Raw genomic sequence first — 72,089 nt, 5'->3', positions numbered from 1 at the left:
AGTCTTCTGGGACACTGACAGTGCTGGCCTTTGGTGGTTGTAATCGTGGGTATGATACGCAATCATCGATTGATGTTTTCTCGCCATTGTCATGAGGATGTTTCTAAAACACCCAGTCTGCCTCACAATCCTTTTAAAGAATCGATGTTTGGCTTCAAATCGCATAGTCCAGAAATGTACAAGTGGCCCGTAAACAGTTGTAAGCAAAGGATAGTGCTCGAGAAAGTGATGTTTTGGTCTCAGTTTCTCCTCTGGGAACACTTCTAAATATCTGTAACGGTGTTCTGAGATCTTACTTTGCATGTATCCTATTGTGTGATCTGTGTGGAGAGGAGCCATGACAAGCTCAGCAACATCTTTCAGGGTCATCAAAACCTCCCAAGCAGGCTCATCTTCTGGTACTTTGTCACCAATCATGAGTGGTATCATTCTCAACAAACACCAGTTTACGTGTGCATTACCTCCTACACTTTTTGTGTAGGGGTATGGAGTGGACTCGACCAAAATGCCCATGTATTTGTCATGATCCTGGGCCATGTTGGCCCAGCAGTCTTAGTATTCATGTCTTTTTGTGTATTGTTCCTTATTTGATTTCCCCTTGTGACTTTTACCCCCTGTGTGCCCCTCCATGTATCTGTGAGCCCTCGTCTCCCCTCCTTGTGTTTCATTCCATGTTTCCCCAGCCCACTATGCCCGTGCTCTCTCTCTCCTCCTGTTTGCACCTCTGTGTACTTCCTGTTTTACTTTGACAGTCTCCCGTCAGTGTTGTTTACTCCTGCCATGTCTTGTTATGTTTATCTTTGTCAGCTGTGCTCCCATGTGTGGCCACTTCCCCTGATCATCCCTCGTGTATTTAGTCTCTGTGTTTCATGTAGTCTGTGTCGCGTCGTCTGTGTTCCCACCCTCCGTGTTCCCATGCCCAGTCTTTTGTATCCCCAGCCATAGCATAGTTTGTTCCCAGTTTAGGTTTGTTTAGTTACTGCTCTTGTGCTGCCCTCATTCTTGTTTGTTTCTTTCGTGATCATCAGCCACAATAAAAGGCTCGCTTTTGTTTAAGTGCACTCCCGTATCCTCACTTGTGTTCGCACCTGGGTCCTCAACACACTCTCCACACGGTCTGCCACTGCGACGGTGACAGTACGACGCGACCATGCCGGACCCAGCGACACAAGAGAGGGAGATCATCCAGACGGTGGAGTCGCTATGTAGTAAATGGCTGCAGTGTTCCGGAGTGGAGGAACGGGAGGAGTTAGCCCGCCAAGTGGGAGTATGCGCGTCTGTATTTCCCTGGTTATGGGAGGCACTACACCCGCTGATCGTTGACTTTCTCGTCACCGCTCTCCAACTCCGTCCGCAGCCGCAGCTGCCCAGTGTGCGGGCTGCGCCGCCAGAGCCCTGCTGTTGTCCTGTTTCCCCGCTGCTTCGCGAGCCAGACGCAGTTGGGGTCGGAACGGTGAGGCTCACCACCGACACACCATCCGCTCGCGCCTCATCGGCTTCCGGGTCTTCACCGCGGTCTGGCCACACAGCGCGGCGCACGGAGATGACGGAGGCCATACACTTTGGTGAGGAAGAGCGGCAGCAGGTGTTACGGGCTTATCGGGAGGACGAGCTCCGGTGGAAGCCCTGGCTCATTCTGGAGGAGGAACTCACACCTGTTGCACCGCCTACCAGCCGCTCGCCCTCTCCACCCCGCTCGGACTTCACTTCCCCTGCCTCGCCTTTAGCGAGGATATGGGCAGAGGATGAGATTGCCGCTACGTCACCCTCTGCTTTGGTGGCATCAGCGTCCATCGCACCAGCTACCAGAAAGAAGCGCCGCCGGCGCCGCCGTTGCACCACGCTAACTCCGGTGAGTGACTGTGTTTTTGTGCCTCACGATCCTTCTATGGAGAAGAGGGAGATGAGCATTGATTTGCCGGGGCCGGAAGCTATAGCGGAATTGTGCTCCAAAGCCAACAGAACTGTGTTTAGTTGTTCAGAAAGACCTACTACGGAAATCATGGAGTCCGGCCTCTGTGAGCGGCAGCAAGCAGCTTGCACCCACGTAGAGGAGGAGCTCCGGGGAAAGCCATGGCTCACCCCCGATTGTCAGCACATCTTTCGGGGAACACGCCTGGCTCTCGGGGGCCCTCGGAGCTGCCAGGGTCTGCCACCCCTCACTTCCCCAACAGCCAATGCTTCAGCCTCAGTGGTTTCCTCAAGGAAGAGGCGACATCCACGTCGCCGCAGCACCATGCAGCAGCTGGAGGTTGGTGGAACTCTCGTTTCCTCTCGGACTCCGTTAATAATAGAGGTTAGTGACAATCTTTCGCCTCAAAGTCTTCCTAAATTGCTGGAATGTGACTGCCATGAAGGGTTCGCAGATGCTCCAGAGATAAAGACAATTTCTACATGTGCTGGAGGAGCGATAGCGACCCAGTGCTCCTCAACACCACCCATTCTCTTGCTAAACGATGAAAGTATTGATCACGAACTCATGTTTGGTGTGAAGGGTGGTGATATAACCTCTGGTCATGAGCGGTGTGACTTTAATAATGACACCCTGTCTGTACCCGGTGATCAACTTGACTGTTCCTTAGCTCATCCATCTTGTGACTCATCTACTTGTTATGAATTGTGTAAACCAGAGGAGAACAATTCAAAGCGATCTCTGAGTGATGCTCTCACTCCTGTACTCAACAAGCACAATTCACCTGAGTTTTGTGTTCCAGATCAAGAGAACAGTAATGGCAATGTGGTCTATGCTCTGAACTCTAAGAGTGAATTGTGCCCCCCGGAAGAAGATGGGGCACACATGTCTGAACCATGTAGCTCCAGCCCCCCGCAGGGCGCAGTGAATGCTGAGGCTGAGATCTGGGCCTCCGATACTGTCTCTAATGGTCATGTTTTACCGTCAGTTTGTGTAAATTTGGAACCATGTTCTTTTGATTCTTCTAAATCATTTCAAGATGGGGTGTTGGTTGGGAGTACTACTGCTATAGTAAGCTCACAGTCTGCACCACCACTGGCAGCCACAGCTCTATTAGACACTGTGTTAGCTGCACCTCCATTCATAGATGACTCAGAGTCTCTGTCTAAGTCAGCTTCTGGTGGAGGGCTAGCTGGGGAATGCAGGCCTGAGACTGCCAAATACCAGGCCGAGCCGCATGATTCCTGTCAGTCAGAGCATAATGAAGCTTCAATCCCCTCTGACAGCGTCACTTTTGCTTCATTTGTGCCTAATGTGTTTTCTGCTAAAGCTAATGGCTCTGTCAAACCAATCACAGAAGAGTTTATTCAGACTCTTGGCGTTAACCTAGTGCCAGCCGTCCCATCAGAAGGAAGTGTAACTGCTGTATGTGTAAGCACAGACTCTGATCAGGTTACAAGGCCATCACATGACTGCAAAATGAACGTGAATGAGTTTTCTTTGACCAGTTGTGCCGACTTAATGGATGTCCAGGAACCTAGCCATGAACTGATTAATCATGTTTCTAGGAACGGTTCAGTTATAAATGCAGCTCATGTGGTCGAACTAGCCCCTTTGGTGACTGAAACCCTGTCACAGGTGGAGACTGAAGAAACGTCACGTTGTCTTCCTGTGACAGAGGAAATAAACTGTGCTGAGAGCCTTGGGGGTCCACCTTTCGAACAGGGTTTGTCCATAACAGTTAACTTGCTTGCTAGGGATGGCGAGATTTCCGCTAGAGATGGTGCAGAGACTGTTACTGACTCTGGGCAATATTATGGGGTAGATGCTGCCTGTGTGTTCAAGATTAATCAATGTAATTCTGGTGAGGGTGAGGCAGCCAATCTGAGTTTGTGTTTTTCTGTTTCTGAGTTAAAAGAACCAAAGACTGAGAATAAAGACTCTGACTTTATGTTTGTGAAGGAAAACGAGAATATGAATTTGGACAATGACAGGCAGACCTCTGAAAGGAACACACACCTAGTACTTGGCTGCGACACCACTTTCTCTCAGACTGCCATGGACATTTCTGTTCTGGGTTCTGAACCAGATGGTGACCAAATGAATAATGTTTTCAGGGGCGATCTGGTGGGAAATGAACCGTGTGATGTTACATTAAATTCCCCAGAGAGTCAGCGGCATCTTTCTTCTGCCAGAGTAACGGCTCAGCCCCCTGTTCAGCTCTCTGTTTTGCCAGGGGTCTCCATAACTGCTCATCCTGCATCCGTAGCTGAATGCCTGGGTGTGCCACTCCGGCACCCTGCAGCAGCCACACCATTTCACGTCACGTCAGCTGGAGGGTCCGAGGGGCCCGTTCAGCCTCCTGTCTCCGCTGGAGGGTCTGAGGGGCCCGTTCAGCCTCAAGCCACGTCAGCTGGAGGGTCAGAGGGGCCCGTCCAGCCACCATCTACTTCTGCGTCGCCTGGTCCAGCCGCGGCCTCTGCTTCTGCCACGCCTGGTCCGGCCTCCGAGCCTTCGTCCTCCACGCCTGGTCCAGCGATTGTTACACCCCCGTCCAAAGTACATCCAGCACCTTGGCATCGTCGGCCAGTTTCTGGGCCTCTAGCCGGACGTCATCGCCGTCGTGGTCGGCCCCCAGACCGCCTTCGCCTGAGTCGCCGCCATTGCCTTCCGCACGGTCGGCCCCCTGACCTGTCTCTACGTCATCGCCGTCGTGGTCGGCCCCCAGACCGCCTTCGCCTGAGTCGCCGCCGTTGCCTTCCGCACGGTCGGCCCCCTGACCTGTCTCCACTTTTTCACGTGGCCGGCCCCTGAATTGTGAACTTTTGTGCTGTCGCCCCCCGGGTTGACCTTCTGACCTCTTTGGACGTTTGCGTCCCTGTTTTGAACTGTTTTTGTGTCTTTGTGGACTCAGTTTTGGTTCAGGGGGACGTGTTTCAGCAGGTCTAATCTTTTTGTGGTTGTGAAGTTGCACAACTTGCATTTCCAGTTCATTTTCCCATAACTGAGGACTTTGGTTAAGATTAACCACATTTTTAAGGTCAATGTGATTTATTTCATTTAGAAACTTGCATACCTATAAAGGATACACCGGGGGTGGGGACGTGGGTGGGTGCGTCAGCCCTAGAACTGGTAACAGAGTCGTCTATCAGTGAGTCTCTGCTTGTAAAGGACACACGTGAGGACCTGAAAAAGAGGGCAAATAGTGAGTGTCCACATACACAGATTCTTCATGCAACAAAAATAAGAAAATACATTACACAAAGGAAATTTTCAGATATGTACCTGGTTACAAGTTATTTATCTAACCTCAAACTTTCTCTGAGTCTCTTTAATGAAGGTAGAAATTAAACATAAGGTGAATATTGTTCTTCACTTTTTCTTTGCTCTTTGCTCCTCTCCTTCATCGTTCTTTCTCCCTTTCCTATTCCTCAGTCATGTCTGTCCCGTCTGTAACAACTGAAAATAAAATAAAATAAATAATAACAACAAAGGTCGATCAAATGGACCAATACGACAATGCCACGATGATCCATTTGGGAAAGTAAATCCATTGGGTCTCCTTGTTGGTCTTCAGACAACAATTCTGACGGCTAAAGAACCAAATGGGACAGGCAAAAAAAAAGTGAAGTTGACTAAAAGATCTCAGAAAACAACATCGTGGACATCTAAAGAAACAGCTAAGAAACACTGAACTCTATCAGTCTGGAAAGGGTTACAAAGGCATTTCAAGCGCTTTGGGAATCGATCCACGATGAGGGCCTTAATCCAGAAAATGTGGAAAACCTGAAGGCCTCACTTGTCTCATTTAATGTGCCCTGAAGCTCAAGTGCACCAGGACAATAATGCAAAACACAGCAGCAAGATCATCTATCACAACAAGATGGCGGCGCGCACGGGTGCAGCGGCTCTTAGCTCTCCAGTTTGGTGCTCGTTTTTACTTTTAATGTGGATATTTTTGAATGTTTGCAACGCCGCCATCTCTTACAGTCGCCAGAACCTAATTGACCTAGGTTTTAAATATAGTTTGTCTGTTTCTGGCGACTATCAGCGAACACACAACATCCTGGTGGAGATAGCGAGACCGCCAGGGTCACCGTGGATGGTCTGCCCGCCCAGCAAGCGTAGAAGGCGACGGAGGGAAAGAAAGCAGAAGGGGGGATGCCGGTCGGGCTCAGACGCTAGGCTACGCAAACATCCACACCGGCCAGCACTTCCGAGCCTTTTCCTATCGAACGCCAGATCCATCACCCACAAACTTGACGAATTGGAGCTACAGATAGCCAACACAAGCTTTGCACGTAACTGCAGCATTATTCTTATTACGGAGACGTGGCTTCACCCGCTGATTCCCGACGCTGCAGTCGAGTTAGCAGGCCGCACGCTACACCGGCATGACAGAAACAGCAACTCAGGTAAAAGCAGAGGAGGGGGGCTATGTGTTTACGTGCATAACGAGTCGTGCTGTAACAGCAGGATCATTCACACACACTGTTCTCCTGATTTGGAGGTTCTGGCAGTCTCGTGCAGACCTTTTTACATCCCGAGGGAGTTTACAGTAGTTATTGTGATAGCTGTTTATATACCGCCGGATGCTAACGTTAGCACGGTTCTCAGCCTCTTGCTCAACACCATAAACAAACAACAGCTTGCCCACCCCGATGGGGTTTTTATTGTCGCCGGCGACTTTAACAAAGCGTGCCTAAAGACTGTGCTTCCTAAATTTGTCCAGTTTGTGGACTTTGCTACGAGAGGAGAACACACTTTGGACCATGTCTATTCAAACATCAGGCATGCTTTCAGAGCGACACCCCTCCCCCACCTGGCTGGATCTGACCACCTCTGCATGTCCCTCACCCCCACCTACACCCCCCTGCTGAGAAAAACAAAGCCCCAGACAAAGACAATAAAAACCTGGCCTGAAGGAGCCCTTTCTCAACTGCAGGACTGCTTCTCAACAACTGTATGGGATTTATTCTCCAGCCACAACCTCCAGGAGTACACGGACACTGTACTCTCGTACATCAGGAACTGTGTTGACAATGTCACCGTCAACAAAAGGGTCAGGGTATTTCCAAATCAAAAACCCTGGATGAATAGCGAAGTGCAATCCCTCCTAAAAAGCCGCAACACTGCCTTCAAGTCAGGGGACAGGGCTGCGTATAGGGCGGCCAGGGCAGACCTGAGTAGAGGCATCAGGAAAGCTAAGGCTGCCTATAGGAGGAGGATTGAAGATCACTTTGCTGACAACGACCCCAGAAAAATGTGGCAGGGGATCAATCACATTACCAACTACAGAAGCAATAACCAGGCAACATCTAGGACTGATGCCTCACTGGCTGAGGATCTAAACCGTTTCTTCGCCCGCTTTGAGACGACCAAGCCCTCAGCTGCCACACCACTTCCACCCGCCCCCAGCACTGGCACACTAACACTTAGGGAGCACCAAGTGAGGTGTGTTCTAAGGTCAGTGAATCCCAGGAAGGCGGCAGGTCCTGATGGAATACATGGAAAGGTTCTCAGAGCATGTGCTGACGAACTGACCGGAGTCTTCACTAAAATCTTCAACCTTTCCTTGTCATCAAACACCGTCCCGCCCTGCCTCAAAACCTCCACCATCATCCCCATCGCCAAGAAGACAGCTGTGGCCAGCCCAAATGACTACAGGCCTGTTGCACTTACGCCTGTAGTGATGAAGTGCTTTGAGAGACTGGTCTGTCAGCACATCAGGGCCGGTCTGCCTCCCACTCTGGACCCCCACCAATTTGCCTACAGGACAAATCGTTCCACCGAGGACGCTATCACCATAGCGCTCCACACTGCGCTGAGTCACCTGGAGCACCGAGGAAGCTATGTGAGAATGCTCTTTCTGGACTTCAGCTCAGCATTCAATCATATCATCCCGGAGATCCTGGTCCAGAAACTGTCTCACCTGGGACTCTCCACCCCCATCTGCCTCTGGATCAAGGACTTCCTGACAAATAGACCACAGTCTGTCAGACTCGGCCCCCACCGGTCCAGCACCATCACACTCAGCACCGGGTCTCCACAAGGATGTGTTTTGAGTCCCCTCCTGTTTACGCTCTACACATCCGACTGCTCCCCTACCCATCTCTCAAACACCATCATAAAGTTCGCGGATGACACCACAGTGGTTGGACTCATCTCAAGGGGGGATGAGTCGGACTACAGAGATGAGGTCAACAGACTGACTGAGTGGTGTTCAGTTAACAACCTCCAACTGAACACCACGAAAACTAAAGAACTTATCTTGGACTTCAGGAAGGGCAGAGCAGACCCGGCCCCACTTTACATTCACGGGAGCTGTGTGGAGAGGGTACACTCCATGAGGTTTCTGGGCATGCAGATCTCTGATGACCTCTCCTGGACTGCAAATACTACAGCGGTGGTTAAAAAGGCCCAGCAGCGTCTCCACTTTCTGAGAGTGCTCAGGAGGAACAACCTGGAGGAGAGGCTGCTGGTGACATTTTACAGAGCCACCATAGAGAGCATCCTAACGTACGGCATAACAACATGGTATGCAGGGTGCTCAGCTGCAGACAGGAAAGTACTGCAGAGGGTCATCAACACAGCCCAGAAGATCACTGGCTGCTCTCTGCCCAGCCTGGAGGTCACTGCAAACTCTCGGTACCTCAGCAGAGCTGGCAATATCATCAAGGACCACTCTCACCCCAGCAACCAACTGTTTGAACTATTACCGTCAGGCCGACGGTACAGGTCACATAAAACCAGGACAAACAGATTCAGGGATAGCTTCTTTCCCAGAGCTATCACCGTAGTAAATAAGCACAAAAACAATTGAACCTATTCCATACCGTCACTGTCATTATATTATGCTGCTATTCATACTGTCATTATATTAATGCTGCTATCCTGTATATATTGTACATACTATTGTTTGAGTACTTACGATTGTTTTTTTTGTACCTTTTATATTTTACATTTATATTTATTATTGAAACTTGCACCAAGGGAGTGGCACTCCAATTTCGTTGTACTCTGTACAATGACAATAAAGGCTATTCTATTCTATAAAGGCTATTCTATTCTATCTCTGACTGGCTCAAAAAACAACATGGAGGTTTTGACCTGGTCAAAGTGCAGACTGCAATCAGATTGAGATGGTTTAGCATGACCTTAAAAACTCAGCCTATGCTGGAAAACCCTCCAAAGTGGCCGAATGAAAACAATTCTGCAAAGAAGAGAGGACCAAATTTCCTCCACAGCGCTGTAACACACTCATCACCAGTTATTGCAAATGCTCAATTGCAGTTCTTGCTAGATGACAAAACCACTTATTAGGTTTAGAAGGAAATGACTTTTTCTACATGAGGTAAAGTTGGAGCTGTTTCCCCAAACTAAATGAAATCATCATTTAAAAAACTACAATCTGTATTTACTCTGAACATCTGTGTTAACATTTGGAAACATGTAAGTGTAACAAACATGTTAAAACATAAGAAATCAGGAAGGGGCATGTATAGGAATTTCTTTTACTTATGTATTAATCACATTATTTTATTGTATGATACCTTGGTGCCACTGGATTTTAACATGTCTCACACTCATACAGTAAGACAAATGGTGGGGGTCTAGTAAGGAAGTTGGGGGGAAGCAGACAACTCCACAGGAAGAGTCTTTTGTGTCTTCGAGGACTCTGGGAGGCAGCAAGGGAGTGGGAACCTTAAGGTGTGAAACAGCTGTGTATTGCCTTTTGTTCCTGGAGAAGGTATTTAACTGAGAGCCATGCTGGGCTCAGGGAGACTCTGCTGACCGTCTGTCCCGCGGTCATGCAGGGACTTCATCAAGCTTGTCTGTTCTTTGTGTGTTTGATTAAAGAACGTTAGCTACCGCTCACCGCTCGTCTGCAGGCTTTATTTGAATGGAAAACTTCCACAGCAGGCAAAAAAAAGCTTTTTGCTAAAAAAAAGATTCAGAGCAGAAGTTTTTTGCACTGCATTTTAAAATGAAAACATATTGCATTTATTTACAATTACAGACACAGAGCAGGAGTTGTGTTACTGTTTTACATCCACAGACACACAAGAAAAGAAGCAGGCAACATGAGGTCAAGTTATGGCAATTTTATTTGTGCATTTCAGTGCATGTATTTAGATTAGAGTTTTTAAAAAACAAACAAACGTCCCAAGAAGAAGGATGGGGTGAAAGAAAGGTGGAGAGAGGAGGAAGAAACTATTGAGATGCTGCTGGGTCAGTTCTTTCTCAGCAGTCTGCTCCAGAATCCCCTCCTGTCCTCGCCTTGCTTTTCTTTTGCCTTCAGCTCTTTTAAGGTTTTGTTGAGCTGCTCCTCGGCATCTTTAAATTTTTCTTTCAGCTGCTGTTTGGCCAGTTTCGCTTTGTGTTTGAGGAGCTCTTTAGCTTCCTTTTTGTGCTTTCGCATTTCTTTAAGTGCGTCTTTGCAGTCTTTCTTGGTCACCGCATTCTTGGTCACCGCTGGGAGACTTCAATGCTCCATTGCCGAAGCTGCTGCATTGAGCTGCGGCCGCAAGGTGGTTGGTGCCTGCCGTGGTGGTAAATCCCGGACCCAATGGTGGACACCAGAGGTGAAGGGAGCCACCAGGCTGAAGAAGGAGTCCTATCGGGCTTGGTTAGCCTGTGGGACTCCGGAGGCAGCCGACAGGTATCGACAGGCCAAGCGGAATGCGGCTCGGGCAGTGGCTGAAGCAAAAACTCGGGTGTGGGAGGAGTTCGGAGAGGCCATGGAAAAAGACTTTCGGACTGCCTCGAAGAGATTCTGGCAAACCGTCAGGCGTCTCAGGAGGGGAAAGCGGTGCTCTACCTGCACTGTGTATAGTGCTGGTGGAGCGCTGCTGACGTCGACTGAGAAAATTGTCAGGCGGTGGAAGGAATACTTCGAGGACCTCCTTAATCCCACTGACACGTCTTCCGAGGAGGAAGCAGAGTCTGGGGATGAGGGGAATGACCCGCCAATTTCCGGGGGTGAGGTCACTGAGGCAGTTAAACAACTCCTTGGTGGCAGAGCCCCTGGTGTTGATGAGGTCCGCCCCGAGTTCCTGAAGGCTCTGGACGTTGTTGGGCTGTCCTGGTTGATACGCCTCTGCAATGTTGCGTGGAGATCAGGGGCAGTACCTGTGGACTGGCAGACCGGGGTGGTGGTCCCCATCTTTAAGAAGGGGGACCGGAGGGTGTGTTCCAACTACAGGGGGATCACACTCCTCAGCCTCCCTGGAAAAGTCTATGCCAGGGTGCTGGAAAGGAGAGTTCGTCCGCTAGTTGAACCTCGGATACAGGAGGAACAATGCGGTTTTCGTCCTGGTCGCGGAACACTGGACCAGCTCTTTATCCTCTCCAGGATACTTGAGGGTGCATGGGAGTTTGCCCAACCAGTCTACATGTGTTTTGTGGACTTGGAGAAGGCATTCGACCGTGTCCCTTGGGGTGTCCTGTGGGAGGTGTTGCGGGAATATGGGGTGTCTGGCCCATTGCTACGGGCCATTAGATCCCTATACAACCGTTGCAAGAGCTTGGTTCGCATTGCCGGCAATAAGTCGGACTCGTTCCCGGTGGGTGATGGGCTCCGCCAGGGCTGCCCTTTGTCTCCGGTTCTGTTCATAATTTTTATGGACAGGATTTCTAGGCGCAGCGAAGTGGCGGAGGGCTTTCACTTTGGTGGCCTCAGAATCTCATCTCTGATTTTTGCGGATGATGTGGTTCTGTTGGCTACATCGGGTGAGGGCCTCCAGCTCGGACTGGAACGGTTCGCAGCCGAGTGTGAAGCAGCGGGAATGAGGATCAACACCTCCAAATCTGAGGCCATGGTTCTCAGCCGGAAAAGGGTGGAGTGCCCACTCTTGGTCGGGGATGAGTTCCTGCCCCAAGTGGAGGAGTTCAAGTATCTCGGGGTCTTGTTCGCGAGTGATGGGATAAGGGAGCCGGAGATCGACAGACGGATTGGGGCTGCAGCTGCAGTAATGCGGACGCTGCACCGGTCCGTCGTGGTGAAGAGGGAGCTGAGTGTAAAAGCGAAGCTCTCAATTTACCGGTCGATCTACGTCCCTACCCTCACCTATGGCCACGAGCTGTGGGTAGTGACCGAAAGAACGAGATCGCGGATACAAGCGGCAGAAATGAGCTTCCTCCGAAGGGTGGCTGGCCTCTCCCTTAGAGATAGGGTGAGAAGTTCAGCCATCCGGGAGGGGCTCAGAGTAGAGCCGCTGCTGCTCCACATCGAAAGGAGCCAGCTGAGGTGGTTCGGGCATCTGACAAGGATGCCCCCTGGGCGCCTCCTGGGTGAGGTGTTCCAGGCATGTCCCACCGGAAGGAGGCCCCGGGGCAGACCCAGGACACGCTGGAGAGATTATATCTCTCGACTGGCCTGGGAACGACCTGCAACTGACAAATAAAGGCCATCTCATCTCATCATCTCATATATATATATAACAAAACAACACCCAGCACGCCCCTGCGGGCGGTTTATCCTTCAAGCTCGGGTACTCTACCAGAGGCCTGGGAGCTTGAGGGTCCTGCGCAGTATCTTAGCTGTTCCCAGGACTGCGCTCTTCTGGACAGAGATCTCCGATGTTGTTCCTGGGATCTGCTGGAGCCACTCGCCTAGCTTGGGAGTGACCGCACCTAGTGCTCCGATTACCACGGGGACCACCGTTACCTTCACCCTCCACATCCTCTCGAGCTCTTCTCTGAGCCCTTGGTATTTCTCCAGCTTCTCGTGTTCCTTCTTCCTGATATTGCTGTCATTCGGAACCGCTACATCGATCACTACGGCCGTCTTCTTCTGTTTGTCTACCACCACTATGTCCGGTTGGTTAGCCACCACCATTTTGTCCGTCTGGAAGTCCCACAGGATCTTAGCTCGGTCATTCTCCACCACCCTTGGGGGCATCTCCCATTTTGACCTCGGGACTTCCAGGTTATACTCGGCACAGATGTTCCTGTACACTACGCCGGCCACTTGGTTATGGCGTTCCATGTATGCCTTGCCTGCTAGCATCTTGCACCCTGCTGTTATGTGCTGGATTGTCTCTGGGGCATCTTTACACAGCCTGCACCTGGGGTCTTGCCAGGTGGTAGTGGTGGTAGACAAACAGAAGAAGACGGCCGTAGTGATCGATGTAGCGGTTCCGAATGACAGCAATATCAGGAAGAAGGAACACGAGAAGCTGGAGAAATACCAAGGGCTCAGAGAAGAGCTCGAGAGGATGTGGAGGGTGAAGGTAACGGTGGTCCCCGTGGTAATCGGAGCACTAGGTGCGGTGACTCCCAAGCTAGGCGAGTGGCTCCAGCAGATCCCGGGAACAATGGTAATTTACCGTTGCCATTTTACAGTTATTAACTGTAATTTTTATGCACATTTCTTATAGTGCAGTTTTTATCTCTCTCCTACCAAAACTCACTGAACCAGCAGCAAAAGAAGATCCAAACTACGCTTCACATTTGATAAACATCGTCATGAACTCCCTCTGACTTTCACTGCTCTACTTCCAGCACGATAAAATTCACACTTCATGCACAGCTCTCTCTCTCTGTACTTCAAGAACAGTTTCTCATCTCAAATCTCTGTTTTCTGCATTAATCATTCGCTTATTACTAGGGGTGCAACGATACACAAAATTCACGGTTCGGTTCAGTTCGATACTTTGGTGTCACGGTTCGATATATTTTCGATACAAAAAATTTTCATGCCTTTTTAATTTGTCATTTATTGAAATTATAAATATATATTTTAACTCAAAAGTACAGTTTTTCAATTTAATGTTGCTGAAACAAAAGTAATTATATCTCAGGGCTCTCAAAATTTCAAAATCCCTGGTAGCCCTTCGGGCAGGGACTCTTCAGTTTTTGGTAGCCCAAAATAAATGTAAGTAGCCCGAATAAAAAAGAGAGCAATTTTTTGATTGATGTTTTGTTTCTGTTACAATATTATACATTAAAGTATAATATTGTAAAGGAAACAAAACATTAATCAAAAAATTGTTGAAAAACAAATTACAACATTGTATAAAAATGACAATCATCAACTCAAATACTTGGTTCTAATTGAACAGAAATTTCTATGAACTTGTAAGAACTGTGTAGGACATGAATCAGTCTGTGTCAGATCCTGAATTTAAAATTTCCACTGAAGTCACGGGTAAGAGACAAGTGGAACCAAGATCGAGGCCATTTGCTGTTTGAAGTTTGCACAGACTGCTGCATTGTGCCAGTGGTAGTTCACTCTTTGCAACATAGTAGCTGTTCTAAACTGATTTTTCAGGTTTATTTTTAGGATGTTATTTGCAATTGGTGTTTGTTCTGGGAAAGATATTGCAGACTGAGCAATAATGCATTTCTTGCATTTCTCATGGGTTCTATTGGGGGCCTTTCTTAAAATGACTGGTCCCAGTAACAAAGGCGCTTGTCGACTCAGAAATTGAGAGAAAATCAACAACACACCCGGCAGAACATTATGTTATTTACACGGGTGCACATAAGTGGTCCGCAGGTGCCGCATTCGCTGTCAAAATAAAAGACGCACCAGATAAGAAGTTGCAACGCACGTTTGCGTCCATATAAAAAGCACTGTTTTTGTCCGCTAGAGTGGGATTTTCACGACACATTCCGCACCACATCTCTGTGCGTTCATCATTTGTTTGAAGCCAGCTCACCTCCTGCAACCACTTTTCCGAAAATACGCGCTTCTTTTGTGGTTCAGACTCCTTCTGACATTTGTTTGGAGGTGGAGGAACACCAAAGTAATTGCTTAAAGGAGCTTGCTTCTTCGACATCTTTAAGAGTTCTAAACAAATGTCTGTCCTCCTCCAGAAAATCTTATGTATGCAAACACGCGTTGCGACTTCTTATCTTGTGCGCGTTTTTGTTTTTTTTTGTTTTTTGACAGCGAATGCGCACCTGCGGACCACTTATGTGCAGCCCTGGTTATTTAGCTCATCATATTGCAGCCACAGAAATTATTTTGTCCATGAAACCATAAAGCTGCACTTTCTTTTTGCCTTATAGTCTGATTTGTCATAACTTCTCCGTTTTGTGGTAAGCTTTTCTTTCGCTGTCACTTCTTCACCCTGACCTGTCTTATTTGGCTCAGCAGAACTAAAATATATATCCTGCTGCTTTTACACACACACACATAACGCTCAGCGATTCTCTGCGCGATCAACCTCTCATATGTTTAAGTTTGCTGCGGGAGATTTCACTTGTCATGTTTGCATAGTAAGCTAACGATTAATAAGACGATGTCAGAGGAATTGGTGCGCAAATTATCATCACTCACCAATCAGTGCTGTCGCTGTCTATACACAGTTCGCGCGATTGCAAAGTGAAAGCAAAAAAACAAGCGCAAATTCAAACGCGACTTCAATATGTCACATATTGACAGTGGCTCACCAATGCCAATGACATAATTACCCAGCTACATTTCCGAAAGAATGCAAAAGCATTGACATATATTTTTCCTTCCTGCGATAGGCCGACGGGCAGGGCAGAGATAGATTCTGGTAGCCCAACTGGAAAAATTTTGCGAGCCCTGTATCTGATTGAGGAATCACTCATCTTTGGAAAAGAGAGTTTATTACAGAGAAATGGCTCTTTCCAAAATAAAAGCTATACTATACGCTTCTTCTGGGCTATATTCTCAGCAGCATATTGTAGCGGGTCAGGGCTGTTCGGGGTTCTGTTTGTACAGTTATGTTTTGTTTATGTTGCCATAGTGACGGGTGACGCCCTCTCGCTGCGACGGTGTGTCCTTCCGGGGTCAGAGGGCGCCCTGTGTGTTGTTGTTGTTGTTGCTGTGCGGTTGCCGCGCTGAGCAGTTAGCTAGCGGCAGTGTTCTTCTGCAGATGTCAATAAACGGCTGTGCTCCCTGGCTAGCTCACGGGAAGCAAGACCAAACGACACCTCCGTCTCCTCCTTGTCTGAGCTCGCCACAATATTAAACATATCAGGTCCCCTTAAGGAGAATCATGTGCTAACGGCTGTCTAAATGACTCGGGTAAAGTTTGTAGCATGCATGCTTGTTGTTTTTGTCTGCTTCCACTTGTCTTTGCACTAGGATGCTGTCGGAGTAAATGTGCAGTCATATTCGTTGTGTTCCCACTAGTGCTGTCAGCGTTAATCTCGTTGAAATGACGTTAACGCCACAACACGGCAAATCTCCGTTAACGAGCTACCCCTGATCGCACCGTGCGTGGGGCTGGACGGCCAACACGTTAACGAGCTAACTGCGCTAACACACTAGTTCCCACCCATGTAATTGAGCATTGCGTGGCACATCCAACATACTGTTTTACTTTAGTCCATGACGCGCATACGTCACATGAAAACCAAAATAATTCCAAACGCCAGATCTGAATGAGGGTGGGGGAGGTCCATGTTGCAAGGAGAGCTTAACTTCTGTCTCGCTAGTTTGCCCTGCGCTCTTCCTTCTGACTATGCTGTCTGTGTGGAGCGCTCAGTGGATCTGCGCTCGACAGTGCAGCCTAGGCGGACTAGTCGAACACAGATCCACTGAGCGCTCCACACAGACAGCATCGTCAGAAGGAAAGTTGATAAAATAAATTACAAATTTTGTATTGTTCGATACATATGCGTACCGAACCGAAAGCACTGTATCGAACGGTTCAATATATATACGAGTATCGTTGCACCCCTACTTATTACCCGTCAGTCTACCGTTGTTTACAGCGCTGTCGGCCGCTGTCTTTTTTTTTAAAACTTTACTTAAATGACCTCGGACAAGAAATCCTAATTTCTGCCGTTCAATACTGATGAAATTTAAACTTTTTAAAATTATGCAAACTTGCAGAATATTTTTAAGGTTACCTGCTATAAAAAGCCAGGACTGGAAAATCTCTTTCATGTTTTTCTGTTTTATCCTCAGTTACTTTCACACAAAGGCATGTGCTGTGATGCTCACACCTCTGATGAAGTCTCACAGTGTCAGTACTGATAAATGATCAGAACTATAATATTTCTGACTGTCTGAGGCTAAATCCAATCAAATCGGGACCTCGTGAATTGGAATCAAATGGATTATAGAAATCAGTGACGATACCCAGCCCTAGTGAGCAGCCTAGGCCCGGCAGAAGTGGAGGTAGCTGTGGGTAATAGTAAAGATGAAAAGAACTATTGATAACTTTTTGTTAAGGCCTGATCCGTCTGAAGTTCATAGCCAGCTCTGACACGGAGCCATCAATCTCTGAGCGTTGAAAAAGCACAGTGTATCCAGAAAACACATTACAGTATATGCTGCGATAAATGCACTGCCCAAGTGTCCCCTCTAACACTGCCTTTCAGCAGCAGGCAGCAGCAAACAGGTCGTCAGAGGCCGATGTGATGATTAAGTTTGACATTGTCTACAATATTGCCAAAGAGTGCCAACGCTCTTTAAGCACAAGCACTTTTTCAGTAACTTATCTTTCTTGTAGAAATGTGCTCCAAACAAAGAACTTTGTGTTGACAAGATTGTTAGTTAACCATTTACAAATTAATAGTGTCTGTATGGACAGCAATTTCCCCCCAAAAAGTGCACATGTAAAACTGTGGTTTTAAGCAATGTGGTTGAAAAATTTGGGTGCGCCTAACTGGTGCTGGTGCGTCTCAGAAAAAAAGAAAGACGCACCAGTGCAACCACAGCAAAAGGTTAGTCTAGAGCCCTGGTGTGGCAGATAAGTTAGACAGGAATTACAGGACTCTTTGCTTTCTGAGAACTGCAGTTTGCTCCACCTTCTGAAATGATGAAATAAGCCGTCTATCAGGTGACACAGTTGTCTGTGGGCACTGAGAACTGGCTAACATCTGCTAAATGAATTTAGAATATAACACTCATGGGGAGTGTAATAGTCTAGCTTAGTTATAGCACAGAGGCTAACAGTAGCCTGGCTAACAATAGGCAGATTTCCACACATAGTCAGACCCTCTCTGCACGCTCACTTTGAGACAGCAAAATTTACCTGAAGAATTCTAGAAAACAAAAGCACAGCACAGGGTTGAGACAGCTTTGTTAAGAATAAACTTATATGGAGGACGGGGCTGTGGCCCCCCCACACCCTCTAGCAGATCATTACATGAAGGAACCTTTTAAAAACAAGCGCGTCCATGCTCACAGGTGTACACACGGGTGATCACACCCACAAACTACACCCTTTTTGGCTCCTACCTCAAAGCACACTGTGTTCTGTTGATCTTACGTGCTGCACAATAATGTTTAATATTTAGTATTTACTGTCATATTCCCATAGATCATTGTGATGTTGTTTATTGTATTACTCTTGTTCTCTTCTGCTTGTTTTCTTTTTTCTTTCTCAGCAGGTGACCCAGGTGATTGATATATGCATTTTTTTTCTCTGCCCGTTCTGTTGGTTTTTGTCTTTTGCCCTTCTCCCCCGTCCCTCTTCTCAGCTGTTTCTCTTTCCCTCTTTCTTTCTCCCCTTCTTTCCTCCAGTCAAGTCTGTCCCATGTTCAGTAAGTGAAAATAAAATAAACAATAAAAGGTGAATCAAATGGACCATTACGGCAAGGCTGGGATGGTCAGTTTGGTAAAGTAAATCCGTTGGGCATCTTTCTTTGCCTTTAGACAATAATTCTGATGCAAAAGAGCCAAACAGGACAGGCCAAAAAAAAAAAAAAAAGAATAAACTTATAAAAGTTTAATAACTAGATTTACTCATCACTTCTACAAAAATAAATACATTCTGGTCTATATTTACACACATGTATTGCTTAATCTGTGTAGCGGACCACCAGGGGACTCCACTCACACCCAGCGAGAAGGGAAATGGGAAGAATGATGTTTCTGGGTTCTAAGGGATGTTTTGCCTCCTTGTGAAATCAGTTTAGTAAGCTGAGAATAAAGTTGGAGAGAAATGTGACGAGCTCTTGCGTCGTCCTTACATACCTCCACACCTGGATATTAGGGATGCAAAAAAAGAGTAGTTCTGAATATCTCTAAAGATTTGTTAGCTTAACAACCTTGAATGTTTGTTCCTGCTTGCTTTGATTTGACCTTCCGCTGTTGTGTGGAGAGTGCGCAATAGTTAGCAATAGAAGAGTCATTGTTTGGAAGTACTTGCTTCTCATTGGGTGAACACAGAGATAGAGCTGATCTTAATTTCTTTCATTCAAATACAAGCAATGAGAAAGAATGTTAAACAATCGTTTTTATATCCAAACACGTGCCTTAGTTGACTTTTTTGAGTGCAGGCCGGTCAGCCTTTAATCATCCCATTCTTCATCCATTATTTGTCTCGACTCAGCCAATGTGGTTGTGTTGGTCGCTCTGGCACAAACAGCACACACAAACTGGTCCCACAAGTGTCCATGCAGCGCTCAGCATAGCGGTCTCTACATCTGTACTCCTTGACCCTGTGATCCAACTGCTGTAGGCAGAATCTGGACTCAGTGCTGAACATAACATCCCTCCACTTTTTCAGCTTCCAGTGGCATGTTGCTGACACCAGTGCAAACAGGCCTGAGTAGGAAGGGCAGTCATGGCAGGCCTCCTGGCAGCCCTGTGAGGCCAAAGATTGGCTCAGTGTAGTCTGTTCTGGATTGTCTGACTGTGGGCCATATTGTCCTGCAATCCTTGACTGCAAATCTGTAGAAGACTGCCTACAGGTCCCAAGTACTGACACAGGGAGGAAATTATCTTCTTGGGACGCAAACGTCACAGCCTGTCCCTGACATCTCCCATTGGAACTTGACCTTTAATTTGTAGATGGTACTAGGGCTCACTCCAAATAATGCAGCAACTTATTTGTTGGAAGAAAATATTGAAGTTGCCCTGTGGCATTCGCCCTATCCACATCAGTCAAACGTGGCAGACACCACCTGACCGCTGTAGCAGGGTCCATGCTCATAGATCCTGACAGTCAGGCACCTGATTGTCAGCCCATGAGGTACTAGAAGCTCAAAACATGAGCCAAAAATTTGCTGTTTTGTAGTGGCAGAGAAGAGCTGGCAATTTTTTTATGGGACCAACCCACAAATGTGTCCCTGTTAATAAAATAAACAGGCTTTCCAACAGTGTAAGATTTAATGCCAAGAAGCATCGTTACAGCAAAGACATAATTGGTCAAACACACTTATTTTTACATGTCAAAATGACGCCAGGAAGAGGACGTTCAGTACTAAAGGTCACGGAGTAAAAATAAACATCACAATTAGGTATTTACATAATCTGCCATTAATCAAATAACAGCATGAAAGGTAATAATTTCAGACTCTACATGGCCACACAAAAGCCCGAGCAGCGGTGGAAAACATTTCTTTTGAACATTTATACAAGTAACCAGGTGCCTCAGCTTACTGGCTAACAAGGATTGTTTATGTTCTGTATATCATGTCCCAGTCTCGGTAATGGAACTAATAGACTAACTGCAGCTTTCTTATAAGAGGTATTTATGTACAATTAGCTCACCTTAAATTGTAGGTGAAATAAATAAAGGTGAATATTAACGCACATTCACACCACTGCCCCAAAGTGCCGCCTTCCTCTTTTCCGTTTACAGATTTAATCCTTAAAACCATTTTTAAGGCTCGCGCAGCCGTGTTTGTACCTAACCGCGTGCGGGATGCAGGTGGGACTGTTCTTGGAAATGGCAGGAGTTGGCAAATATGTTTGAAGTTAGCGTAAATACAACCGGAAATGATGAATGTTGTAGCTGTATTTAGGCTTAAAACAAATTGTTTAATTAATGATAAACTACAGCAGGAAATACAATGAAATCTGAAATTTTTATTAGACTTATTACTATGGACTTTCTTATTTTGAAATACGACACCGGAAGTTGTTTTAAATGCGTATTCGTTTATTATACGGGTCAACAACTGCTGCTTTACCAGAAAGCAGAAGGTGATCAAGTAACGTAATTTGGCGATGTGACATGTATGTCAGCCAACCTGCGTACGGTTGAAAAGTTTTCAGTGTGTGTTGTCCGCTGTTTTAAATGGTGCTGCGGTAAGGAGTGCTGCAGTCTTGTAAAAGGTGAGTTATAGTCGGAGCAGTTAACTACTTGTAGCGCATGAGAGCGAAGTTTTGGTGGAGCTGCAAGCTTCCCTACTTTGCTAGCTAGTAGCTTACCTTTTCTAGCCTGCTAAAGTAATAGAGCGTTGGCCACACCGAAATAACGAAGCCAACGTAAACTCAACACCTTTTCATTCACTATAGTCGCATCTGTTCAGCAACACTCGCGCCATATTTACGGTTTCAGGCTTCAGCGAGCCGCTTTGAATGTACACTTAAGTTAGCAAGCTAAGCTATCTGTTAAACTTCCCTGTTCCGCTCGCTAGTCAAGTGCCAAGGATGTAAACATATGGCTCTGTCGATACCACCGCTGTTCTCCGCTCAGTTTGACTCTTGTTTTTATTTTTTAAACACACGCTTTGGTTCATTATCTTGTCGTCCACGTCACATTGGTTGGTAATACAAGGCAATGCCTCAGTGATAAATTAGTCATATGTTTCTTAGAAAGTTCCAGTCAGACTGATTTGGGGGTGTGAGCTCATATTGTTTACATCAAAGATGTTTTTCTTTTTTAATGTTGTCATTTTCTTTGAGGAAAATTGGAATCGTAGTTTTTACGTATTTTTCGGGAATGCATGCCCCAGAGTTGTTAACAGCTCATCTGCATAGCTCATAAAAACTGTCTGATTAGCAGTTTCATGGTCAGATAAGGCCTGTTCCTTTGTTGTGCCAAAAACTGATTTCCAACGTTTTTTTTTCCATGTGTGATGTCTTTACTTATGTTGGTAAGTAGACTTAAGTAAACAGGATTTACAAAGTAGTTATATATAAAATTGAAAAATTACCTGTTCTTTAAGTGTTTTTGTGTATTATTTCACCCATATTATACATTTGGCCATCTAAAATATCTTTAGAGAAGTATTGTTATATTTGTTGCAATTTCTGACAGACCTACCTTGGAAAAAGTCATTTTTAATGTCAATGAGACTTTTATTTTTTTTAACTGAGTAAATAAAGGATGTATAAAAGCCAGTCTGCCAAAAACTGATTGTGCCTACTTCATATCATTCATGAGGGATACATTTGACACATATTTCATATGTTGTAGGCCAACAAAATATTTTTAGCAGTTTAAATATGGGCAGTCACTTACCGGGAATCATTTTTTGGCAGTAGATCACTTTTTGACACAACACCTTCATTTGGTCGCTATATAAGGTAACCCATATCTGGAGTTGAATGCACTTTTGAACTTGCTTTTCGTATCTTTACATTGGTACTTTTAATTTGAAGTCCAAACATTTGTCAGTGCAAGTGAAGGAGCCCATCATTAGGGAGAATGAAGAACAGATAAACCTATGAGAAAGGCAGATAAAACTTTAAGAGTGGCCAAATCAGCGATCTGGTAAATTCTTAAAAAAAATAAATGTATTTGGCACCTCAGCGAATGGCCTGGAAGGCCTGTGTGGAAAATCATCATGTATTTTTTTTTTTAATACATTAAAAAAAAAAAATCATCATTTCCGTCACACTTAAAGGTCCCTTTTTACTCCTGAGATGGGAAGATCTAAGATTAATTTTGGTTTAAACATTATTTATTTTCTGTCAGAGGTTGAACATGAACATACATAAATCAACTGTAATGTATTACTACTGTATTTTAAATAAATAACAGCGGTGTATGTATAATAAACAAAATTATTTATTGTGATTAGGCAAAAGTTTCATGTGTTTCAGAAGAACACCAATGAACCGGAAAACGGAGTATTTTGGTCTGTTCCAATAAAATAAAGTAGCTATTAAACAAAAAATCTGATAGTGTATTGTTTTTGGTGTAAAAACAGCTAGTTTGAAGTTGCTGGGGAACAATTCCACAAATAGATAAAGGAGGAAAAAGAACATATTTTGTCTCCTCAGTAGAAGATCAATAACTCTTTAAACATAAACAAAACAGACACTCCAGTTAGGGCTGGGCCATATTATACCGTTCACGGTAATACCGGTATAATGTTAGGCAACGATAGGAAAATGAAATATCGCGATAGAATATGAGTAAAACGCGCATACGCAGTGCCTTTGTTTTCATACGCACATGGCCGATTGTTGAGTGAAACAGATGAACCAGAATTGGTTTGTAAAAATGGTGCAACTTCCGTGATGTGGAACTGGTTTGGTGTTTGTCCGTCAGATACACGACAAAGCACATTTTTTTGCAGAACATGCAAGCGGCCGTCGTTATTGTCGTATTTGTCGGACTAAGATGCTCTTAAATCTGGGAGTAATCTGGGTCCTAAACTCCGTATATTTGACTTCAGGTCAAACAACACTGCAGCATCACTGAGAGTTAAAAACTGTCTAAATTATTTCATCTTTAATAAAACGATCAGCATTGCTGCTTTACCAGGTGTAACTATGAAGTTTAACTTCCAGGCATCCATGAAAACAAAAGTTATTACATTTAACAGAGTTAGAAGTTAGCAGGAAGCTAGCGGAAGTTAGCTCGCTAGTTTCGCTAGTTACCTAAGCATGATATAGCATGTTCTGACTGAGAGATTTCTGAAAAAAATCAAACGTACACCTCTGCTATCACTTCCAACATAAATGAAGACAGGAAACTAAACAGCAGTGACGTTTGTAGGGTTACTGAAGTTGGGCTAGCTGGTATATAATGATGTGCTACCTGATCGCTAGCGACACAGCTATGTTAGCATAACATAAACAGTGAAGCTGGAGGACGAACACTAACACTTTTCCACTTATAAAAGTTAACGTTAAAGTTCCTAATAGTTAGAGACAAATGCAATCGCATGGCAGGATGCTGTAAACGGACCAAACTTCAGTCAGGAGAACAACTGAGATAATCCATCCACAATACAAGGTTAGTCATTAATATACTGCAACAACATGGGAATAGAGCAGAATTCATTCATTAATAAATCAATGGTACAGAAGTGGAGGAAGCAAGAAGAATGAGTTTAATAAAGTTTGATTTATCTGACTGCTTTGTTTCGCTTAATGTGCCTTATAATCCCGTGCACCTTATGGTCCGAAAAATACGTACTGCACACTGCAGTTTAATGTTGCAAAGCACCTCTTTTTAACTTCAGTGGATATTATACATGGTTATGCTCAGGATATGTCAGCCCATTTCTACTGGAAATGCCTTTTGGTTAAACTTTCAGCAAGGAATTTGCATTTGCACTGTTAAATTTTTATAAAGCTTTAATGTACATAAAAACCAGCTTCTTGTTTAAGTAAAAATAAATGGAAGGTTGTCTTTTTGCGCTAGTAATGTTGTGGAGTTGTATTTTGTCTCGCATCAATTATATCGTCAGTTATATCGTTATCGCAAATTTTCAAATATATATCATGATAAATATTTTTGGCCATATCGCCCTGCTCTAACTCCAGTTATTCTCCAAGGGGAACAGAGAGAACATAAAGTGTGGTTAATGACGTGGGCAGTGAGACTCTCATATGGATCCAATGTTGTAGTGAAAACAGCTGTTCAGCAGCGTCTCTAGCCTCCATGTGTGTGGGGAAAAGCCCAGTGAGAGAAATGTTAATGATCACAGAGCTACGCAGGTCAGTTACTTTAATGAGCTGCATAAAGCCGATGTTTGCGATTCTTGTCTTATAACGGCGTTACCTGGCTTTGGGGAAACAAACTTCAGTCCTAACATACCACTGTGTAGCAGCCCAAACATTAGGAACATTAGCTGCCGGTTGCTCCTCCTCCACTCTCACAGGGCTCCAATTCTACTTCAAACACATGAATGATTTGTGCAGCACTATTGTCGTTGGGCTTTCATGTTGTCTGTCAAAATAGGGATGGGATGGGCTCTATTGACTATATATATTGACCATGTTTTCTGAATAATTATTTGGTTTTATCACCCAGGTCTAGACACTGGCATGAATGTGAATACAGAACATTTACAACAAGGTGCAAACCACTGGTTACACTCAAGAACAGGAAGGGTGGATGCTACTAGATTACTTGTATAATGCAAATGGATAAGCATAGCAAAGCATACCACAACAGCAACGTAAGGGTGTCTAAGAAATGTGATATTCTCCCATGGCCAAGTCAGCCACCTGATCTCAACCCAGTAGCGCATACTTTTCAGTTACTGTGGTCCAAAGTGAGGGCAGAGAGACCTACAGACAAGCACAGACTGGAAGTGGCTGCAGGCCTGACAGAGCATCTCAGAGACTAAGCACTTGATGTCCATGGGGCTTAGGGTAGTCACTGACTGCTTGTTCACCCAAGTAATGAACCTCATCTTCAGTATTAGCGTGCTTGTTTGTCAAAGCGTTTTACTTTTTATCCTCTGGAAGTTGGAACTCTTATAAAAATACTTTTGTCAAACCCCCTTGAGTGACTCAAGTGCAGTCTTTCAGTCTGCACTTGAGTCACGTCATAATTGTTTGATTTAAAGTCCACTGCTACAGTGTACAGAGGCAAAATAACATGGAATGTATTATTGTCCAACTTATGGACTTAACTCATATTATTTGTAGGATATATTTTTTGCATTTCATTGTGTGAAAATCAGTAACGTATCTGTCATATGGCATCAGCTGATATTGTTTGCCTAGTGTTGCTCGCCCGGTCCTCTTCTGTCATTATTGTGTGAATGCCGTGATCACCAGTTTTGCTTCCCGGGCTGAGCCATGTTTTAGCTCAGTGAGATGAGCAGCTGTTCTCAGAGTGGGAGGCCGGGGTTCAAATCCCGCTTATGGCAACATTTTTTTCAGTTAATAGTTCAACCTTTTCAGATCTTTTCAACGAGAATGTCAGCTTCTTCACCACTTTTCAGCATAATTTTCAGTGTTTTCACCTCTTTTCAGCACAAATTCCAGATTATTCAGCTAATATCAGCACAAACGTCAGATTCTTTACCTCTTTTCAGTTTCTTCAGCTCTTTTCAGAAGTTTGATTTCCTTGAGCTCTTTACAGCCGAAAGTTTAAATGTTCAACTCTTTTTCAGCACAAATTTCAGTCACTTCTTCTCTTTTCAGCAGTTTTCAGCTTCTTCACCTCTATTCAGCATAAAGTTCAACAACTTCACCTCTTTTCAGCAGAAATCTCAGCCTCTTCTTCTCTTTTCAGTATAATTTTCAGGTTCTTCATCTCTTTTTTTGCTGAACATTCTGCTTCTTCACCTCTTCTGAGCACCATTTAGCTTCTTCCGCACAGTGCACATTTTTTCTCTCATCATATCTTTGTTTGAGACTAGAACTGGTTTGGCTCAATGGGTTGAGCAGCCGCCGTGAGATTTGGTGGCAAAGGTTCGAATCCTACATGTGACATTTGCTGCACATCTTCCCTGCTTGCATGTACTCTGCTTTATTGACGCTGCTTGGTGTACCCTTTCAAAGACAGCCATTTTCAGCAAAGACTCCAGCTTCTACACAGTGTTTTTTCAGCAGGTTCTCCTTCTGCTGTTTTCAGATTCCACTACACGGCATTCACACAGCAGTTTTCGCAGGAAATGCAACTTTTTCTAGTTCTTTGTTCTTCTACCATATTCTAGTTGTTCCAACCTTTGCTGGTTAACTCCTCCCTCAGTTTTCAGCCGATATTCACCATTCAAACTTTAAACTGTTCTGCTCCTTCTGCTAATGCCTGCTATATCTTTTGGTGCTCATAACTTTTATACTTTTTGAGATATTAAGCTTTTTATGCCATTTTTTTGGCCCATTTTGCTGAATGGGACCACATTATCAGTTAACACTTCAACTGTTTAAACTCTTTTCCACACATTTTTCAGCTTTTTCACCTCTTTTTAGCAAAATTTTCAAAAGTTCCAGCTTCTTCAACTGTTCTCAGCACAAACTTCAGGTTCTTTACCTCTTTTCAGCAAAAAAATTCTGCTGGTTCACCTCTTTTCAGAACAATTTTTAGCTTTTTTTCACCTCTTTTTAGCACAATATTTAGTCTCTTCTGCTCTTTTCAACACGATTTTCAGGTTCCTTATCTCATCTTTTTGCTGAACATTCAGCATTTTCACCTCTTTTCAGCATAATTTAGCTTCTTCTGCACAGTGCACATTTTTTTTCTCTCATCATGTCTTTGGTTGAGACCAGAACTGGTTTGGCGCAGTCGGATGCGCAGCTGCCGTGAGATCTGGTAGCAAGGGTTCGAGTCCTACATGTGACAGATGCTGCACATCTTCCCTGCTTGCATGTAATCTGCTTTCTTGACACTCTTCATTGTACCCTTTCACATACAGCCATCTTCAGCAAGCATTTCTGCTTCTACACCTCTTTTCAGCAGATAATTCTGCTTTTCAGCTGTTTTCAGCAGATTCCACTACACGGCATTCACACTGCATTTTCGCAGGAAATGCAACTTTTTCTAGTTGCTAATTGCTGTTCTTTTCACTCTGTCTAATCTGCTGACCTGGCCTTTTTTCCTCCTGTGTTCCTGGATTCACAGGATAACCATGGCAATGTGGATCCAGGCCCAGCAGCTGCAGGGTGATGCCTTGCACCAGATGCAGGCCTTGTACGGCCAGCACTTCCCCATTGAGGTGCGGCACTACCTGGCCCAGTGGATTGAAAGCCAACTCTGGTATGCAGAATTACACCAGTCTCTTTCCAGTCCTGCCCAACTTTATTTAGATGGCACATTTAAAACGGCAATATTAACCAACGTCATGTACATAAAATAGGGTCACACACACGATACTCAGTAAATAAATAAATAAAAACTAACTGTAATCAGTGTGTTTCTGTGTGTGTTTATATAACAAACCAGACCTGGATCAGTGAGTGGTGTTGGTGAAGGCTGTGCATTCTATTAACAGTTTAAAAACAATGGTACCGTTCACAGGGACTCAGTGGAGTTGGATAACCCAGCAGAGGAAACCAAAGCCAAGCGTCTGTTGGATAATCTGGTGGCCGAGCTCCAAAAGAAAGCCCAGGTCCAGGGAGGAGAGGACGGCTTTCTGCTCAAGATCAAGCTAGGTCACTATGCTAGCCAGCTAAAGGTACGTGTTGGCTACAAGAAAAATGATGGTGTGTTACTACTGGAACCTTTGTCCCAACATTTCCCTCATATATTTTGTGTAAACTTGTGCTGATGTTGTTTAGTTTTTATACAAGCACATCTCCACAGCTCAGATCTAGACCCTGGGTCGTGTTTATTAAACTTCAGTCTTTTCTAATACGGCTGAGGAGAAGCCCTCAGATTTTCTTGTCTACATGTGTGTTTGGGTTGCAGAACATTTAGCTTCTTTCCTGTCGGTTTGTCTTTTTTCATTAATGTTAATCTAATGTTCTGATGTGTGCCGGGTGGCGGCCAGGAGCGGAGGCCCTGGCGGACTGACCCCCGGCTGCCAAGACTGGCAATAGGGACATGGAATGTCACCTCTCTGGTGGGGAAGGAGCCTGAGTTAGTGCGTGAGGTTGAGAGGTACCGGCTAGATATAGTCGGGCTCACCTCTACGCATGGCTTGGGCTCTAGAACCAGTCTCCTGGAGAGGGGCTGGACTCTGTCTCAGTCTGGAGTTGCCCCTGGTGAGAGGCGGCGGGCTGGGGTGGGTATTCTAATATCCCCTCGGCTTGCTGCCGGTACGTTGGGGTTTTTCCCGGTGGACGAGAGGGTTTGTTCTCTGCGCCTTAGGGTCGGGGAACGGGTCCTGACTGTCATCTGCGCTTATGCGCCGAGTGGCAGTTCGGAGTACCCAGCCTTCTTAGAGTCCCTGGGGGGGGTGCTGGAAGGTGCTCCACCTGGAGACTCTGTTGTCCTGCTGGGAGACTTCAATGCTCACGTGGGTAACGACAGCGAGACCTGGAGGGGCGTGAACCCAAGCGGTGCTTTGTTATTGGACTTCTGTGCTAATCACAGTTTGGCCATAACGAACACCCGGTTCGAACATAAGAGTGTCCATAAGTGCACGTGGCACCAGGATGCTCTAGGCCGTAGGTCGATGATCGATTTTGTAATCGTATCACCAGTCCTGCGACCATATGTTCTGGACACTCGGGTAAAGAGAGGGGCTGAGCTGTCAACTGATCACCACCTGGTGGTGAGTTGGATCAGGTGGCGGGGGAGGACGCTGGACAGACCTGGTGCACCTAAACGCGTAGTGAGGGTGTGCTGGGAACGTCTAGCAGAGGCCCCAGTCCGCGAGATCTTCAACGCACACCTCCGGCAGAGCTTCAACAGCATTCCGAGGGAGACTGGGGACATTGAGTCTGAATGGACCATGTTCAGCGTCTCCATTGCCGAAGCTGCTGCATTGAGCTGCGGCCGCAAGGTGGTTGGTGCCTGCCGTGGTGGTAATCCCCGAACCAAATGGTGGACACCAGAGGTGAAGGGAGCCACCAGGCTGAAGAAGGAGTCCTATCGGGCTTGGTTAGCCTGTGGGACTCCGGAGGCAGCCGACAGGTATCGACAGGCCAAGCGGAATGCGGCTGGGGCAGTGGCTGAAGCAAAAACTCGGGTGTGGGAGGAGTTCGGAGAGGCCATGGAAAAAGACTTTCGGACTGCCTCGAAGAGATTCTGGCAAACCGCCAGGCGTCTCAGGAGGGGAAAGCGGTGCTCTACCTGCACTGTGTATAGTGCTGGTGGAGCGCTGCTGACGTCGACTGAGAAAATTGTTATGCGGCGGAAGGAATACTTCGAGGACCTCCTTAATCCCACTGACACGTCTTCCGAGGAGGAAGCAGAGTCTGGGGATGAGGGGAATGACCTGCCAATTTCCGGGGGTGAGGTCACTGAGGCAGTTAAACAACTCCTTGGTGGCAGAGCCCCTGGTGTTGATGAGGTCCGCCCCGAGTTGTAGGGCTGTCCTGGTTGACACGCCTCTGCAATGTTGCGTGGAGATCAGGGGCAGTACCTGTGGACTGGCAGACCGGGGTGGTGGTCCCCATCTTTAAGAAGGGGGACCGGAGGGTGTGTTCCAACTACAGGGGGATCACACTCCTCAGCCTCCCTGGAAAAGTCTATGCCAGGGTGCTGGAAAGGAGAGTTTGTCCGCTAGTCGAACCTCGGATACAGGAGGAACAATGCGGTTTTCGTCCTGGTCGCGGAACACTGGACCAGCTCTTTATCCTCTCGAGGATACTTGAGGGTGCATGGGAGTTTGCCCAACCAGTCTACATGTGTTTTGTGGACTTGGAGAAGGCATTCGACCGTGTCCCTTGGGGTGTCCTGTGGGAGGTGTTGCGGGAGTATTGGGTGTCTGGCCCATTGCTACGGGCCATTAGATCCCTATACAACCGTTGCAAGAGCTTGGTTCGCATTGCCTGCAATAAGTCGGACTCGTTCCCGGTGGGTGATGGGCTCCGCCAGGGCTGCCCTTTGTCTCCGGTTCTGTTCATAATTTTTATGGACAGGATTTCTAGGCGCAGCCAAGTGGCGGAGGGCTTTCGCTTTGGTGGCCTCAGAATCTCATCTCTGATTTTTGCGGATGATGTGGTTCTGTTGGCTCTATCGGGTGAGGGCCTCCAGCTCGCACTGGAACGGTTCGCAGCCGAGTGTGAAGCAGCGGGAATGAGGATCAGCACCTCCAAATCTGAGGCCATGGTTCTCAGCCGGAAAAGGGTGGAGTGCCCACTCCGGGTCGGGGATGAGTTCCTGCCCCAAGTGGAGGAGTTCAAGTATCTCAGGGTCTTGTTCGCGAGTGATGGGAGAAGGGAGCCGGAGATCGACAGACGGATTGGGGCTGCAGCTGCAGTAATGCGGATGCTGCACCGGTCCGTCGTGGTGAAGAGGGAGCTGAGTGTAAAAGCGAAGCTCTCAATTTACCGGTCGATCTACGTCCCTACCCTCACCTATGGCCACGAGCTGTGGGTAGTGACCGAAAGAACGAGATCGCGGATACAAGCGGCAGAAATGAGCTTCCTCCGAAGGGTGGCTGGCCTCTCCCTTAGAGATGGGGTGAGAAGTTCGGCCATCCGGGAGGGGCTCAGAGTAGAGCAGCTGCTGCTCCACATCGAAAGGAGCCAGCTGAGGTGGTTCGGGCATCTGACAAGGATGCCCCCTGGGCGCCTCCTGGGTGAGGTGTTCCAGGCATGTCCCACCGGGAGGAGGCCCCGGGGCAGACCCAGGACACGCTGGAGAGATAATATCTCTCGGCTGGCCTGGGAACGCCTTGGTGTTCCCCCGGATAAGCTGGAGGAGGTGGCTGGGGAGAGGGAGGTCTGGGCCTCTTTGCTTAGGCTGCTGCCCCCGCGACCCGGTCTCGGATAAAGTGGATGAAGATGGATGGATGTTCTGATGTTTAATAGATGATTGTGTTTAAGTGCACACTGACTGTTTTCTGGCTTCTTACATCTTAAGTTACAATGTGTATATTTCTTACTACAATACAGCATCTTTATGAAATTGGTAAGAACAACAGCTGCTTTAGTTTTAGGTTCCAAAGCCTTCTTGGAGACTATATATGAATTGTGGTCAGGAAGTTCCAGGAACAGCCTTTAAAATAATCAAAAGCATGACCTGAATAAAAGTAAAGACCTTCTTCTTCTTCACCTCCTCACAATTTTCAGTACAGCTGTGGTTTTATCTCTGTGTACAAGTCTCATCATGCTCAGTTGTCCGTGTCTCTGATGACTGCTCGATGTTCTACGGTCTGTCAAAACTGTTATTCCTGAGCTTGCACTTCATTTTCAGGAAGTATTAGAAAGAATGACCTAAAAACAGCTGATGATGGAGTTATCTGAACATATACAAACGTCCTCAACATAATCAGTACCATGGCTCGCTAGTGTTAATGCTTTATACTGTGGACGCTGTCCCTTTCCTATTGGTGGAAAAATGCACCACGTCACGAAGCATTTGGTTACTGAGAAAAAGGGAGAAGTTGTGGGAGCGATGGCAAAAGTAAGAGTGGCAATATCAGCAGCAAGTTTTGAGATTTTAGAAATTTAAGACATTTGGCACGTTTGGAATGTTGTGTAGTCATTTTTGTGTGTCAACACAATAATACGACAAAAGCAGACTGCAGTGTAAACGCTTCCTTCAGGTAGACACAGGAGTGATGCGCCCTCGTGTTTGTCAGACATGTGATGTGCTTCTGTCTTGACAGGAGCGATTCCTGATTGATCTGCAAATAGTTGTGCAAAAACCACAGAGGCTGCATCTTAATGTAAACAGTTTTTAAAGGTGAAATAGTCAAAATGGTCAGTTATACCCTTGACCCCACATTGTCTGGATGGTAGTATCTGTATATACCCGTACATACTTTTCATCACTGATTAATAGAGAATAACTTTACCTCCATTTAAGAGATGCAGGCTTTTGAACTGAGCACAAATAACAAGCTAGCTGGTGTCTTTCCTGTTTAGTCCGGACGACGCTGCAGCCGCGTTTGTCAGTAAGAACGTCAAATTTCATTTTGGCTGACCTCAGAACAGTTTCCCACTTTGCCTCAGTCCATTTTAAATGAACTTTGGCCCAGACAAGACAGCAGAGTGTCTGCTACTACTTCTACGACTACTTCTGAAATTCAATTCAATATTGAGTTTCTACCTTGACCCTTGCACACAGAGATTTCTCCAGAGTCTTTGAATCTTTTGATATCATCACTGTAGATTATGAAGACTTTGATAGCACTATATATGTGTGTGTGTGTGTGTGTGTGTGTGTGTGTGTGTGTGTGTGTGTGTGTGTGTGTGCTGCATTTGCTCGTCATGTGAGCTCATATACAAGCTGAAGCAGAAAAAGTTGTGACACCTGTTATCCTGTTATCTCTGACTCGAGCGTCAGGTTTTGTCAAACCAGTTAATTCAAAGAAGCCTTGCATGTGTTCTCAGAATGAAAGATGTGTATAATAACTATTGTAATAAACTCAGTTTGGGTTTATGCATATAACATTAAATTACATCAATGACCACATAAAGAGGCTTTATGCTGTTAGGTAAAGACCCAACAGGAGAAAACTAATCAGTCACACAGTCTGAGAAAGCACTCTGACCTGTCCTCCAGCAGAGCCAGGCCCAGGGAAGGGCAGCTATCTGCCACGACCATGGAGGGTTGAAGAGGTTGAACTGGCATTAGTTTGTTGAGTTTGTATGCTTAACTCTGTGTCTGGAGTTTTTTGTTTTTGGTGGGTTTTTAATGTGTAGTTAAAAGATTTTGGATCTTTCATGCATATAAAATATTTAAACGATAATGTCAAAAATCAAGCCTGTATTACTTTAATATAAGCAAAGGCATGAATCAACTACACATAAAGAACGTTGCATCCTGATGTGATTAAGTGTGTGTCTGTTTTGTAGAGCACCTACGACCGTTGTCCTCTGGAACTGGTCCGCTGCATTAAACACATCCTGCAGTCAGAGCAGAGGCTCGTTCAAGAAGCTACAAATGTAAGTCGAAGAAATTGCTGCGTTAATACTGCAGGAATCAGGGTTGTGGGTAGGTTAGGAACCATACATAACAGCTACAGCTTTTGTCTATCTGGCCTGTTGCAGCTTGCTAGGCTGCATATACCAACAACTCGGAGCACAAGAAGAAACAAGTCCTCCTGAGTAGTAAGAGGATACGTATCCCCATTTGTTCTAGATATAGGGGCAGGTTGATAACCACGGTGGAGCCCAGAGGGAGCAGGAGGACGGGAGAAGCTCACAGTGTGGAGTGCCTAACCTCAGTCTTTAAACCAGCATGTTTGAAGTTACCAGGTTAATGCACAGTTCAGTTGCCAACTAATAATATGTGAAAGCGCTTCTCGCTTTGTTTTGGTCATCAGTATGTTCAAGATGGAAATCACGGCAAAAGACAGAGCAGAATGATACATGTGCAGACAGTTTGACTGTGATATGAAAACTTGACAGTCCAGGGGTCGATTGATCCGATTAAAAAGGTGTTTTCAGTTTGAAGCATACGTCCCCAAACAAAAATACAGCGGAGGACAGAGTGCAGAAACATCTGTATGTGCACTTATTCTGCAGGAGTAACATTAAGCTAATATGTAGAGCAATAAACAATAGCATCATACTGACTGCATTATATTTCATGCAAAATAAATAAATAGCAAATTTCTGGGGAAAGGTTTGTAGTTGGTACATACAGTTTCACCAGAAAGCACGCCATCCCACATCCTACTCACCCCACTCATAGTGTCTTCCTTGCAGGTGTTCATATTCAGTTGCCTTTAGTTATTGTCGTACACAGAAGGTGTAAATAAGAGTTTTGGGAGCAGATTTTGTCCTGATTTTGTTTTAAGCCTTCATCATCTGTTTGGTGTCTAGGCCAGCAGTGGAAGTGGGAGCCAGGCCATGGACACGCTATCACAGCGCCACCAGCAGATCAACCAGGCCTTTGAGGAGCTCCGACTAGCCACACAGGAAACTGAGAATGAACTGAGAAAGCTGCAGCAGAGCCAGGAGTACTTCATCATCCAGTACCAGGAGAACATGCGCATTCAAGGTAAGGAGGAGAGAGAGAAACACAAGTGGTAAGAATGTAGAAGCAAATAAGCCCACCAGTACAACTGGAACCATTTTAGATTTGAATCTATTCTTTAAGTTCTGCTGGTTTTCCCACCAGAACACAACAACCTGTAACTGTTTGCATCACACTCGGAGCTCTTTCTCCCTATCCCTGTCTCTTTCTCTTTAGACAATATCCACAAAAAGTTAATTTACTGAAGACTAAAGAAAACTGCAACCACATTGCTCAATCAAACATAAACAGCATATCAGATGTTTAAATGGAGAAAATGTGTAATTAAAACAAAATATCAGTTCATTTTAATTAGACTCTTTGGACTTGAACCTAACCTGCTCCGGAGCAGCTATGACCTTCACTGGACCATCGCTCTGACCTCCGTGAATAACAGGAGGGCCCAAAGTCTGTCTTTCACATCAGTGATAAATTTTGTTATTCTAGTTCTAAAATTTAATATATGATCCTAAAACAGGACACCTACAGTGTACTGCTGACCTCATATTAAATTTTTGCTAAGCTGAAATTCTTAAAAGTTGAGAGAATCAGAATCAGATCTTTGAAGCTCCACGCCAAAAAACCCGTCAAAAATTGTCCTCAGTGTAAAATTGTAAAGACTTTCATATCTCATCATCTACAGCAGGGCTGTCAGGATTTACACTGAGAGCCACATACAGCTCGATTTGATCTGAAGCGGGCCGGACTCATGACTCTGTTTTCTGTCATTGTAAAGAAGTCACATATTTAACTGTTTTTCTACATGATGAAGGTAAATCTGCTGTGACAAAGAAGGAAATCTGTCAGCACGACTCTTTGGACTGTACGAAATAAACGTGTAAAATTACAGAAAATGTTCTGGTAGCTCATTGACTGTCCAGTTTTTTTGTTTTTGTAGTTGTAAAAAAACTGAAATCTCAATAGAAACTTTTCTCTTTTTCACAAAGTTACATTGTTTTTATTAGAGAAAGAGCTAAGTGTTGCAATTTGGCATTATTTTGTGAAAGTTGAAATTTCTTCGGTGTTGAATAGCAGAAATTAGCCTTTCTTGTCAGAGGTACCGTATTTTTTTGGACCATAAGGCGCATAAAGCAAAACAAAACAGTCAGATAAGTCAAACTTTCCCCAACTCATTCTTCGTGCTTCCTCCATTTCTGTACCACTGATTCATTAACGCTGTATTCTATCACAGCTGCTCTATTCCCATGTTGTTGTAGTATATGAATCACTAACTTCGTACTGTGGATGGATTATCTCAGTTGTTCTCCTGACTGAAGTTTGGTCCGTTTACAGCATCCTGCCATGCGATTGCATTTGTCTCTAACCATCAGGAACCTTCACGTTAACTTTTATCGAGTGGAAAAGTGTTAGTGTTCATCCTCCAGCTTCACTGTTTATGCTAACATAGCTGTGTCGCTAGCGATCAGGTAGCACATCATTATATACCAGCTAGCCCAACTTCAGTAACCCTACAAACGTCACTGCTGTTTAGTTTCCTGTCTTCATTTATGTTGGAAGTGATAGCAGAGCTGTACGTTTGAATTTTTCAGAAATCTCTCAGTCAGAACCAGAGATGGGCAGTAACGCGTTACAAGTAACGCGTTACTGTAATCCGATTACTTTTTCCGAGTAACGGGTAAAGTAAGGGATTACTATTGCAAAAACGGTAATTAGATTACCGTTACTTTCCCATAGGAACGCTGCGTTACTGCGTTACTAAAACCGTGATTTCTTTGCGAGAATGTCTCATGACAGTGACGTAAGCGAGTGCGACGTTCGTGACAACAGCTGTGTGCAGATCAACAATGGATCACATATCGAGTGCAGGAGAGAGTATGAGCGTGCAGCGTTTAAAGCGTGGAAGTACTGACCTTACTTTGAGTTTGATTCCATAAAAAGTGACAAAAACATTAGTGTCCGCTGTGCGTGGGAAGAAAACTTCTTTTTACAGAGAAAAAACCCCTAAACTTCCAAGCAAGCACCGAGTAGCTACGACGTAATGGGAAACTCACAGAGAAACTCGCGGATTCTTCCACTGACCGCGGCACACCTGCACCAGGGTAAACCTCCGCCTGCCCCACTCCTGCTTTACAGGTGAAAATAGAGCAACAGGACCGCTGAGTCTTTGACTTTATTTATTTTCTGCGGGGTTTTACTTGCATCTGAAAGACTGAGTGTAAACACAAAAAATATATATATATTTATATTTTATGTGCTGGAATGTGCAGAAAATAGGTTTAAATGTTAAACAAATTTCTTCCAGTCAGAGAATGTTGCATATAATTAAATTTTTGCTTGATGCATAAAGTTAAAAGCTTAAAACTAATAAAACAAGTTTTAAAAAGAGACTTTTCCATTTGATTACATTTTATATGATGGATTATGTAGAAAAAGTAGAATTGGGCTGAAAGATCTATCGCTTTATCACCTCTTCAGGTTGTAAATCGTGTTTTTAAAAAGTAACTAAGTAACTAAGTAATTAATTACTTATGAAAATAAGTAATCAGTAAAGTAACGGGATTACTTTTTTGGGGAAGTAATCAGTAATTAGTTACTGATTACTTTTTTCAAGTAATTTGACCAACACTGGTCAGAACATGCTACATCATGTTTAGGTGGAATCGAGCTAACTTCCTGCTAACTTCTAACTCTGTTAAATGTAATAAATCCTGTTTTCATGGATGCCTGGATGTTAAACTTACTTGTTACACCTGGTAAAGCAGCAATGCTGATCATTTTATTAAGGTGAAATAATTTAGACAGTTTTTAACTCTCAGTGATGCTGCAGTGTTCGTTTGACTTTGGGACCTGAATTTACGGAGTTTAGGACTCAGATTCCTCAGCGAGGCTCCTGACTACCTCCTGACTATGGCAGCCGTAAAGCTCCAACAATCCAACAAGCGGTGCGACTTCATAGCAACCAAAGTCGTACTAAAACATTTTTGGCAGATTTTTGAGCGCCGTGTAGCACATACACCACATTGTTAAGTTTGTGTATGCTGTACAGTGCAGCGAGGAATGCTCAGACCTCTACATTGGAGAGACCAAAACAGCCACTTCACAAGCGCATGGCACAACACAGAAGAGCCACATCCACAGGACAAGACTCAGCAGTCCATCTGCATCTTAAGGATAAAGGACACTCTTTCGAGGATGCCAATGTTCACATTTTGGACAGAGAGGACAGATGGTTTGAAAGAGGAGTGAAAGAAGCATCTATGTCCACTGTGAGCGACCATCTTTGAACAGAGGCGGTGGTTTACGACACCAACTCTCTGCCATCTATAATCCAGTTTTGAGATCCTCCCCAGACGCCTTAACGCCCACTCACATCCTGGGCCATCTGACCTCAGGAATTCGCATGATAAGGTGGGGCCAGGTTTCACAATGAACACACCCGAAACTCTGGCTGATTGGGACCCACACCCAGTTTCACACCTTGGCTCAGGTGATTAGAGGATCATCAGGGGGTCCTTTTGTCCCTCTGTGGGGGGTCACTCCCACTAGGTTTATATCTGGGACTCTCCACCATTTGACCTTAGAACTGAAGAAGCTTCTCGGATGAGAGGTGAAACGTCTTCAAGTAACTTAAAGAAGTCCAGACGCTTTTCTTTGCAAGCTCCTTTGACTACGATGACCTGGATGACTGAGAACCTTCACAGACTATCCCAGAGAAGTGAAGCGAGTGTGTAAGTTCATCCCTGAATGTTTGCAGAGTATTTCCATGTTAAGCTTAACAGCTGATATATGGAGCCACAGCTGGACTGGCCATCGGAGCTCCATACTGAGGTGAAAAGGAAGCGATTTGTCCTGGACTTCAGCTAGAATTAAAAAATGGACACAAAGCTGGAGTTATTCTGCCTTTGCTGCGCAGTTGTATCTACTTCTCTCATTCTCTCCCCTCCCTCTCCTCTTATTACTTCCATCCATCCATCCATCCATTCGCTTCCGCTTATCCTTTTCAGGGTCGCTGGAGCCTATCCCAGCTGTCATAGGGCGAGAGGCGGGGTACACCCTGGACAGGTCGCCAGTCTGTCGCAGGGCCAACACACAGGGACAGACAACCATTCGCACTCACATTCACTCACACATTCACACCTAGTGGCAATTTGGATTATCCAGTTAACCTATCCCCACAAGCTGCATGTCTTTGGACGGTGGGAGGAAGCCGGAGTACCCGGAGGGAACCCACGCAAACACGGGGAGAACATGCTAACTCCACACAGAAAGACCCCGGCCTGATGGTGGAATTGAACTCAGGACCTTCTTGCTGTGCGGCAACAGTGCTAACCACCGTGCTGCCCTCTTACTTTTATTACTTCAAACAAGAAATTGATCAATGATCAGCTGATCGGCTTTTCTGCCGCAAGTCCAGTCTTTCTTGTTTGTTTATCGCCCACTTTTCTCTAGAAAGAGGAGACCAGCGGATAGACAACAGCAGCACGTTTAAGCTTGATCAGCTGTTGTTAGAATTTATTTAATACTACTTTCTAGTATCAGCTGATGTTTGCTGGAGCCACAGCTGTAAAGTTGCTGGTCATGATGTCGGTTTGTTTATGTGGTGAGAGGGAAACATGAAGATGAAACCAGGAGATGTCCTTACTGGATCATCAGAGCTGAACTGGTGATGGAGAAACAGGTTTACCTTTTAGGTGACATGAATGAGTTGAAAGGAAGTTATGAACTGTTTCTGAGAGACAAATAACACCAGGATCCTTTTCTATGTAGCTGACAGCTGGCAACTGTGCAGGGGCGGGTCTAGCAAAGTTTTGCCAGGGGCCCAGGTAGGGCATTAACAGGGAGAGGGGGGCACAAGGAAATACTTTTCTTTGTTATGTCATTTAAAACTTTGAATAAATAATTATCTGAATCTTACAACAAAAGTGGTTATCTGATTAAATGTATAGAAGTCCATTACTGTATATAGTAACTGTTAAGTCTAATATACCCTAGTAAGCTATAGTACTTTTTCCTTTGGGAAGATACCATCTGTGCAGTCTGCAGTTCTGTTGAAGAAAGATGTTGAATCTATTTAATTATTGTAGAAAAATAATTTATTTCTGTCCATTTGTTTTACACTTGCATTAAATTAAAGTTGATTACATCAATTAAGGGTGGGGGGTGGTTCCCTAATACTATTAGTTAACCCTATTAGTTAGGTAGGTAAGTACTCTTTAAAATACCAGAATAGGGAGGATGGTGTAGGTTTAAATTTATTAGATTGATCAGTGATGCTGAACTATAAAATGTTTTGGGTGCAGTGTATTTTTTGCATGCAGGTATAACAGAATAGCTTCAATTCAATTTCAATTCAATTGTATTTATATGGACAATCTGATATCCTCGTGTTGGCGTTGTTCCCACATCATCATAATTAATGTTTTTCCAGGGTCCACATTACAAGTGACCAATCACCTTCTTGTGACATCATACTTTTGCGACTTCAAAAAATACCCGCCTTCAAAAACAAATGTTCTTCGAGAAAACGGCTTTTGTCCGCCGATCCAGCAATTTGAATTCCACTCAAGATACTTTTCTTTAATAAACAGTAAGCATTATACATATATTTTCCTTGAAATGGCTGAAATGGATAGCTGTTTGTTTGCTAGTGATAGGCTACTTGCGAACCAGTGTTCTCCAGAGAATTGCGTGTCAATGTATTATAATATATAATAAATGTACAGGTGAATATAGCTGTCATAAAAATGTTGTCAGGCAACATTGCAGTAGCTTCCCTGATCATTTTACAAACATAAGTGAATAGAATTTGAACTAAAAGGCCTAGACCAATGGTTCTGTGAATCAAAATATCACCTGGAAACATAATTAACTGGTCCATAGCTGTGAAACTGGACATGAGTTCTTGATTCTATGGAGATTAACAGTAATCCAGAAATTTACAAATTTGTCCTGGGCCATCGTGTTAATGTTTTAATTACACAGTCTCCCAGGGACAACAATTACACAGTGTCCCTGCAATTTTGCCTGACCCAACCCCCGGGCCACGAAACACCAAAAAAGTTGGGGAACGCTGGTCTAGAGAACACTGGTTAGCTAATGCTGTTGTCAAGTAGCCTATCACTAGCAAACAAACAGCAAGCCAAGTGAGGAACATATGTATAATGCTTACCGTTTAAAACGTATCCTAAAAGAACTACAAATTCGGCAGACAGGCGGCGGTTTCTCGCAAGTGAAGCGGAGCGCTGGATTGACAGACAGAGGCGGGCACAAGTGAAGAAAATTTGTTTTAAGGTGGGTATTTCGAAGTCGCAGAAGTATGACGTCACAAGAAGGTGATTGGTCACTTGCAATGTTGAACTTGGAACAACATTTATTATGATGATGTGGGAACAACGCCAACACGAGGATATCAGATCGTCCGTATTTATATAGCGCCAAATCACAACAAAAGTTGCCTCAAGGCGCTTCATAGATACAGAGAAAAACCCAACAATCATATGACCCCCTATGAGCAAGCACTTTGGCAACAGTGGGAAGGAAAAACTCCCTTTTAACAGGAAGAAACCTCCAGCAGAACCAGGCTCAGGGAGGGGCGGGGCCATCTGCTGTGATTGGTTAGAATGAGAGAAGGAAGACAGGATAAAAGACATGCTGTGGAAGAGAGACAGAGGTTAATAACAGATATGATTCAATGCAGAGAGGTCTGTTAATACATAGTGAGTGAGAAAGGTGACTGGAAAGGAAAAACTCAGTGCATCATGGGAATCCCCAGCAGCCTACGTCTATTGCAGCATAACTAAGGGCGGATTCAGGGTCACCTGGTCCAGCCCTAACTATATGCTTTAGCAAAAAGGAAAGTTTGAAGCCTAATCTTGAAAGTAGAGATAGTGTCTGTCTCCTGAATCCAAACTGGAAGCTGGTTCCACAGAAGAGGGGCCTGAAAACTGAAGGCTCTGCCTCCCATTCTACTTTTAAATACTCTAGGAACAACAAGTAGGCCTGCAGAGCGAGAGCGAAGTGCTCTAACAGGGTGATATGGTACTACAAGGTCATTAAGATAAGATGGGGCCTGATTATTTAAGACCTTGTATGTGAGGAGCAGGATTTTGAATTCTGGATTTAACAGGAAGCCAATGAAGGGAAGCCAAAACAGGAGAAATATGCTCTCTCTTTCTAGTCCCTGTCAGGACTCTTGCTGCAGCATTTTGGATTAGCTGAAGGCTTTTCAGGGAGTTTTTAGGACTTCCTGATAATAATGAATAATGAGTCGTCCAGCCTGAAGTAATAAATGCATGAACTAGTTTTTCAGCGTCACTCTGAGACAGGATATTTCTAACTTTAGAGATGTTGCACAAATGGAAGAAAGCAGTCTTACATATCTGTTTAATATGTGCGTTGAAGGACATGTCCTGGTCAAAAATGACTCCAAGGTTCCTCACAGTGTTACTGGAGGCCAAGGTAATGCCATCCAGAGTAAGAATCTGGTTAGATATCATATTTCTAAGCTTTTCAGGGCCGAGTACAATAACCTCAGTTTGATCTGAATAAGGAGCAGAAAGTTAGCGGCCATCCAGGTCTTTATGTCTGTGTGTTATCTGGCTTCATGGACAGATAGAGCTGGGTGTCATCAGCATAGCAGTGTAAATGTATGCTATGTCTTCTAATGATACTGCCTAAGGGAAGCATGTATAATGTAAACAGAATTGGTCCTAGCACTGAACCCTGTGGAACTCCATAATTAACCTCAGTGTGTGAAGAGGACTCTCCATTTACATGCACAAACTGGAGTCTATTAGATAGATATGATACAAACCACTGCAGTGCAGTACCTGTAATACCTACAGCATGTTCTAATCGCTCTAATAGGATATTATGGTCGACAGTATCGAACGCTGCACTGAGGTCTAGCAGGACAAGCACAGAGATGAGTCCACTGTCAGAGGCCATAAGAAGATCATTTGTAACCTTCACTAAAGCTGTTTCTGTGCTGTGATGAGCTCTGAAACCTGACTGAAACTCTTCAAATAAGCCTCTGCAGATGATCTGTTAGCTGTTTGACAACTACTCTTTCAAGGATGTTTGATATGAAAGGAAGGTTGGAGATTGGCCTATAATTAGCTAAGACTGCTGGGTCTAGAGATGCTTTTTGAGTAAAGGTTTAACTACAGCCACCTTGAAGGCCTGTGGTACATAGCCGATTATTAGAGATAGTTGATCATATTTAAGATCGAAGCATTAATTAATGGCAGGACTTCTTTGAGCAGTTTTGTAGGAATGGGGTCTAAAAGACAGGTTGATGGTTTGGAGGAAGTAATTATTGAAGTTAACTCAGAAAGATCAATTGGAGAAAAAGAGTCTAACTTAACATGAATGGTACTAAGAGTAGGTGTAGATAATATTACATCTGTGGGATGATTACTGGTAATTTTTTCTCTAATGATAAAAATTGTATTTGTGAAGAAGTTCATGAAGTCATTACTAGTTAACGTTAAAGGGATGGTTGGCTCAAAAGAGCTCTGACTTTTTGTCAGCCTGGCTACAGAGCTGAAGAGAAACCTGGGGTTGTTCTTATTTTCTTCAATCAGTGATGAATAGTAAGATGTTCTGGCTTTGCGGAGGGCTTTCTTATAAAGCAGCAAACTATTTCTCCAGGCTAAATGATGATCCTCTAAATTTGTGACACGCCATTTCCTCTCCAGCTTACGAGTCATCTGCTTTAGGCTACGTGTTTGAGAATTATACCACGGAGTCAGGTACTTCTGATTAGAGGCCTTAGTTTTCACAGGAGCTACAGTATCCAGAGTCGTACGTAGTGAGGAGGTGAAATTATCAGACTCTTGTTTTTTTTTTAAAACGTGAGTATGAACTTATACAAAATGCAGCAATATATTTATAAAAAATAGTTTTATTGATCACAAAATATATCGGATTCATATCGGTATCGGCAGATATCCAAATTTATGATATCGGTATCGGACATTAAAAAGTGGTATCGTGCCATCTCTAGTAATAATATTGTCAAAAGACTCATGATTCGGCTCAGGTGCTAGAACAGGTTGTCTGCCAATCAGACGGGTGGTGGATCTTCAGACAGCACTGAATTAAAAACAGACATGATTCTGTCATAAAACTGTCATGAACTCAGGAACACTTGCAGAAGTTGTCTGTGTGTTGTTGTCTCTGACTCTATTGACTGTTTCTTATATAGCATGTTTATACCCCTTTAAACCCCAACCCATCGCCGGTGACAGGTTAGGGTTTAAAGCAGGAGTGAGCAACTCCAGGCCGCGAGGGCCAGTATCCTGCAGGTTTAGATCTCACCCTGGGTCAACACACCTGAATCAAATGATGAGTTCATTACCAGGCCTCTGGAGAACTGCAAGGCATCACACATTCATACATGTCCTTTTGTTCTATGCTGAAGTGCTAACATGTGCACACATTCAATGATGGGTACATTGAAGTATCTTGCCTAAGGATATTATAGGATATTAGATATACAGACTGAAGCAGCCTGGAGTTGAACCACCAAGCTTTGATTAGTAGATGAGCTGCTCTACCGAGGCCTTTGAAATAAAGGTGGGAGGGACAATACTGAACCACATACTGCAGCTGTTCCAGCAGCACAGCTTCATAGAAGAGTGCAGGTGTTGAACTGCCTGCAGTCCAGACCTTTGACTGACCCGAAACATCTGATACACCATGAAATGAAAAATATGGCAAAGCAGCGAAAAGCCTCTTCAGAGAAGAAAGGGACAACAGTCCTCTCTGAAGTCCAGCGTGGTTTTTGGTTTTTTCAAATTCAAAATGAGCTAATTTTTTCATAGATTTGCTCAGTTGAAACATTTGATTTATATTCTTTGTTCTATTTGTAATAAAATGTGGATTTAGATTTCCAAAACATTGCATTCTGTTTTTATTTAAATTTGATAAAGTGTCCTAACATTTGTTCTATGATCTGTGGCTATAAATTGACTTAAATCTTAATCAGCTCTCGGTGACTAAGTAGCAGCAGGTTTATGGAAACAGATGCTGCGTCACACACATTTGTACAAAGCTGCATGTGTTGATTAATTGTGATCGTGTTTAACATCTCCTACGTCTTGCTTTGTCAGCCCAGCTGAGCAGCTTGTCTTCACTGGCTCCAACTGAGCGCACCCAGCGGGAAACAACCCTGCAGAGCAAGCGAGCCACTGTGGAGGCCTGGCTCGCCAGAGAGGCCAGCACACTACAGAAATACAGGCTTGTATGGAGACACATCACACATACACTTCAGAATGGGTATCAGAAGATCTCCCTCCCCCTCCCTCCCTCCATTTCTTGTTGCTCTTGGTATCTAATTAGGCAATCATTTGGCAGCAGCTCAGTGCATTTAGTTGTGTAAGCTAGGGTCGTGCTGTGTCACATCCACGGTAATGCCAGTATGAAAATACCCCTGATATAAAATGTCATACCATGATATCGTTGATATATCTAGTGGTGCAAGGAGACGAGCTGGGGCGCGTCTGAAAGAGCTGCAGCAGCAGCTACATGGCAGCCTGCAGTGACTTTTACTACCTAAAACAGCTTCTGCTTCAGCAGCCTGTAGCAAAGCACAAGAAACACATGCAGATAAAATGCAGTTGAAACTTGACCAGATGCAACATTTTCTATACAGGTTGTGTAAGTGCTGTGATAATCTCTACAGTTAAAAAATAACAACAATGAAAAAATGCTGTCTCTGGTTTGAAGACGACTCCCACGGCCCATTCAGTGAACTGCTGTCAGATGTCTGCTTAGATCTGACCACGTGCGCTCAGCGCAATGATACTCCTCAATCATTGTGGGCTAGAAGGAAAACTCCAGTGTTCCTGAAAGGAACAATTATCTTTTAAACTTTAAGCCAAAATTACAAAATAACTCCATTAGGCCTGTGTGACTCTACATCAATAAATATCAGCCTAATACAATTGATAAGGCAAAACTGAGCTTACAGTTTTACGATGCTTGAGATTTGGTAGGACCACCTTTGGCTGCCAGTAGCAAAGCACCTAAAGAAAGAACTTAACACTGTTTGTCTGTTATATGTAGAGACAACACTCTCTCATGTTAGGAGTGAATGATCCAGATAAGTGAAAAAACAGTCTAAAGAACACATTTGAAAGGTCTTTAAACAATTCTTTCAAAGTCTGCTTCCTAATAAGCAAAACGGGGGAATAAGGAAGGGTCAAGCTTTTAGCACACAACTATAAAAGACACACTGGCGCCATGTTAATCTGTAATTTACAGAGTTATATTTTTCATACGCACTTGTTTCTCAGTGTGTGGCTGTACTTTGGCAGGACCTGGCAGAACAGCACCAGAAGACCTTGGGCCTGCTGAGGAAACAGCAGACTGTGATCCTGGATGAGGAGCTCATTCAGTGGAAGAGGAGGCAACAGCTGGCTGGCAATGGGGGTCCTAATGAGGGGGGGCTGGATGTTCTGCAGTCCTGGTAATTGTTGTTTTACATTCACGCATTAAAATATAATTTTACCAACTCCAACAGCTGTTTTTGTAATAGTGTAAACATGTGGAGAGTTGTTGTTCAGTAATGACAGTGATTAGGACATAACACACGAGTTTAGGATTTTCCCCCTTTTTACTTTGTTTGTTTAGTTTTATGCATATTTGTCACATAAATGTTTCAGGTCATCAAACAAATGTAGATGTAAGACAAATATAATCAGATATATATCAGAAAATAAGTAAGTACAAAATAGAGATGATTCGATTTATCCAAACTGACCCTGTAGGAAAAGAGTAGCTGGCACTTTAAAGCTAATAACTGGTTGTCCAGCCTCTGCAGCAAGATCTGTGCTGACGGCCAATTAACCTTTCACATCTCTGTGGAGGAGTTTTGGAGTTATCTTAATACAGACACACTGGAGGGTTTCTTCAGCATGAATGGCTGAATGGTTCATGCTAAAGCATCTTGGTCGTATTTGAGACTGGATTTTATTTATTAGGCCACTCCAACTTGTGCGCAGTCTCTTATTGTTGAGCTCTAACCTTCACTGAGACAGTGAGTCCCGCCGTTCTTTAGATGATGTTCTTCTGTAACCTCCTGGATAAGTCATTGGTGTGCTCTTTGGTTAGCCAACCATTCCTGGGAATGTTTACACCTGCTCCACGTTTTCTCCATGTGTGGATAATGGCTCTATCCATGGTTCAGTGAAGTACCAGAGCCTTAGAGACGGCTTTTTCACTCTTTCCAGACTCATAGATTGGCTCTCATCTGTTTCTTTGGATCGTGGTGTGACCTGTTTCATTCTGTCAGGCAGGTCTTTTAGGTCATCATGATATAAAAAAGACATTCTGTCCATATTAACCCCAAGTTGCTCTGTAGTGCATCTGTTGGAGTGTGACTGTGTGTGAATGAGCACTTAAACGTAGAAACAAGTGCTTGCATGGGTGAATGTTGTGCAAAGCTCTTTGAGGGCTCAGGTGGAGTAGAATATGTTTTATAAGATTCTGCATATTTACCATTTACAGTTACAAATAAATCTGTGAATCCACAAAAACGTGTGAATGAATACAGGACAGGCTCAGACTTCTGTCTTTTTACACATTTATCATGAAAGAAACTGAGACTTACTGTTGAAATTGATCTTATTTTTCTGATGTTACAAACATCTGTTAAATGTTATGATAAATGCCTTTACGCTGATGTAAAGGACAGTATCAGCGGTTCGCCCCACTCGATGTATGTGGCCGGTGATCTCTGGTGATCCTTCTGCTTCCTTGTTGCTCAGGTGTGAGAAGCTGGCTGATCTGATCTGGCAGAACCGACAGCAGATCCGACGCTGTGAACATCTCACCCAGCAGCTTCCTCTGCCGGGGCCCATGGTAGAGCTGCTGAGCAAACTGAATGCTGACATCACTGACATCATCTCTGCCCTGGTTACCAGGTGAGGAAAATTCAAACCAGATTACAGAGGCTCCATCCTCTTCAGATGTGGTCAGGAGAAACTTAAGAGCTTGATATGGTGACAATTGTAAGAGGTGGAGACTTGGCGTTACAGACTCTTAACACCACTTTCAAACTAATTAAAATAAAAAATATGTCCAAGTATACTGTGTAAAGAATGTTTGCAGAGAGCTGTCCATGGAGAAAAAGGCTGGTAGGCAAGATGAAGCATTGGTAAATGGACCGTTTCTTCCGTAGTGGTGTTCTACTCTGAGCACTCTACACTGTTTCTCAGCGCTTCCTAGCTAACATTCATACGCCGATGTTTGCATCGGAGAGCAACATGGGCTTAGTATCTTGCCCAGAGATATTTGGCATGCAGACTGGAGTAGACTGGGATGGTATCACCAGCCTTCCAGTTAGTGGGTGACCTGGAAGAGTGTTGGTTGGCTCACAGGTGCAGAAAGGCAGTTTGACAGAGAGGTCCTGGATGGAAAAGATGTACAACAGGACGTCTGAAACTAATGATCTAGAAACTGAAAATGACAACAAAGAATCCTAACAGTGAAGGATCCACACAAACATCTGCTGACTACTGGAGAGTTATACGCGTCTCTCCACAACACGATGTGTCACATAGCGTAGGGTCCACCTGTGAAAGTGTTAGCTTCACACTGCCAGACAAATTGATGGTTGACAAGACTCAGCGCTGTGACAGACATGCCAACGTCAGCTTCAGTAAGGAGCTGGGTAATCTGAGGCTGAAAGACCTGAAGCAGAGTATAGCCCAGAGCGGTCGTCATGTTCAGAGGAGCGTCACGAGCCTTAAGGCCCAAACAGGAAGAGAGGCTCAGCTTGACTCCAGGAGCAACACAGCACGTCTCAGGACAGAAGACTGACGTGTGTTTGGGACCTTCGTACTTCACCATCTGTCAGTGACTTTCTGAAACATAACCCACGTTTACATACCGAGTTTGTGTCACTTAATGCCTTTGCTTATCCTGCATGGTGTCTGTAATGTCATTATCGCTCTTCTTCACAGCACCTTCATCATCGAAAAGCAGCCGCCCCAAGTGTTAAAAACCCAGACCAAATTTGCAGCCACAGTTTGCCTCCTGGTGGGCGGGAAGCTCAACGTCCACATGAACCCACCTCAGGTCAAAGCTGTCATTGTTAGTGAGCAGCAGGCCAAGGCTTTGCTGAAGAATGAGAGTACGCACAGGTGAGGCTGTACAGGTGACATAAACATGTCGTTTTAACGTCATCATCATTGCTTTGAAGAACAGTCAGTGAGAATATGTTCAATCCTAAACAGTGAAAGCAGTGGAGAAATCCTCAATAACAACTGTGTGATGGAGTATCACCAGGCCACGGGCACCCTCAGTGCACACTTCAGAAACATGGTGAGTCTCTCTAAATAAAGCTGTTACACTTGTGCGTTTCTCGGGCATTTTTGTACGTTTTGGTTTTTTCTTTGTTTTGATTTGGGGATCATGATGGCTGTGTTCAAGCTTTTAACTTTGGTAAAAAAATAATGCAGTAGTTCAAATGTTTAATCTGGCACTTAAAGGGTTAAAGTCCTGAAAATACTTCAACGTTTGATCGTTTTGAAAAAGGCTCACGTTGGTTTAGTGATTTATGAAAAGAAGCAGACATGATTACGTAGTTCAACTAATATATATATACAGCAGGTAAAATAACGTTGAACACGTCAGCAGTTCTCTAAGTAAATATATTTCTAAAGGTGCTTTGATGTGAAATTATCACCAGATGTCGGTAACAACACTTCCAATCCAGACGTGCAAAGGAATCAAACCACAGATGAAGTTGTGTAATAATACAAAGTGACACAGGGACATTTATTTATTACTTTATACAAATGTTGGTGATGACAGTTCATGGCAGCGTCTGTATGGAGAAACCAGTCCCATCATTGCTCATGACTTTGACCCACTCACCACACAAACGGTCTCTAAATCCCGAATGCTCCGTGGATCCTTCCCACAGATTCGGCTCAGGTGATTGGCTGGGCCGTTCCAGCAGCTTTACTTGATTTCTCTGAAACCAACAGTTTCCATTGGCTGTGTTTGAGATCATGGTCTTGCTGAAACATCCATCCTTGTTTCATCTTCATCATCCTGGTAGATGGCAGCAGATTTTAATCAACAATGTCTCCATTCATCCTTCCTGGAGTTACGTATACTTAATGTCTCAGTGCTGTACGCTGAATAAACAGCCCCCCACCAGGATGCTCCCACCTCCAGACTTCAGTGTTGCTGTGGTGTTTTTGGGGTGAAGCCACCCAAACACGGTGTGTTTACAGCCTTCAAAGAGTCCAGTTTTGGTCTCATGTGACCAAACTATATTCTCCCAGCATTACACAGACTTGTCTAAATGTTGTTCAGCAAACTTTAAACACACTTCAACATGTTTGTCTTCAGCAGTGGAGTCTTGGTGGCTGAGTGCCTCACTGCGGCGGTCCCCAACCCCCGGGCCTCGGACCGGTACCGGGCCACGAGAGTTGAGGCTCAGGTGTGAAATGTCTGGTTTTCAGCGTTATTTTGTTATTGTTTTTTATCATTAACTCTGTTTTCCTGGGTCTTTTCACGTGTGTTATGAATAAATCTTCTTTTTTTCGGCACCGGTACTAGTTTTATTTCGTTGTATTTATCCGCGACACCTTAAAGGCCGGTCCGTGAAAATATTGTCGGGCATAAACCGGTCCGTGGCGCAAAAAAGGTTGGAGACCGCTGCCTTACTGCACTTTAAAACAATTGTAGCTGCTGATTCCCGGTGGTTTGTAGCTCTCCATCAGCGGCCCTTTGCAGTTTTTTCACCTGTCGGTCTGAAATCTTGTGGGGAGCAACCACAGCGACACAGCACAGATTAAAGATGGTACACGTCTCCTTTTCTTGACCAATGTCACTCTAAAACTAAACGGTTTCTATGGCACAGTGCAGTATGCATAAATGTTGATGACTGTTAGGACATAACAGAAGATGTAAATGTGATATATGCATGTTTTTATTTTTGTCTCTTCACTGTGACTGCATAGAGGAAATCCATCTGTAACAGATCCACTCTGACAAAATAAATGACAGACTGAATGTGATTATGAGTCACAACATTTACTGTAATCAGATAATCTGGTTAAATGTTCGTGTTTGTGTGTCACAGTCACTGAAGCGGATCAAACGCTCGGACCGTCGAGGTGCAGAGTCCGTGACAGAGGAGAAGTTTACCGTTCTGTTTGAGTCCCAGTTTAGCATTGGGGGCAACGAGCTGGTCTTCCACGTCAAAGTAAACCCCGTCTCCGTGTCTGATCTTTTTTAAACATGAGTTAAACATGAGCAGCCACATTTACTAGAGTAGACTGGAGTTTATAATTGAATTGTGGTGTGTTTCTGTAACCTGCAGACTCTGTCCCTGCCTGTGGTCGTCATTGTGCACGGCAGCCAGGACAACAACGCAACAGCTACGGTCCTGTGGGACAACGCCTTTGCTGAGCCGGTAGGTTGGCCGCCCCTCGTTGGCTGGTGACCTCAGTGCCTTCTTTAATGTTTGAGCACGATTTATGTTGTTTTTCCTCTGCAGGCCACGACAGCAGACTTGTGATTGAAGAGCAGGCTTTGAGCTGTTCAAATGAATTTTACAAAAAATTCACTTGAACAGCTTAAGAATTACAGCCTGTATATTAAATAAGATGTAGCTGAAATGCCAACAAACTGGGGGTTCTGCTGAAGGGAAGGCCTCACGCCTACAGAACTATGTTCTGTACAGACTAATGATGCTGTGGAACCTGTGCCAGGCTGACTAACCCATCTCGTCCTGTTTCTTTCTGCCATAGAGCTCCACTGCTGTCCAAATACTCGGACGTGTCCTCACGCAGCCTCAGTGTTATTCTGTGACCTGGAATAAATCCACATATTTTGAAATAAACAGTGAATATGTGGAGACAAATAAAATGCAGTTGGAAGCTGAACTTTTTTCCTCCTCTCATCAGGGCAGAGTGCCGTTCATTGTGCCAGAGAAGGTGCTGTGGCCCCAGCTGTGCGAGGCCCTCGATATGAAATACAAGGCAGAGATGCACAGTGGGCGTGGCCTGTCAGACGACAACCTGGTCTTTCTTGCACAGAAGGCTTTTTCAAGCAGCAGCAACAACTCTGACGACTACCGCAGCATGACCATATCCTGGGCCCAGTTCAACAGGGTGAGTCCCTCCTGGGAAAACAAACAAAAACAAACAAACAGAAAGCTCACAACTATGGGACAGAGCAAGTATCAACAAATAACCACAACATGGCAGGTCATTGTGACCACAGAAGCAGTCCCAGGTGCACTCAGGGCCTTTCAAGGATAACCTCAGACATCCGAAAACCAAACACAGAAAATACAATAATAATAATAATAATAATAACAATAACATAACAACATTGATAATTACAGAAAGAATTTTAAAAACAAAGAACTCAAAAAAAAAGTGAGCAAAACAGAAAACCCATCAAATTTTCAGCTTCCCAATGTAGCCGAATACATTTTTTCACTGCACTACTCACAAGTTAAAATAAAATATTTCTTATGATAATTCACGTTGATAGAACCTGTGTCACCTATAATCCATAGTTTTGGGTCCAGTCCGATTTGGGTCCCCATTACCCTTGAGATTGTTTCAATGGCCCGTCTCCAGGACTCTTCTATCACTGGGCAGCATGTGCAGGAGATCACCATCTGTCACCTTACATCTCAGACATTTGGGGGAATAATTATTATCAATTTTATGTAACCTACAGTGGGGGAAAAAAGTATTTAGTCGCCACCGATTGTGCAAGTTCCCCCACCTAAAATGATGACAGAGGTCAGTAATTTGCACCAGAGGTACACTTCAACTGTGAGAGACAGAATGTGGAAAAAAAAAATCCATGAATCCACATGGTAGGATTTGTAAAGCATTTATTCGTAAATCAGGGTGGAAAATAAGTATTTGGTCAATAACAAAAATACAACTCAATACTTTGTAACATAACCTTTGTTGGCAATAACAGAGGTCAAACGTTTACTATAGGTCTTTACCAGGTTTGCACACACAGTAGCTGGTATTTTGGCCCATTCCTCCATGCAGATCTTCTCGAGAGCAGTGATGTTTTGGGGCTGTCGCCGAGCAACACGGACTTTCAACTCCCGCCACAGATTTTCTATGGGGTTGAGGTCTGGAGACTGGCTAGGCCACTCCAGGACTTTCAAATGCTTCTTACGGAGCCACTCCTTTGTTGCCCGGGCGGTGTGTTTTGGATCATTGTCATGTTGGAAGACCCAGCCTCGTTTCATCTTCAAAGTTCTCACTGATGGAAGGAGGTTTTGGCTCAAAATCTCACGATACATGGCCCCATTCATTCTGTCCTTAACACGGATCAGTCGTCCTGTCCCCTTGGCAGAAAAACAGCCCCATAGCATGATGTTTCCACCCCCATGCTTCACAGTAGGTATGGTGTTCTTGGGATGCAACTCAGTATTCTTCTTCCTCCAAACACGACGAGTTGAGTTTATACCAAAAAGTTCTACTTTGGTTTCATCTGACCACATGACATTCTCCCAATCCTCTGCTGTATCATCCATGTGCTCTCTGGCAAACTTCAGACGGGCCTGGACATGCACTGGCTTCAGCAGCGGAACACGTCTGGCACTGCGGGATTTGATTCCCTGCCGTTGTAGTGTGTTACTGATGGTGACCTTTGTTACTTTGGTCCCAGCTCTCTGCAGGTCATTCACCAGGTCCCCCCGTGTGGTTCTGGGATCTTTGCTCACCGTTCTCATGATCATTTTGACCCCACGGGATGAGATCTTGCGTGGAGCCCCAGATCGTGGGAGATTATCAGTGGTCTTGTATGTCTTCCATTTTCTGATGATTGCTCCCACAGTTGATTTTTTCACACCAAGCTGCTTGCCTATTGTAGATTCACTCTTCCCAGTCTGGTGCAGGTCTACAATACTTTTCCTGGTGTCCTTTGAAAGCTCTTTGGTCTTGGCCATGGTGGAGTTTGGAGTCTGACTGTTTGAGGCTGTGGACAGGTGTCTTTTATACAGATGATGAGTTCAAACAGGTGCCATTCATACAGGTAACGAGTGGGGGACAGAAAAGCTTCTTACAGAAGACGTTACAGGTCTGTGAGAGCCAGAGATTTTCCTTGTCTGAGGTGACCAAATACTTATTTTCCACCCTGATTTACGAATAAATTCTTTACAAATCCTACCATGTGGATTCATGGATTTTTTTTTCACATTCTGTCTCTCACAGTTGAAGTGTACCTCTGGTGCAAATTACTGACCTCTGTCATCATTTTAAGTGGGGGAACTTGCACAATCGGTGGCTGACTAAATACTTTTTTGCCCCACTGTATAAGGGGTGTAATATATCCTATGAAGTATGTTAAATTGCATTTGCCTGTTTTGTAGAAATTAACATGGTCTGTGCCTGTTCCAATAAATGGTGCCATTCTACCTCTTCATAGACATGGCCCAGGTCTGTCTCCCATTTTCTTTTTATCGACGCTTTGTTATGGTCAGGTAACTTTTTATTGATAATAGTATATATAGAAGATGCTATTCCTTTTATTGACTTCCATGGTTTGGTGCAAAGATGCGTTTCAAGAGGAGTTTCTTTTGGTATCTCGGGGAATAACCCTTTGGATTTCTCCTTGACCCGCTCTCTTGTTTGTAGCAATTTGAAGAAACTTTGTCCTGGGAGTTTGAATTCTTAGATTAGAGATTAGATTAGATAGAACTTTATTAATCCCTCGGGTGGGTTCCTCTGGGAAATTCGATTTCCAAAAAAGCACAGCACCGACAGAAGTTACAGAGTTACAGAATATTATATATATATATATATATATATATATATATATATATATATATATATATATATATATATATACATACATACATACATACATACATACATACACACACACACACACACACACACACACACACACACACACACACACACACACACACACACACACACACACATATATAAATACAGAGACAAATATAAATAAAATATACAAAGGGTATAAATAGAATAAATAGGAATAAAAATAAAAATACAAGTGAATTGCACATTTCAAGTATTGAGTCTATTGCACTGTTGACTATTTACAAAAAGTATTGCACAAGGTATTGCACAGTGAGGTGAAGAGGCACTACAGCTTAGTTGTTCCCCCCTCCTTTGTCCCCCTGTCTCCCCTCCCTCTCCCCTCCAGAGAGGAGTTAAACAGTCTGATGGCGTGTGGGACAAAGGAGTTTTTAAGTCTGTTAGTTCTTGTCTTGGGGAGAAGCAACCTGTCACTGAACAGACTCTTCTGGTTGTTTATGGCCGTGTGCAGAGGATGCCCAGCATTGTCCATAATGTCCATCAGTTTCTTTAATGTCCTTTTCTCTGCCACTGTCACCAGAGTGTCCAGCTTCATGCCGACCACAGAGCTAGCCCTCCTGATCAGTTTCTCCAGCCTGGATGAGTCCTTCTTTGCTGTGCTGCTCCCCCAGCACACCACAGCATAGAAAAGTACTCCAGCAACCACCGACTGGTAAAACATCCTCAGGAGCTTCCTGCAGATGTTAAAAGACCTCAGCCTCCTGAGGAAGTACAGTCGGCTTTGGGCTTTTTTATACAGGTGCTCTGTGTTGCATGACCAGTCCAGTTTATTGTCCACCCACAGCCCGAGGTACTTGTACTTGTTGACCACCTCCACCTCCTCCCCCTCTATCTGAACTGGCAGTGGACCTTCTCTGGACCTCCCGAAGTCCACAACCAGTTCCTTAGTCTTTGAGGTGTTGAGTTGCAGGTGGTTTGTGTGACTCCATGCGACAAAGTTCCTCACCAGACTTCTGTACTCCTCTTCCTGATCATCCCAGATACACCCCATGATGGCTGTGTCGTCTGCAAACTTCTGAATATGGCATAATTCAGAGTTGTAGCAGAAGTCAGAGGTGTACAGGGTGAAGAGAAGAGGGGACAGCACAGTTCCCTGTGGTGCTCCTGTGCTGCTGACCACAGTGTCAGACGTGATGTCCTTCAGCCTGACGTACTGTGGTCTGTCGGTGAGGTAGTCGGAGATCCAAGCCACCAGGCAGGGGTCCACCTCCATCCTGTTCAGTTTTTCCTGAAGCATACAGGGCCGGATGGTATTAAAGGCACTGGAAAAGTCAAGAAACAGTATCCTGACCGTGCCTTTTCCCCCATCCAGGTGTGAGTGGGCTCTGTGTAGGAGGTACAGGATGGCATCCTCCACTCCGACACCCGCCTTGTATGCAAACTGTAGTGGGTCCTGGGCATGTTGTACCTGTGGTCGGAGGAGGTTGAGGAAGAGCCGCTCTAGAGTCTTCATAAGATGTGACGTCAGTGCCACCGGTCGGAAGTCATTCAGCTCATTGGGCCGGTTCCTTTTAGGGACCGGGACGATGCAGGATGTCTTCCATAGGGCGGGCACTCTCCCCAGTCGCAGACTGAGGTTGAAGACTCGTTGTAGCGGCTCCCCAAGTTCAGCAGCACACGCCTTAAGCATCCTAGGACACACCTTGTCTGGGCCTGCTGCCTTTCTGGGGCGAAGCTTCCTCAGTTGCCTCCTGACCTGATCCACTGTGACACTGGGAGATGGAGAGTGGGGAGAGGACTCTGTAGTGAAGGTGAGGGTGGGGGGGGTTGTGGGCTGGTCAAACCTGTTGAAGAAGTTGTTGAGTTCGTTTGCCTTCTCCACAGTCCCCCCCACTGTGCTTTTCTTGGTGTTGTGGCCTGTGATGGTTTTCACACCATTCCAGACCTCCCTCATATTGTTCCTCTCCAACTTCTGCTCCACCTTCCTCCTGTAGGTGTCCTTTGCTTCCCTCAGGCAGCGTTTCACCTCCCGCTGTGCTGCCTTCATCTCCTCCTTCACTTTGCTCCTGAAAGCCTTCTTCTTCATGTTGAGGACAGCTTTGACTTCCTGTGTTACCCACGGTTTGTTATTAGGATAACACCGTACCGTCTTAGCAGGGGCGACTGTGTCCACACAAAAGTTGAGGTAGTCTGTAAGACAGTGTGTCGCCCCCTCTATGTCCTCACCATGTGGGCTCAGGAGCACATCCCAGTCTGTGGTGTCATAGCAGTCTCTCAGAGCATCCTCCTTTTCTGGGGTCCATCTCCGGATGGAGCGCGTTGTGACAGGCTGCCTTTGGACGAGGGGTGTGTATTGTGGCTGTAGGTAAACCAGGTTGTGGTCTGACTTCCCTAGTGGGGGGAGGGGGGTGGCTCTGTATGCATCTCTCACATTAGCATACAGTAGGTCAATTGTCCTGTTGCTCCTTGTGGGACAATTCACAAACTGGTGAAAAGCAGCCAGAGTAGAGTCCAGTGTGGCATGGTTAAAGTCTCCAGATATAATAATGAAAGCCTCGGGGTTTTGTGTCTGAAGTCTTGCTGTGACTGTGTGTATTTTCTCACAGGCAGCTGTTGCGTCGGCCCTCGGAGGGATGTAAACACACACACAGATCACATGACTGAACTCCCGAGGTAGATAGTTGTTGAAAGTCAATAAATGAATCATTACTGTATAAGTCGGCAACAGTTAGAATATTTCTGTCCTTCCATCCCTGCAGTATTGGGTCAGGAATATGATGAGAGAAGTCAGGGTTGCCCCATAGGGGTGTCCTTCTAAGAAAGGAGATATTTATTTTCAGAAGTGAGGGGGATTCCTGCCAGACGCAGAAGGTGTTTAATATCAAATAGTTTGTGAGCTTGGACATTTTTTGTACCTAAAAATAGAACATCTTTTAATGGGGGTTCACCTCATGTTGTTCTATTGGAACCCATCGAACCTCACTGCTCTCTGCATGCAGCCAGATCCAAATTGATCGGTACTGGGAGGCAAGATAACAGTTCCTAAAGTTTGGTAAATTAAGTCCTGCCCTTGAATATGGGGCCTGTAAAGAGGAGAGTTTGAGTCTTGGATTTTTCTTTTGCCATATGAAAGAAGTTATAAGTTTATGAAGCTCTTTGAAGAAACTTTTAGGAACCTTTGTAGGGAGACATTGAAGTAAGTAAATGAACTTAGGCAACGTGTTCATTTTAATAACATTAATTCTGCTTATGAGAGATAATGGAAAATCCATCCATCTCTGAATATTAAGTTTGGTTTGCTCAACAGTTTGATATAATTTAGTTTGAATATTTGATCCTTGGATTTACCAATTTGTATACCAAAGTACGTGAAGCCATTATCACACCACTGTAATGGGTCAGTCAGAGCTCTAATACGGCTGTCTTGTATATTTGATGGCACGATCTCACTTTTGGTGTAGTTTAACTTGTATCCTGAGGCTGCACTTTATTCTTTAAGACACTTCATTAAGGAGGGAATTGATTTAAGAGGGTCCGTTATGTACAGTAGGAGGTCATCTGCGTATAGAGAAAGTTCACTTGTGCCAAATTTGATTGCAGATATGGAGGCACTAGTACGAATGGCAGCGGGTAGTGGTTCAATCGCAATCGCGAAGAGCAAGGGGAGCTTGGACAGGCTTGTCTGCAGCCTCTGGTTAAAGAGAAAGTGCCTGAGAGCACATCATTTGTTGTGATATTGGCTCTGGGGGCATTAAAAAGTGTCCTAACATAACAGGTGAACTTCTCTCCAAAGCCCATAGCTTCCATCGCCTGAAATAGAAAGCTTGGCTCAATCCTGTCACATGCTTCATTAGCGTCCATGGAGATTGTTAGCAGGGGGTCTTGGTTTTTTTGAGCAGTGTTCAGTATATGGAGCAAACGTCGCACATTATCTGCTCCGTGCCTGTTTTTAATGAAGCCTGTTTGGTCAGTGTGTATTATCTTAGTCATGATGTCTTCCAATCTCAGTGCAATTACTTTAGATAATATTTTATAATCTGCATTTAAGAGGCTGAGGGGTCTGTAAGAGTCACATCTGTTTGTCCTTGCCCGGTTTCAGGAGTATTGTGATTGTTGCGATTTCCAATGATTCTGGTAATTTATTATTTTCTAAAGCTTCTTTAATCATATTTGTAAGTGGTGTCAATCATTTATTAGAGAAAGCCTTATAATAATCGACTGGGAATCTTATTAATTTGTAAACACTTGAGGGCTCGGAGAACCTCCATCTCAGACATATCTGCATCAAGCCGTTCTTTGTCCTCATTATGTAATTTAGGAAGAGTTATTCCATCTATAAATCTTTTTGCAGCAGTAAATGGCCTGTATTTACACTGAACAAAAATATAAACGCAACACTTTTGTTTTTGCTCCCATTCCTCATGGGATGGACTTAGAGACCTAAAATTCATTCCAGATACACAATATAACCATCCCTCCCAAACAGTGGTCACAAATCAGTCCAAATGTGTGGTAGTGGGCACATCTGCTATATTGAGATAATCCATCCCACCTCACAGGTGTGCCACATCAGGATGCTGATCTGACATCATGAGTAGTGCACAGGTGTACCTCAGACTGCCCACAACAAAAGGCCACCCTGGAATGTGCAGTTTTGTCTCACAGCAAAATGCCACAGATGCCACAAGCAATGAGGGAGCGTGCAATTGGCATGCTGACAGCAGGAATGTCAACCAGATCTGTCGCCCGTGCATTGAATGTTCATTTCTCAACCATAAGCCGTCTCCACAGGCGTTTCAGAGAATATGGCAGCACATCCAACCGGCCTCACAACCGCAGACCTCGTGTAACCACACCAGCCCAGGACCTCCACATCCAGCAGGTTCACCTCCAAGATCGTCTGAGACCAGCCACCCAGACAGCTGCTGGAACAATTGGTTTGCACAACCAAACAATTTCTGCACAAACTGTCAGAAACCGTCTCAGGGACGCTCAACTGCATGCCCGTCGTCCTCATCGGGGTCTTGACCTGACTCCAGCTCGTCGCCGTAACAGACTTGTGTGGGCAAATGCTCACATTCGATGGCGTCTGGCACGTTGGAGAGGTGTGCGCTTCACGGATGAATCATGGTTCACATTGTTCAGGGCAGATGGCAGCTGAGAATGTCCCAGTTCTTGCATGGCCAGCATACTCACCGGACATGTCACCCATTGAGCATGTTCGGGATGTGCTTGACCGGCGTATACGACAGCGTGTACCAGTTCCCACGACTATCCAACAACCTCGCACAGCCATTGAAGTGGAGTGGACCAACATTCCACAGGCCACAATTGACAATCTCAAATCAAATCAAATCAAATCACTTTTATTGTCACATCACATGTGCAGGTACATTGGTACAGCACATGTGAGTGAAATTCTTGTGTGCGAGCTTCACAAGCAACAGAGTTGTGCAAAATACAATAATGTAAACAAGCAAAATACAAGAATGGCTACATCTGAAACTAATAAATATATGTACAATATATAATAGTATATGCATTTCTGGATGTGTATACTAAATATTTTTCTACGTGTGTGTGTGTGTGTGTACACATATTTTACAAATTAAATAGAGTAAACAATAAATAAAATATATAAAAATATACAATTATACAAAATATACAATCTGATAGACTCCATGCGACGATGTGTTGCACTGCATGAGGCAAATGGTGGTCACACCAGATACTGACCGGTTCTGGGTCCCCAGACCCCCAATAGCGCAAAAAACTGCACATTCCAGGGTGGCCTTTTGTTGTGGGCAGTCTGAGGCACACCTGTGCACTACTCATGATGTCAGATCAGCATCCTGATGTGGCACACCTGTGAGGTGGGATGGATTATCTCAATATAGCAGATGTGCCCACTACCACACATTTGGACTGATTTGTGACCACTGTTTGGGAGGGATGGTTATATTGTGTATCTGGAATGAATTTTAGGTCTCTACGTCCATCCCATGGGGAATGGGAGCAGTAACAAAGGTGTTGCGTTTATATTTTTGTTCGGTGTATATAGCGCTTTACTAGTCCCTAAGGACCCCAAAGCACTTTACATATCCAGTCATCCACTCATTCACACACTGGTGATGGCAGCTACATTGTAGCCACAGCCACCCTGGGGCGCACTGACTGTCGACCCCTCGCTCAGATTTATACAAATCTTCATAGAACCGTTTAAACTCGGCCTTTATGGGCGCTGATTCATCAAGAAGTTTATCATCTTCTGTTGATATTGTCCGTATAAATTTATCAGATGTTTCTTTCTTAATTTGCCAGGCCAGTAGTTACTTGTTTTGTTTCCATATTCGTAGTAGTGATATTTAGTTCCTGCCATGGCTGCTTCCGCTCTGCTGGTGCATAAATTATCATATTGCATCCTTGTTTTTGTTAATGTATTGAGGTATTCTTCCTTTTTTGTAGCAATATATTCCTGCTCCAAGTTTTTAATGTCAATCTCCAATTTAGTTATCTTCTCTCTAACTTTTTTAACCTTATTGGCACCGTATGACATAACCAAACCTCTCATATAGACGTTGAGAGCTTCCCAGATATTGGCATGTGAAGAGGAATTTGAATTGGCATCTAGGAATATTTCAATATTAGTGTTCATATATGAAATAGTCTCGTAGCATGTAACTTTTAAACCTCCACCTGTGGGTTACAGGTTGTGACATGTTAGTAGCCCAGGAGAGTTTGATGGGATTATGGTCTGAAAAAGTAGCTGCTAAGTAGGAGCAATCTATCACTGTTGCCGTCATATGTTGTGGTACAAGAAACATCAATTCTAGAGCGTGTATTATGTACTGGTGAAAAAAGGAAGTCCCTCTGGCCTGGATGAAGGTTTCGCCACACATCAGTTATGCCTATATTAGAGCTGGGCGATATGAGATTTTTTCATATCACGATATGTTTTTTTCATTTCAGGCGATAACGATATCTATCACGATATCAGCCAAATAACTATATTTGTAAGATTTAAATGTGCCGTTGCTCACAAGTAAAATGTGAAATAATCAGCAGCTTGTTTTTATTTAAATATTTATTTCCCATAATAAGTTCAACAGAGTAGATGTACTTAAGGAACATGAGACTTTTTCAGATAGATAAAGGCAAATATTGCAAACTACACAAAAGGCAGCCGCTAAAGCGTTTAAGTTTCAAAATAGAACAAACGAAACAGACTAAATTGTCAATTCCACTTAGAAACAAAATATTAATTCTAAAAATAAATCTTAGTTTGTTTTACAGAATAACAGACAAAACTGACTAACTTTTGTCAATATCAAATAAACTGAGAACTAAAAGGAAATTCTCAATCTCTCCTTGTTGTATAGCTGAGCTTTTCAAACAGTTGTAACAGTTACTTTAGTCTGACAAAAGCCGAATGACGAATTAGCGCTTCCAGTCAGAGACTGAGGCTACGTCCACACGTACACGGGTGTTTTTGAAAACGGAGATTTTCCGTTTTCGTTTTAAAAATAATCCCGTCCACACATAAAGGCAGAAATGAAGGAAAACGCTGCTATGAACATGCCAAAGCAGCAGGTGGCGCTAGATTCCTAACCGTGCAGAAATGTTGGCCAATCAGAAGTCTAGAAGCCTCGGTGGGAAAAAGTAAACAAAGCTGGGGACAGTAACTGTGTATATGTAAGCATTTAAACACTGCAGAGAGTAGAATTAACAGTAACAGTATTGTAGAAATTCATTTCACCGAAACAATAACGTGGCGCACAGTGTGACGCATGCACCAGTTTATTGTATTTCCAGACTTGCTTTCGGCACAATTTACAGTGCACGCTACTCTGTTTTTTGTCAGACTTGAAATAGCCGAAATACCTTCACACTACGGAACTTCTATGGCTCTTCCGTTCGACAATCTCTCCGGCGTTGGAACCATCATCTGTTTTCTCTTCGGTCACGCTCGGTTGATTTTTCTAGTCGGCACACTCATTTCCTCCATTACGCGCTGGCTGCTTCCCAAACAAACACACGTGCGGCTTGGCACTTGTGCTGTACGTAACAAGTCACGCGACGTGACGCTGCGGCTGTGATTGGTTCGGCTCTGCGCTACTTAATTTGGATTGGCTGCTCTTTTTTTTTTTTTTTTTTTTTTTGAGGACAAGAGCAGCGAGGTCTATCGCGATAGCTTAATTTCTCTATCGAGTAAAAGTTATATCGCGATACATATCGTTATCGTTCTATCGCCCAGCTCTAGCCTATATCCTTCATAGCTTGGTTCAGTGCTGTTGCTGCCTTGGATAATAAAGATGTTTTGGGTGAGGACTGATCCAGAGAAGGATTTAGGACCAAATTAAAGTCTCCACCCACAATATACTGGCCCTCAATTGTAGCCAGTTTCATAATTAAGTTGTTAAAGAATAAAGGGTCGTCGTAGTTGGGCCCATATATATTTACCAAAGTTATCTTATTTCTGTTTATTTCACAATCTACAAGTAAGAATCTGCCATTTTTGTCCTTTTCAACTGAGTTTAGTTGAAAGTTCAGGTGTTTATTAATAAGCAGGGAGACGTCTCTTGCTTTGGAAGTATATGACGAGTAAAAAACATTGCCCACCCAGGTCTACGTAATTTTAAATGTTCAGCGTCTGTGAGGTGACTCTCCTGGATAAAAGCGACATCTACACTCTGCCTCTTTAAGGATGTCAGCATTTTCTTCCTCTTGATGGGTGAATTGATCCTCTAATATTCCAAGATATACAAGTTAGATGAACTGTAATTTTTTTATATGAATATCCTGGACGGGTAAGTGTCATGGTATTCAACTCTGGGGATTTCTGAACACATTCCTGCTTTCCTGAGTTTCAATGTGGTGAAGCTCTGCACATGGGTATAATAGTAAGATACGGCCTAGACCAGGGAGCTGTGTGAACAGTTGTGTGAGTAAAATGTTTGGTAAGAGACCAAACATAACCCCAAAACGTTAAAATAAAACCCCTGTAACAAAACCACATTAGGTAGGTGACAGTAGTGGAGGCCCAGGCAGCTGCTAAGGTTCAAACTTCCCATATGGAAAAGAAATAGTAAAAACTTAGGTGATTACTCATGAAAGTGGCCACTTTCTCATTACTTTCATATATTGTTTTAGTAAGTATCCAAAACATACAAGTTTCATTATATAATTTTTCAAGGGATCTTATATCTGTTTTCACTCTTATATGCTTTTCATACAAGTTTCACACAAGACAGATACAAACGTTATAAGATTTATATATATCGTTTCCATATGGGTTTAGCCACTCTCAGTGAAATATTTACAGCTAAGCACTGAATTTTACAGTCAGATATAGAACATAACTGTATAAGAGACAAATAAACTGGTTGATCAAGATGTGATCACACTCATCTAGTAGGGGGTTGATATCATGATCATAAATGCTCACAAAATCTGTACTTTTATGAATTCGTACACATTATTTTAACTGACTAACGAGCAATTATTTCTATTAGTTATCTAATACCGGATAAGTTGTATCTCCAATTCGTCTGAAAAATAGAGGATGGAGAGTTTCTATGTCAATGATTGATGTAGTCTTTTCTTCCTTCATGTCGCCCCCACCCCCAAAGTTAACAGTGGAGGGCTTCTCATCTGAGAGTACCTATAAGAGCGAATTGCTTTGTTGAAATCACATTAGATCACTTTAGTCTACTGACTCGGAAGATCTTTTAGAGAGCGTTGTGCTTCGGCAGGAGTGGGGAAAACTTTGATAGATCCCTGGTGCCTGATGCGAAGCTGAGCTGGGTACATCAGCGCATATTCGATCTCCTTCTCTCGCAGCCATTTTATCGACACGGTTATGTGCGTCTCTAATGTCGTCTTTGTTTGCGCTCCGTCTCCTCAACCTGCTCAGAAAGCGCATTGAGACAGGATTCAGTTTTCGTCAGGGTTGTTTGTATGTCGGCCGTTTTTTGTTTTTTTGTTTTTGTTTTTTTTGTCAGCGTGGTTCGTGAGGTCCTCTTTAGTTTCCTTGATAGCATTGAGTAGTTTGCTAATTGTCAGTTCCTCCTCCCCATCTGCCATATTTCTTGTTGCTGATATGTGCAGGTGCCCTGAAGTTTTAGCCGTTTTCTTTCGAGTGTCGTAAATTATAACTTGCCATACAGAAGTTTCCTTAGTAACTTTGCCTCTTGCTATGGTCCAGAATTATATGAGGGTAAGTCAGGATAAAGATAGATTCCTGGGCCTACAGCCGAGCTCATGAACACACGTCTGCTCTCTTCCGCTGTGAGCCATCTTTTAAAAAACAAATCGCTCCTCTGACTCTTAAATCACACGTTTGTTGTGAAGCTGTGTTCCCACACCAAAGCTCACCAAAACGCTGTAACGCGTAAATGATGTAGACAGAATAATACCGTGTCTCGTTATTTTATGACACATATTACATTTTTATGTAATATGGACTTATTTTTCAAGTCCATATTACACGTTGTGACATTCAGCCATGAAGCTAGCACACCAACACCTGCTGATAGCTGCGTGCTGTCATGTTATGTAATAGCACTACTGAGGGAGGTAAAGAGAGAAGCACAAAGGTCATTCTGTGTGCACGGCGTAATCCCAGCATTACTGTGAGGCTCTGAACACTCACAATGAGTTGCAGCACAGAGCCAGAATCCTGGCACCGTGCTCACAGCACAGAGCCACCTGTGCTAATTACTTAACATCTCCCATGTGCACAAAGTAAGAAATGTTTTTACGTAGAATTTAGTGCAGTTTGTAGTAACTTCCCAGCCACAGACCTTAGTAAGGCGTATTTGTTTGAGACACTGAGGACATGGGTTGCAGGCATCGGCGCACTCTGACGTGTCTGATGTGTCGATATGTATAAAATAGCAGTTAAATGCAGGTGTTCCCCACTCTGTCCAAGGGCAGTGCTGATGGACGATGGGGGTCAAAGGTAATGGTGGTTGCTCGGCAATGAAGGTGATTCTTTTTTTTAGCTATTTATTCTAATAAATTAACGTCATTATAAATGTAATCTGTAGTTTCATGTTGCAACACACGTGTCATGGCATGCATGGGTCTGCAGACAACCCTCATTTGTGCACAGACTTCAGCATGCTTTAAAGCAGACCTTCCCAAAGTGTGGGGCCCGCCCCCTGGGGGGGGGGGGGGGGGGGGGTGCGCAAAGCCATGGCAGGGGGGGCGCGGGATGAAAAGGGGGGGGGGACAAAACGCTTGGACACTGCTAGCACGGGCGCCTACAGAAACGCAAAGCAGGAGATGAAGCATCGCTGAATATGTTTCCAAACCAACTTCATTCTAAGCCAAAGACTAGAAGATATGGTGAAGCAAATCTGCCCTTTGATTTCACCTGCACAGGTGCCGAGGTAGGTCTCCCTGCAGGGTTGGTTTCCCTGCGTCGGGAGCAGCGCTGGGCTGTTTAAATCACGGACAAACAGGATCCCACATTCTTGATTTAGTTCACAAACACTTCTTGTAATGACTAACTACTCCTGACATTTTGGAGATATACATACTATACTATACTTTATACAGTAAAGTTACAGCGGGATACAAATAACATCAGGCTGATCCTGCCACGATTGTTCAAATCACAGACAAACAGGATCCCACAGCTGTTTATGTTTTTAAACCCATTTTGCACAGAGAGGCATTTTTTGAAAAATGTATTGATGCAATGTTGAACATTATTACTCAGGAAAAAAACTACAGGTAAAATAATCACACTGCCTTTGTAAATGGAGGGACAGTAACTGCGTGTAAAACCTGCAGACAGTCAGATTAACAGTATTTGGTCTCTATCTGCCATTCTGCGATTCATCTCCTGTAAACAATAACGTGGCCACAGCGTGATGTGAATAAAGGCGCATACCTTTGACGTTGCGTGATGAACTCTGTATTCCTCGTCCACACGGAAACGCAAAAAAGGATTTTTTTAAAAAAACCTCCATTTTCGGTGATTCAAAACATCGTTTACGTGGACGAAACAGCTGCGTGTTCAAAAATACCCGTGTAGGTGCGGACGCAGCGTAAAAGAGTTGGTAGTTTATTTTATTACTACCTGTCATTTATTGCAGTTTACTTTTATTTGCTTAATTGTTTACTACATGTTTGAGGTGTGAAATAAACCGCAATGGAGCAAAATATGGGCGTGTGTGGTTGGAGGATGTGTGCGTGCGCACGTGCAGGCGGGGGGCGCGAACATTTTTCTTGAAAAGAAAGGGGGGCGCAGCAAAAAAGGTTTGGGAACCACTGCTTTAAAGTGTGCGTGCGTGCGCTTTTGTGAAAAGCTGCCTCAATCCATCATCATGATTCAAGGATACGAGGATTTTTATTATAATTTCAGCACACGTGCTCACACAAGGTGAAACACTCTCTGTTTAGAAGCCAAAACGAATGAGAACACAACCGAGCGAAATCAAAGAATAAAAGTATATTTACAGTGTAAACTACGTGTAAATAAAAGAGTTGGAGCAACAAGCTGACGGACACGTAGCTCTGGGTTTGTTTTGTTTTGTTTTTGTGATTCTTGCGTGGTCTGGGCCTGGTGTGAATTTGATTGGACATCCGCTCCTGGGAAGATTGTGTTTGTATTAGCACACACCCTGATGCTCTAGACCAGCATACGTCCAAATCTTCTGCTTTTGTCGAGGTGCTCACACTTTCTGGTCATCACTTAATCACGCACATTTGATTAGCAGCACCTGGTTGCTACTTGTTCTCTTACTTCCTAAGTAAAAGTGGACTTTTCCATAGTTTTAGACTGGAGAGGTTTCCTTTTTAAGGCTGCAGAGACAATCAGGAAGCAGCATCATATCATTGGAAACATAAAGGTCATAAGCAGTGTGCATATGAACCCACTGAAGAAATGTGTTTTACACAGGAAAGCTTACCTGGACGCAACTTCACCTTCTGGCAGTGGTTTGATGGAGTAGTAGAGCTTATGAAGAAACACCTGAAGCCTCACTGGAATGATGGGTAATCACTTTTATTTATGTTCCTTCTGCGAGAATCTGGAATGAAGATTTGTCTTGCATGATAGATTGAAAAATGATCTCGACTGTCAGCTTTAAACGAGCTTTGTGCTGTAGCAGAGCTGGTGGGGTGAGGGCAGCACAGTGCACTTGTGACAGTGCACCGGTGGTGTTTTAGTGTGTAACTGTGTGTGTCCGCAGGGCCATTCTGGGCTTTGTAAACAAGCAGCAGGCACAGGACATGCTGATGTCCAAACCCAACGGCACTTTCCTGCTGCGGTTCAGCGACTCTGAGATTGGAGGCATCACCATCGCCTGGGTGGCAGAAAACCCCAACAAATCAGGTACGCAGTGGCTCTGCTTTCTGGCTCTGTTACATATACAATGCACTGCTGCCACACAAAACACACTTTCAAAAAGTCCACATGAAGCTTTTGCTCTGCTGGAGACACAGGTTGATCTTCTTCTGTCAGTCACAGCCTGTGAACTTGTCCTTGAGTGTCATGTCCACACAGAAACACTCAGCGTGGCACAAAGCCCACTGATGATTATGAGACGCTGTCTCTGCGTCCGTCCTTTTGCATGCGATCACTGCAATCCTCGGTTCTTTTGTGTAGGTGAGAGGCTGGTCTGGAATCTGCTGCCTTACACAACCAAGGACTTCTCTATTCGCTCGCTGGCTGACCGCATCAGTGACCTGAACCATCTCCTGTATCTGTATCCTGACCGGCCCAAAGACGAAGTCTTCGCCAAGTACTACACCCCCCCACTTTGTATGTGTCAGCTCATTTTTAACATCGACACTTCACTGTTACCATAACACATATCTACTGTTTTATTTTATCTTTTGTTTTGTTCTTACCAGCAAAAGCAGTTGATGGATATGTGAAACCACAGATCAAACAAGTCGTGCCAGAGTAAGTGTCTCTGTGTCAAACTGCCACAGGAAATCTGCTACCTTTGTGTCAGTTTGTCACTCCCACATGTGAAGCTTTGTATCTGCACCTTTTGTTTTCCTTATTTTTGTTGAGCAGGATTAAAATTTCAAGCAGAAAACGCTACGACCCAGCAGAGTATTTCTGTGTCAGTCATAACTTTACTAGCAGCTATAAAGATCGCTAACACTATAATTTAATGTAAAACTAATCTTCTTAAACGTTCCTTTAATGCATTACGTTACTTAACTAGGTTTAAATATAAGTTATAGTTCTGCACAGTGATAGTTAGGACATCATGTCTCCGTTTTCCTCACCTGCCTCCTCGCTCACTGACACCTCCGTGTTATTCCTGCCTACCTGAGGCTCTAACACATGAAACCGTGCAGAAACATCTTCATACCGTTACCGTTACTTGTTGTTAATTACCTCCAGTTTAGACATGTGTCCCTGCTGTTGCTGGGCAGCTGGCAACGAGACACTGATTACATTCACCTCGTATGAGAGTTTGTTGTTTAAGTGTCCAAGCCAAACAATGTTAGATCAAAAAAAGTTGCATTAACGGCAAAATGTGACCTTAGAGCACGGTTGTCATGTTCAACAGAAGCAAGAACAGCAACACCTGAAGTTCAGGATTTCCTCAGCAGCTCACCTCAGTATCAAACTTCTTACATTAACAGCGTCCACCACAGTAAATAGGATATATGCTGACAGCTGACTGACAGCCTGCACTCACTACAGGTGAACAGCAGCTACAGTAGCTGGATTGTAGTCTGCTGACATCTAGTGGTGAAAATGTACACTGCACCAGTAACATCACTGGTTTTCTAGCTTGGCGTTAGCTTGCTGGCTGTGAAGATGGTGGAAGAGAGTTGATGTGCAGCAGCTGTTTCTTAACCATGTTGTTCTCTCTCCGTTCTCCACTCGCTCTTTTTTTGCAGTCAAAATAAGAATAATGTTGATATCTGCACTCAAAACTTATAAACACTCAACTCAATATTATCTGAATATTAACCTGAATATAAATATATTAGTAATATAAATAAAAACGAATATCATTGTAAAATGTGCTCTTTTAGTAATGCTGCAGTAGGCTAAAGTGAAGTGTGGCATGTCTCTGATAGATTCACCACCCCGAACCCTGAACCCAGTGCAGGAGCTACTGCATTCATGGACCAGACTGCTTCTCCCTCTGTGACCCACCCCAACAACTTCAACGTCTACCCTCCCATGTAAGCAGCTTTCTTTTTGCACGTGTGCATATGTTTAATAAAACTCTTATAAACATGTGAAAACACAAAATTAGTCAGAATGCCTTTGACATTTGTGCTGTGCAGTAGTACTTCATAACCTTCATAAATCCAGGAAACGTTTTGTTCTTAAGTCAGATTCACCAAGAACACTGAGGTTTGGCAGCACAGCATGTACACATGATCATTGCTTCATGCAACAAAATTCTGTGGTAAAAATCATCATGCTGATATTTAAAACAATAATATTTATAATAGATATGTAATGGATATATTATACATGATCAATATTGGCATTCAGTAAATGCATCAGGGGAAAGCTGGTGCTCAGTATCATGTCCAAAGATATTGCAACATGCAGACTGGAGCAGCCTGGGATTGAACCAACAACCTGTGTGGCAGAACCAGGCTCTGGGAGGAGCGCCATCTACAGGAAGACGGGAGAAAGACACGCTGTGGAAAAGAGCCAGTGATTAATAATGGTGATGATTAAACGCAGAGTGGCATGTAACCACGTAGTGAGTGAAAAAGGTGACTGAAGAAGAAACAGCCTACGCATAATGCAGCATAACTCAGGCAGGAGTGGAAACTGGAAGCTGGTTCCACAGAAGAGGGGCCTGAAAACTGAAGGCTCTGCCTCCCATTCTACTTTTAAATACTCTAGGAACAACAAGTAGGCCTGCAGAGCGAGAGTGAAGTGCTCTAATAGGGTGATATGGTACTACAAGGTCATTAAGATAAGATGGGGCCTGATTATTTAAGACCTTGTATGTGAGGAGCAGGATTTTGAATTCTGGATTTAACAGGAAGCTAAAACAGGAGAAATCTGCTCTCTCTTTCTAGTCCCTGTCAGGACTCTTGCTGCAGCATTTTGGATTAGCTGAAGGCTTTTCAGTGAGTTTTTAGGACTTCCTGATAATAATGAATTACAGGCTGCAGCCTAGTCCAGACAGTTTGTAAACAATGCAAACTATCAATACTGGTTTTGGGTGTCTTTGTTGTCACTGCTTCATTCAGGAATGTAAACCATCCATGATGATGCTATAACATTGTTTTCCATTGACCATCTTCGCTGCTGTCCTGTCAGGGCTGACGGCATGTTGGATCCCGATGGGGACTTTGATCTCGAGGACACCATGGATGTGGCTCGTCATGTGGAGGAGCTGCTCCGCAGGCCTATGGCCAACCAGTGGAACAGCCAGCAGTCCTAAACCAGACACCCGCACCTGCGGCACACCCCGAGGTCATCTCCATCTGGAAACACTCACGCCTGCAAAACCACCTGGACTGCAACCAGTCCAGGTGGTCGGGCAGATCTGCGTCACATTTTGTTATTCAGGTTTCTCTTTAGCTGTGTCCAAAATGAGAATACACCTGGTGTCGAATCCTTGTCTACTCGCCCAAGACTTTTTAAAGAAGTAAAGTCAATGTTACTGCCATTCAACAAGCTTTAGATCCTCTCCTGCTTCCTGTAGTTTCTCACTGCTGCTGTCTGGAGGCAGTTTGCTTCAGTTGGATTTTTATTAAAGACTGAGACGGGTCGTTCTCAGCAGAAGCTTTGCCTTTGTATGCGCACGCTGAGCATCAGGAGACGTGCACGACACAGATAACACACAGCTTAAGTCCCTTTCAGACACGCACTCACTTTTCTGTTGCATTGTGATGTTAAGGGCCGGCTCATTTACAGTAACGTCTGAATCCACACGGGCACAGCTGGAGGAATGACTCTGTGTCCTGGACCTGTTTGTTGTTGCTCGCCTGTTTCTATTTTACAGTATGATTAGACTGATGCATTTCCCAATCAGGAAGCCTGAAGCTGTCTCACACACTGATCTCACTGTGGAGAAGTTCAGCTACACCTCACTGCGTGTCTGAAAGGGCCTTAATATCACTGTGAGGAGCTCTCTCTCCCAGTACACAGGCAGTACTGGTTACTGTGACGCATAGTTAACAAATGTATTCTTTTCTGTATTACAGAGATGATTTTCTTTATTATTGTCAAGAAAAATGAGAAGATTTCCAATCAAGACTTAAAGAAAGACGATGTAACTTATTCCAAATCTTGAGTAATAGCTTAAAGTAGAAAGGGACAGCCAGAAGGAAACAAACTTGTCTCCTAGTAAGGTACCTATTTATAATTAGCTCCTGAGCTTAGCTGTGGCCTAAGCTTGAGGACAGGTTTACCCTCCTAGGACCTGCCGTCCACATATGTGGACATCACATTTTGGGTTATCTAGACCAAAATATTGAATTGTGCTGTACAGGAGCCTGATATCTACTCACGAGGACATTATACTGCTACTAATCTATCAACATTTTAAACGAATATCCTCATATGTGGCTCTCATGTTTCTTAAAAACAAAAATAAGGTAAAAAAAAAAAAAAAAGAAATCTGGTAATTCTTTGGGGCCCGATCAATGTAAAAACAATGTGACCAAATATCAAAGAGAAATTAAAAATGCTGCTGTGGAAGAGTTCGGGTCTCACGAGGCTAAAGCTCCCTGTTGGCTCAGTGTGAGCCAGCGTCTGTGGGCCGCAGCTGTTTCAGTGTTTGGTTGAACCTGCAACAGCTGCTGTTTCTGTAACATGCTACACACCTGAGAGCAGCTGCAGACTGAACGTTAGTAAAGTGACCCTGTAGTGTGGGGTAGTTGTGGGGCTTGCTGGCACCGACTCTAAATTGTGAATGTCGATTGGTTTGTTGCATCTCTTCCCTCAGAGGTTACTTGGTCTTCCTCGAAGTCCTGACAATAAACTGTAAGAGGCGTGTTTAAAACATTTCTACCAATTCATCTGTTTCTCTGTGACGACGTTGAACCGAGCTGCCTTACAGCACAGCGCACTTAGGTGCT

The 72,089-nt window shown here is 44.2% G+C and overlaps 1 protein-coding gene and 1 pseudogene across 2 annotated transcripts; one reads left to right on the top strand and one right to left on the bottom strand.

Moving 5' to 3' along the window:
* LOC146662871 (uncharacterized) overlaps nt 1–181 on the bottom strand; it is a 3,278-nt pseudogene extending 3,097 nt beyond the window's left edge.
* Nucleotides 182–20,737: 20,556 nt separating this feature from the next.
* On the top strand, nt 20,738–71,118 carry LOC146662870 (signal transducer and activator of transcription 5B-like). Of its 2 annotated transcripts, XM_085415438.1 has the most exons (19): nt 20,738–20,909; nt 27,334–27,468; nt 27,730–27,886; nt 33,126–33,215; nt 34,098–34,275; nt 44,367–44,497; nt 45,573–45,724; nt 47,025–47,180; nt 48,222–48,401; nt 48,495–48,582; nt 50,357–50,479; nt 50,597–50,689; nt 51,183–51,389; nt 66,961–67,055; nt 67,253–67,395; nt 67,669–67,824; nt 67,917–67,968; nt 69,111–69,218; nt 70,324–71,118. In XM_085415438.1, exons 2-19 carry the CDS (start codon nt 27,341–27,343, stop codon nt 70,445–70,447), a joined length of 2,361 nt encoding a protein of 786 aa, XP_085271564.1. In that variant the 5' UTR covers nt 20,738–20,909; nt 27,334–27,340; the 3' UTR covers nt 70,448–71,118. The 2 variants fall into 2 exon arrangements, with proteins under 2 accessions (XP_085271564.1, XP_085271565.1); XM_085415439.1 differs by lacking the exon at nt 27,334–27,468.
* The last annotated feature ends 971 nt before the right edge of the window (nt 71,119–72,089 follow it).

This window comes from Rhamphochromis longiceps, linkage group LG8 (genome assembly GCF_057381845.1).
Source record: "Rhamphochromis longiceps isolate RC_006_pf linkage group LG8, R_longiceps_female_GT1.1, whole genome shotgun sequence".
Lineage (NCBI taxonomy): Eukaryota > Metazoa > Chordata > Actinopteri > Cichliformes > Cichlidae > Rhamphochromis > Rhamphochromis longiceps.
This window is presented reverse-complemented; position numbering and strand designations above follow the sequence as displayed.

What these genes read in the sequence shown, in the direction of transcription:
- LOC146662870 (XM_085415438.1), top strand. Translation starts at nt 27,341, where the DNA reads ATGGCAATGTGGATCCAGGCCCAGCAGCTGCAGGGTGATGCCTTGCAC. An exon ending in TCGTTCAAGAAGCTACAAAT is followed by an intron (nt 33,216 to 34,097) that starts GTAAGTCGAAGA and finishes TTTGGTGTCTAG; the next exon opens with GCCAGCAGTGGAAGTGGGAG. An exon ending in AGCTGGTCTTCCACGTCAAA is followed by an intron (nt 50,480 to 50,596) that starts GTAAACCCCGTC and finishes TGTAACCTGCAG; the next exon opens with ACTCTGTCCCTGCCTGTGGT.